Here is a 52,027-nt window from a genome sequence, read left to right as displayed (position 1 = left end):
GGGGGATTGTCCTTTTTCGGCACAAATGGTATATTTTGCTCAGTCAGCCAATTCAATGTTTTTTTTTTTGCATAATGACAGCTTGCAAGGTCCGGCCAAAACATTATTTCGTCACGATCATGATGTTTTTCGATGAATTGCTTCAATTTCGGCAAGCATTGGCCGATATAAATGTCAGCATTGATCGCTTCTGATTTGTTTGATCGAATCAAAGGCTCTGAAACACCCTTCGATGAAATGGCTGTCCACACCAACACCTTTGGTTCAAATTTTGATTTGCCGGCATATTTAACATCATCTGGTGTTGCTTCAATGTTGTCAGTATAAAAGCCGTCGTTGCCACTCAATTCATGATGCGAGAATGTGAAGTACGATTCATCATCCAAAATTATGGATTTTCCATTCGCAAAGTGTTTGTCACGAAGTGCACGGCAGCATTTTGGTATTTTTTCGAGTTGTTGTTGTGTATATTTTGGTGCTCGTCGACGTTTACGATAAATTACGTTGTTTTTCTTCAAAATACGATGGACTGTATCTTTCGAAACACCAAATTTTCGTCTCAATTTGCGTGTTGATTCACCAACCTTGTTTTTCGCACTTGATAACAGACTTATGACTGTTCTGGCACCTAATTTGGATGGACCACCGCATTGCTTTTTGTTTTCGGGCTCTTTACCATCGCGACAATCCTTCAGAACACGGAAAATTGTTCTGCGAGAGATTGGCTTGTCTTTGAACATTTCAAGAATTTCACTAGAACTTAGTCCGCCAAATATGTTGGCGACAGATTTCCGTAAATCGAGCTTGTACGACATTTTGAATGGATCTAACTGCACAATTTGAGTTTGACAGTTCAGTAGGAGTACAGTTAAGTGTGACAAGTGCATTGGTTTACATTTGTGTGTTTGTTTATGCAATCAAATAAACGCCTGAAGTTAGTGGCAAAATACATGATACACCCGTTAAACCCCGCGTAATTTCAACGCCCTCCTTTACTTGATCATCTGTGTCCTTTACCTATGGACTTCGCCATGCCAATCCAACTATACATCAGTTCTTGAGAAAATGCCACCAATTTATAATAATTCTGGCATATAACTGTTGATATTAGAATCATTCACCTTAATTTGAACTCTTTAATTGGGTAGACTCGTAGACACAAGTTTGAACTGTTTCTTGGTAAACACAAATAACCGACCGACCTAAGTAGCCATAGCTAATTTTAAACTCTTTCGACCTGACGAACACCATCCTAATTAAACGCCTACACAGGATGTACCGTAATAACAGTGTTCGGCAAGTTCATCCCAGACAATTCTTCCTTTCTGCTTTTCTTCTTAAATCCCTTGAGGTAATCATCACCTCCATCGAAACCTCATCCGGCTTTATCTACGTCCCCTTTGTTATTTCAACCAATTTTCTGACCCGACTGCTTTCCCGCCATCATATCCTTCTTCGCAAATAAATCCTATTTAGTTGAAGGTCCTGGGATTTACCGTGGGTAGGCATAATCCCACGGTCCTCTTCGGACACGGATCGATTTAGAGACCACATGCCATGACTTTCACAGCAGTACTCGTAATCCTGGTAGTCCTGTCAGAAATCATGGTCTCTAATTGCAGGAGGTAGCTTAGATGCCTACTAACTACCTCTTGGCTTGAGTCGTATGATAATAGTAATGATCGCCACATGCGTTGCTCGCTGACTTCAAGTCCTGCTGAATAAAACATCTCCTATTTTAGGTTGGTGTTTCTCAATTGTCACGTAAGAAGTGGCCACCCTTATCTTCTCCACCTCCTGACTAGCAACAGCATCGGTGCAAATTTGAACCTGAATACGTTCCCTTCTCTTGAAACCGTCCCTATCCTTGACATTCAATATCTTAATTGAGTACTACACTCATTCTCCCAGCCACTATCTCTCACTATCTCTGTAATACCAATTAATTTTGTCAAACCCACACTGGACGCCTTCTTCCCGGCGAGCTGGAAATGTGGTCAAATCACCTCTATTCTTAAACACGTGGCTCACTTTGAAGGTTTACGTCGCCTGACCGGAATTTATCGAACCTCCGCCGTGTGGTTCGTTCGCTTACCGTATCAGTTCCAAATGCGCCCCCTTATGACCTAATTTGAGCTCATACAGAAAAAGTATACGTTCTTGGCTCTTTTCCGTCATTTTTTCCTGTTTATTCACTGTTATCACAACGATGATCAAAACTGAAATGACTGCTTGATGACCAACAGCGGCAACTGGTGGTGGTTTGATACAGCAAAATCGCAACTAACTTCTCTTGATTGCCAAATCGGCCATTTCATGTGCAACAACCTAATACCTTTAAGCAATTCCATTATCACAGACAGTTGTAGGCAATTTCATGAGGATTTGCTATTGCAGTATTCCAAGAACACACAATTTTCATGGATTACGAATATCTAAAATCTGGAATTGATATTTTCAAATAACCGAGGACTAAATTTCAATAGGATTTTTATAGAAACCGAACTTAAATTAAGGAAATATTTACATTGAAATTCACGGGACTTACGAGATGTGTGCATATTTTATTTATTCGTGTTGTTAAGCTTACCAGATATCATCGTTCACTGCCAAAACTTTCCAGATATTTTCTTGAATAGGAGTTATATAGTGCCCAAAAATCTTAGTCTATCTGAAGGAGAAATAATCAGCAAATCTTAACAGTTTCTGTGCCATTGGTCGCTCTCTAAATATCGAATTTTCAAAAGTTTGTTTTTTTTTATATCTTTAGTTCTAAGTTTTATATAAGGAATAAGCGTTAGAACCGAAAAAAAAAATAATCAAGAACGCATCAAACGTAATCTCATTGAAATGAGAGATGAATAAACTCAACAAGGCGATAAGTAAACAGAATAAAACTAAGGAAACACGTCAAAGAAAATTGAGAAAATAAATAGTACCAAATATTCCGGCCAATAATTTGTTAAACAATTTAATTTTTAAGCATATAATCATCTAATATTGTATATCAGTTGTTTTCATAAAGAAAGAATGTTTTGTTTTGAATGGAAAAGTACGAATTTTTATTTTTTTGTTCGAATTAATGGTTAGCTCTGAGACTGAGAGACTTTTTTTTAAAAACAAAAATTATTAATAGTTTATTTTGCAATCCTTTCCTTACAATTGAAAAACTAATCTATAAGGCCTACAAATAAGTTCTGCCGGTTTTTTTTTATAAATTTGAAGCTTTATTGTGAAAAATTGGGTATACATTCATTGTTCAAAGTATTGCCCATCGCTAGCCATAACTCTCTCCATCTTTCAGGCAATTCATAGATACCATCGCGCCAAAAATTGGCCGGCTTGGCCGCTATCCACTCATCGAGCCATTTTTTGAGTTCGTCGTAATTGGAGAAGTGCTGGTCAGCCAGGCCATGCTGTATCGACCGGAACAAATAGTAATCAAAAGGAGCAATGTCTGGAGAGTACGGCGGGTGGGGTTGGACTTCCCATTTCAACGTTTCTAGATATGTTTTAACGGGCTGTGCAACATGTGGACGAACATTGTCATGTTACAAAGTAACTTGATCATGCCTTTGCTGGTATTGCGGCCGTTTTTTCTTGAGTTTGCGGCTCAAACGTATCATTTGACGTCGGTAGAGTTTGCCCGTTCGGTTTTAGCAGCTCATAGTATACCACACCCAGCGGGTCCCACGATATACACAGCATGATCTTCTCACCATGAATATTCGCTTTGGCCGTCGATGATGAGGCATGGCCGGGGTATCCCCACGTGGCCCCACGCTTAGGATTATCGTAATGGATCCATTTTTCATCGCCAGTAACTATTCGATGCAGAAAACCCTTCCTTTCCTGTCGTTGGAGCAGTTGTTTGCACGTGAAAAAACGGCGTTCGACGTCTCTTGGCTTCAATTCATACGGAACCCAATTTTCGACCTTTCAGATCATTCCCATTGCTTCTAAACGGTGGGATAGGCTTGCTGAGTGACTCCAAGTGTTTTTCCAAGTTCTTCTTGCGTTTGCGATGGATCTTGGTCGAGCAATGCCTCTAATTCTTCATCTTCAAAAATTGTTGGCCGTCCGGCGCGCTCTTCGTCTTCCGAGTCAAAATTGCCACTTTTAAACCGTCCAAACCACCTCTGACACGTTCGCTCAGATAGAGCATGGTTACCATAAACTTCCACCAAAATGCGATGACTTTCGGTTGCTTTTTCCTTCATATTAAAATAATGAAGTAGAACTCCCCGCAAAAACACATTATTTGGTACAAAATTGGCCATTTTCATTGATGGAAAAAGTATTGTTGTTTACACTTCAATTAAATAATTTATACTGACGTTTGTGCCTATTGACAGTAGCTTTCCGATGAATGTTTGGAAATGTGGATCAATGGAATAAAAAACAAGCTACGCCATCTATTGTGAAAACCCACAGAACTTATTTGTAGGCCTTATAATTTGTCAATAGCAGTAGATTTGAAGAACCAGTCATTTGAATTGAAGAGACTAATTATCATTTATATAGAGAAATATTTATCCTTTTGTGTTTATAATGAGAACATGTCGCACTTATAGGGAGAGATTTGCTTTGTGATAGGTCATCTTTATGGTTACTCTTGGTACATTCCCCAAAAATGGCGCTTTTATATACTCCAAAGCTTAGAAATATGTATTGTGTACTACAGTGCTCTCCAATTAAGACTTTTTTTGTTAGGGGCACTGAATTGCGAGAAGCCCATGTTGGTGAAATATTTTGTCCCCCAAATATGTTGGGGGGGAACCTTTCCAAGACTTCAGTATGCCAGAAATAGATTGCGCAGATAAAAAAACAGAACTTCTGAAATTCGACTCTTTGTGAATATGTATGTCAACAGAAGTTTCGGCTGAAATAATAATATCTTCCGATCCGAAGTGATTTGTTTCATTACTCCGATTGAGGTTGATTTATTATCATCGATAGCGATCTGTATAAGGTACGCAAACGTTTCGGACAGATACCCTTGAACCATAAATTTAAATGTATTCGACCCTGTTGGAAGTCTGTCTTCAGTTCTACGTTTATTTCCAAAGAAAAGCAATAAAAGTTGAGAACATTATAGAACAAAGTTAATCCTAAACTCAAATATTACTAATTGCTGTATGGAAAGTAAGAAAGATATTCGGGTAACAAATCAACTTTTCTTTTTTTTGTATAATCCTTCTTCTAATAAAACTTAATACGATATCCAGTAATCTAAGAGAGAATATGAAATATGAAAGTATATAAAACATTTATTTTTATCTTTCGAAATTCCTACAGACAGAAAATAAAAAAAACTGTATATTGTTGTTAAAGAAAAGAAATGAAAAACAATAGAACTTCTATATGTAAATTTGTAGATTATAACTATTATTATAATTGATGAACAAAATACGTTAATTGCATAAAAGTTCAAAATACATAATGTAACTTGCATTAACAATTATTCCAGAAAGGATAGTCTAAACAATTAACGAACATAAGAGACAAAACTTGCTAATGATTGCAGAAAAAAACTATGATAAAAAAAAAGAAATTAAGTTTAGATGCAATAAACATTGAATGATACATGATTCAATTTTGTTTTTATTTACAAATTTAACAGGATGAATCAACTGACCAAAATTTCGTTCCACTTTGGTTGGTTTTTAAAATGCAGGGTGCGGCAGCATAACTTCGTTTTTTCAAATGCGCGCCACTCAGTTAGTTGATGTCATAGCGGAGCGCTAGTGGTCTCGTTCAAGAGGGGATACTGTAAAGTTTTGTCCCAACACGGTTCAGTCGTGAGGAGCCTGCCTTTGCCGTTGAGGTTTACTTTTCAAGCGAATGTTCGGTTATTGCAACACAGCGTGCATTTCGGAATCGCTTTAATTTAGCCCCGTTGGCTCCCGTCCCAGACCGCAAATCAATTGTTACATGGGTCACTACATTCAGACAAACTGCAAGTGCGACAAAAGGAAGAACTGGAGTCCCTCGGCCTGTTAGATCACCTGAGAACATTGAAGCAGTGAGAGCGTCAATGTTGCGATCGCCACGGCGTTGTGCGCGCAAACACGCATCTGCCCTTGGACTATCCGATCGTTCTGTGAGAAGAATTCTTTGTGATGATCTTCATTTTCATCCCTATATGGCGATAGTGCAGGAACTTTCAGAACGTGACTTCAATTCTCGGATGAACACGTGTGAGCTTCTTCTTGATGTCGTTCCCGAGGGTGCTATTGTTTTTTTTTTAGCGATTAAGCCCATTTTCATATGTGTGGGTCGGTTAACAAAGAAAACATGCGCTACTGAGCTGACACCAACCCTCGATAATTGCATCAAACGCCTTTGCATTCACCCAAAGTCACAGTGTGGTGTGCAATTTCCTCAGCTGGAATTATTGGTCCCTGGTTTTTTGAGGAAAATGAGGTTACAGTGACGGTGAATTCGGACCGGTATGTGAACATGCTACAGAATTTTTTTTTCCACGACTAGAAAATTTGGATTTGGGGGACACTTGGTTCCAACAAGACGATGCAACAGCACACACTTCAAAAGCATCAATGACTGTTTTGAGGGAACACTTTCCAAAGCGCCTTATCTCAATTAGAGGCGATTTGGAATGGCCGGCACGCTCTCCCGATCTGTCCCCTTGTGATTTTTTTCTATGGGGTTTTTTGAAATCCCGTGTTTATTTGAACCGTCCAAGAACCCTACAAGATTTGAAGACCAACATCCAAGAAGAAATTGCCAACATAACACCTGCTATGCTAACAAGAGTCATGACAAACGCCAGAAATCGGTTTACGCAATCTATGGAGAATGAGGGACGTCACCTAACAGATTCGATCTTCAAAACAATGTTAATAAAAACTTTAGACATGTACCTACATTATAAAAAATAAATAAATATTTTCCGATGCATACAATAGTTTTTATTGAGTTTTGAAAAAAGGAAGTTATGCTGCCGCACCCTGTATTAATGAATTTAGATCGAATTCTTAAAGACTAGCAAAGTTAAACATCAGCACCCAGCAAAAGACTTTAAAATGGATGACCTTACGAGATCACCAACGTAATTTACGGCAGCCACCAAGTCATCGAATTTTATAATGAGCTCACAAACTTCAAGGATATATCTATTTATTTACCAACAGAAAGATGATAAGTAAATCATAGATGTGAATAAAATCTTTTCGACCAACCACATTTCTTCATTATCTTCATCATATTTGCACCAAACTTTCCGGAATAATGCTCCATACTACATGCACCTACTCGTATATTACTGCAGAGTTTCATGGTGATGATGGACATTTTAAATCCAAGAGGCCACATGCATATATCACCATAACTTTTTGTATATTTGTTCGTTTGGGTAGTTTCTGAAACTGGGTCCTTAAAATAACTGACCTTTTTCGGAATCCCGCATTCTTCCCCTTTAGCACAAATATCAAATCTAACTTTTGTAAAGAGTGCTAATCGAGGCCTGTAATTTGATATCTCACATGAAAATATTCAGTGAAAACCCCTTTTGAGTATATGGGGACCCGAAACTTATGTTCAGAACAACAATCAAAAGTTCGTTACATGTATGGAAGTTCACATTTCCAACCTTTCCATCAAATTTCGTATCAATAGGTGTAATCATTTCTGAGAAAAGTGTGTGTGACAAATCGGCTAACAAACAGTGAACTGATTTTAATAAAGTTTTGTTTTGCACAAAGCCTTAAATAAGATGGTCGGTCAATTCGAAAACTCTTTCGGAGCGCACTTTCTGATCAAATAGCCCAAAAAACTGAATCAATGGATCTATAAAAATATAAATAATTGAACTTTTGTTAACCAAAATAGGGGAGCTATGTAAAATTAACAAATAGTTGGCGAAAAGTGAGCTGAAATACTCGACCGAGTATAGTTTTACAGAAGTATCCGACGTTACATAGTTCGGATAGGAGAGCCGGATTTTCAAGATCTCTGCTCTCATTGCCATAGTTCATTTATATATTATACTAATCTGTGCATCTTAATATGTTACGATAGGTGAAAATTAATAATATGATCCCTACTGGTCCCCTATCTAAGTACTAACCACTGCAAACAGCGCTTGACTCCATCGATGGGTCGATTGTATTTAAGTGCATTTAGCAAATTACAATGGCGCGAACAGATACAATACCGGCCCTTGTTTCACTGATAATTTATCGAGCGTTTCGCAGTTGGTTGTGGCTGCGTTGTTACCGAAGAAGAGTTTCGATGAGCCATAAACAAACCGAAAACTTGGAAGCTCCCTAGCCTTATGAATCATGAGTCGACTGGGGAAATTCCCACCCTCTACAATTGATAACGTCTTTTATTAGTAAAGAAATCAATGCATACCTCGAGACCAACAACATCTGTCTGGGGAGCAAAAAGGCTGCCGAGTTGAGACGGGTGATTGCAAAAAAAAAATAATTGACTCGGTAGTTGTAGGACAGGCCAAATAACTCTGTCTAATTGCTATATTGCTTTCTATATATATATTGTATGGACATGAAACTAATTACAGTCATCCAGGGATGTATATCACCGTCTGAAAGTACCAACACCTCAGAACCCATCCACAAATGGAACACATTTGCCAAGGAGATTCGTTGAAGCCCTTTCGATTGTATATGGCACTGAACCCGTTTTAAAGATGCTAAAGGACATGGCTTCGTAATCAGATATGGACTATGTACTTAGTATTCTTGATGTACTTAGATGATATCAAGTCGTTTTCTGGTGCTGATGGCCTTTTAAAAAACGGATTGGAGTTTGGTTTAAGCAAATCCACTAAAGTCATCGCGAGTGGCATGACGGACATATCATTAGAGTTCTCCATACCTAAACTATGAAGCAGACTCACCTAGAAATTCTGGAAAGGACCCTATATTCTAGTTCCTCCTTTAACGATTTCAGCACCAGGGCAAATAAAATAAATGCACCGAATGTGTTCGATATGCCTTCACTGTAATTTTACTATAGACAAAGGCCGATTTGGAAAATATCCACACAAATTTTACAATGGAGCAGATGAGTTTACTTCCTCACACCAGAGGTAGGAGCATGATTGACGATGCGGCACAACGCCAACCCCAAGTCGACTGACTGTGTCCTTATTTTTATACCAAGGAGTACAAAGACCAGCACATGAAAAAATAGCTGCCACTGCCCTTTAAAACCTCTACGTCTTCATAAACGCCTTTCTGAACTTGTAATTGGGGTTCCTAGCCCGATATAACTTCGAACGAAAAAATAAGTCGGCGGACGGGCGAGAATCCGTGGATGTACAGATTATAAAGTGAAAGTTGCAGTAGATAAACCACAGTTAGTATGGGTGGATTTTCTATTCGCCCTAAAATTGGACCTTAAAGCGATTAAGACGGTCTTCTACCGTCTTATTTTTGGGAATTAATTGCAAACCAAGCGCTGAAGATATCTCTAATAATTTTTTTTGTTTAACTTGTACATGTTTTGACTTCTAAAAAATACTTTTAAAAAAAATTTCCATCGTTTTTCTTATGTCCTCGAAACGTCCTTACCATAGTCCTTGTCCAAATGTCATGGGCGACTTTGTGGCACCTGAACGGTCATTTTATCTACTCAAAATCAAAAAAAAATATTTCTTTTTTATTAATAGCTGTTCCTGTTTTCCCGAGCGAGATTTTTATTATTTTGAAATTAGGCAAAAATATGCGTGATTTTGTAAAAAAGTTGTATTTTGCACTTTTTTAACACTTTGGAGGATGTAAAAATAGAACAAATCAAAATTTTCAAAAACTGGCTCGGGAAGTCATAGCGGAGTGTTCGCTGAACAACTGGTTGAAAAAATGATTGTCTTTGATTTCTGGTAGAAGTGATGCCACATGTTTAAAAAAATCTACTTTCGGGAAAACGCGTTTAAATATAAAGTATGGTATAAAACATTGCTGAAACTTGCGATTCAATCTGCAATGTCAGAGCCGTAGAGTCGTTGTTTCTCATCAAGAAAATTTTCTCCGGTGCCGGCATTTTCCTCTCTCTGTTGTATTCTGGTCCGTTTTGCAGCGGTACTGACCCTACGCTCGGAGCGGTCGATGCGTTTCTCCTCTCCCAAAGTAATCACCAATAATTCCACAACTTTGCAAAATAGATAAAAATTCTTCGTTGAAGATCATTACCGCTAAGTAGATGGCAATTTCAACCACCTGTTTGCCCAAGTGCAAATATTTTGGAGCCAAAATCCAAATACAAGTTTTTCAGAATTGTCTTGATGTTTTGAGTGTATGCAAACAAGCATCTTTCTAACAAATTATCAGAAGACAGACGATTTCATCAACTTTACAATCTGGGATCGATGGGAATTCTGTCATGCTGGCAAATTGTGAAAGTACCCTGGGTCTCGGCCTAAAGGTACTTGATGAGTGGAGCGGTCACATGCCGCTAAGCGCACGAAAAGATCGCAGGTGTTCATATTCTCCCTCCGAAATGCCCATGAAGGGACGTGCTTTTCACGAAATCCTTTCTGTGGCGTATTTTTGACATCATGTACTTTCAAAATATGCCAAAACATCGTTTTGTTGAACCACGCCTACGCACCCTCGTTGCCGGTGCAAATTATCATCATCATCACCATCGGCGCAACAACCGGTATCCGGTCTAGGCCTGCCTTAATAAAGAACTCCAGACATCCCTGTTGTGCGCCGAGGTCCACCAATTCGATATCCCTAATAGCTGTCTGGAGTCCTGACCTACGCCATCGGTCCATCTTAGGGTCTGCCTCGCCCTCTTTTTCTACCATAGATATTGCCCTTATAGACTTTCCGGGCTGGGTCATCCTCATCCATACAGATTAACCTATTGGACAATTTTCTCTTATCAATTTCATTGGGATACCAAATTCTCTCATGTCCGTGTACAGTTTTACCATGGCTATGCTGTCATAGGCGGCTTTAAAATCGATGAAAAGATGGTGCAATTGATGGTCATATTCCAACAGTTTTTCCATCGCTTGCCGCAGAGAGAAAATCTGATCTGTTGCTGATTTGCCTGGAGTGAAGCCTCTTTGGTATGGGCCAATGATATTCCGAGCATATGGGTCTATCCGACCTAGCAAGATAGCTGAGAATATCTTATAGATGGTGCTCAGCAATGTGATACCTCTATAATTGCTGCTCTATGTGATATTCCCCTTTTTATGTATGAGACAGATAATTCCCCGTTTCAAGTCGCCATTGATTCGCTGTCCCATACCTTGAGTGCAAGTTGATGAACCACTTGGTGTAATTGGTCGCCTCCATATTTAACCAATTCGGCTATAATTCCATCGGCTCCTGGCGACTTATGATTTTTAAGCCGATGAATTGCACGGACTGTTTCTTCTATGCTTGGTGGTGGCATTTTTTGCCCGTCGTCTTCAGTTCGCGGCTTGTTCAGTAGTTCATCAAAGTACTCAACCCATCGCTTCAATATGACCACTTGTCGGAAACCAGATTTCCCTCTTTGTCTCGGTACGATAAGCATCGTGGTATATAGGGCTTCATCCTGCTGACATGTTGGTAAAACTTTCGCGCCTGGTGCGGTTGCTCCCTATACTTTTCGAGTTCACAGACCTGTTGGTTCTCCGAGGCTTCCTTTTTCCGTCTGTGAAGTCGCTTCTCCACTAACCGGAGTTTGTGATAAATCTCCGCACGTACCCGCGTCCTTTGAGAATGCAACATTACTCGGTATGCAGCATTCTTCCGTTCTGTTGCTAGCTTACATTTATCGTCAAACCAGCCGTTCCGATTTTTTTTGCGGCTGGGGTCAAGTGTGTTGGTGGCCGTATTTATGATTGTGAAGAGCATTTGTTGATGCTTCATCTCCAGGCCCAGTTTTGTTTGTGGACTGCTTTCCGCGCAAACCAGGTACTTACAACAACCATTTCGTGGGACATTGCTAATTGGATCATCCGCAGTATATTATCATTTTAGTGTAAGCTATGGGAGCCAACGTACCGCCAGAATATGGGCTCCGTCCCTACTTGGCTGTTAAAATCCCCAATTATGATTTTGATTTCATATCTGGGACAGGCTTCGCGGGTGCGTTCTACTGCCTCGTAGAAGGTATACTTCTCCGACTCTGCAGACTCCTCTGTAGGGGCGTGGACGTTAATGAGGCTTCGCTTATGTTTCCAAAGTCGATAACAGCAAGTTTAATTTTTTAGCTGACTAAGAAACCTACTCCGAGTACATGGTTTACTGGATGGCCACTTTAATATATGGTGTAGCGACTCTTCTCCAGGAAACCGGTCCTCAGCTCTATATTGGGACAGGGTATCGGCTAGTTGCTTAGCAGCTGCATCTCTGTACAGAGAGCGCACGTTCCATGAGAAAATGCGGGGGTAGTTTCCAAAAATAAGCCCTGACTCACTTTATAGGGTCCATACACGATCAAATAAATTGCGCAACGGATTTGAATATCAAACATGTTTGAAATCTTCTGCACAACGGAGACGCTTGCGCAACACGATGCGTTGTGTATGGGCATATTGTGCTTCGTACAGCCAACGGATGAAATATAATTTTTGTAAAGGTAGAATTTTTAACCTCATCCCCGGAGGGAGTGGAAAGTTTATGAAGGAGGAAAAGGAACTTGATGTGCTCATCGCCCTTACAATGTTATAGCCATTCATAGTGGGGGTTCCTTTTACATCACCATGACCAAGTTGAATTTTCAAGGTTATCCCGCAAAGAGGGCAGAATGGGAAGAAAGATTCTCTTTTTCTAAACTCGTTAAAGGAGAAGGGCGGTCACCATTACTATTAACGACAGGGTTTAGTTTTGAGCCTTATTCCCGCAGTGATAAAGGATATCCTCTCCCTCCGTCTAATGGAGGGTACTTTGATATCATCATGGTAAAGTTGGGTTTGCCAACCATATCCCCGGAGAGTAAGAGTGTAAAGAGGATATATAAAACGAAAAAAAATGTCCTTACCTTCCACTTCTCTTAAAGTTACGGTACCCAATGTGGAAAAGGGGCCACCCGCTTACCCTCCTACCCATCCCGATAACAATACAGATAGGTGCAATACCATTTTAATGGCATGTTACTCATACTGTATCCAACTTGTAACTAATGTTTGAATAAAATTTCACTAAGTGTATGGAAAATGCAATTGCACAACGCAACGTTGCGCATCGCACCCGCAATTTGTTTGACAGTGTATGGGACCTTACTAAGTGTGTACATTTTGACCCCTTACTCACGCACTTTACAATTCACGTCAAAACTAATACTAACCGAGACCTTTCATTTGATACCCCACACCACTATATCCAGTGGAAAAAATGTTAAATCCCCCCTTTGGATGCATGGTGTGTTCAGTGATTTTTTTAAATGGATCGTACGAAGGGAGATCGCTTTAACATTCAACGTCATGCTCGCACTAAAAAACGAGTATTTCATGGGAATCGATACTTATCAGAGAAGAAAAAACACTTCGCATCAACATCAGCAAAGAAACTTTTAGCAAGCATGAACATGACTGTTCCAATTGCGACAAGTTTTGTATATTGTATTGTATATTGGAGTTTTCTCCGGTATTTCTGCAAATAATAAAATATATGTGGTGGTAAAAAATGAATGCATAGGACATGTCGAGAAAAGAATGGGAACGCGGCTTAGAAATGCAAAGAAGAATCACAAAGGCATTGGTGGAAAAGGGGCTGGAAATCTTACTGATGAGGTTATTAACGACCTCACTACATTTTTTGAGCTAGCTATTCGTCAACACGCAAATTCAATAGAAGGAATGAAGTAAGAAATTTGGGCAACTTTCATCTATAAATGTTCTACAGACGAAAATCCTCAGCATCAGAATTGTCCAGCAGACGAGGACAGTTGGTACAAATGGCGCAAAGCGGAAGCTAAAGGAGAAGTGGATAGTTTCCACCTCGAGAAGGCACCTTTGACTGAAGAAGTTCAAACAGTCATCAAACCAATCTACGAAGATTTGTCACGAGATGATCTCTTGAACAGAAATTTAGGAGCAGAGACCCAGAATAACAATGAGTCGTTAAATGCATTGATCTGGACTTTCGCTCCTAAACACCTTCATTCTGGGGCCAAGGTCGTAGAAATAGCCACTTTTCTGGCTGTAATTATTTTCAATGAAGGATTCAATGGCATTCTCAAGATTCTAGTGACAATGGGATGTCAAGTTGGTCATAGGTTTATGCCGGCCGCCGTAATGAAGCGCGAATTTGGCGGTCCGAACGAGGATCGACTGACCTCGCTAAAAGAGCCAAAACTGAAACCAGAGAGCAACAATCGGCCCCACAAGACTTTTTTGAAGAAACGGAGGGTGCTCTCTATGGACCAGGCATAGCAGATTAATGGTGAGTTAAAATTTCAAATCACATTTAAATTTTCAAATGCGTTTTTCTCGAAACTGCATCTTGAAAATCGGCTGCCACCATAGCTCAAAATCTGTCCAACCAAATTCTTTGAAATTTTCACGACTTCTTGAATACATATTTCTACGGTCTGCAAACTAGGATAATTGCAATCGGATGGGTAGTTTTTTTTTTTATTCATAAAAAAAGCGGTAAAAAAACATCAAAATCCAAAAAATTAAGATTAAAAGCCCACCAAAAATTTACCTTTTAATATTTTCTAATTATCCTAGTTTGCGGACCGTGGAATATTGTCCACATTAAAATGCCATTTAGTTTTTTTTTCTCAGATGAACACAGCGCCCTCCAGCGTGGCAGCAGAAAAACACCTTTTTTTGGAGATGGGTGCATACATTGACACGTATTCCAAAAACTAGCTACTATAGCGAGCTGGAAAATTTATCACATATCACGTTTCTATCTTTATCCAGTCCTGCTAAATAATTTTTCAAAAAAAGGCAAAAAAAACGGCCCCCTTAAGGGGGTCATCCCGTGTGTCGGATTCGAGGAACCAAATTTTTTTGGCATCAATTGTATCTAGATATAGTGTAGAATATATGGGTAAAATGATTTTTTGATATTCGGAATCGTTCGGAAATTATAGTGTTAAACACGTGATAAGTCACATGCCAGATTTATGTCGATCGCCGTAATAAATCTCGTATTTATCGGTCCGAGTCACGTTCGATTGACTTCGCTAACAGGGCAAGAATTGAAGCCAAGGCTGTACATGTCTTTCTTAAAGAAACTTAAGTTTTATGGACTAGGCATAGCAGATTAATGGTCAGTTAAGGTTTCATGGCTAAAAATCGCATTCTACTTTTTAAATGCGTTGTTCTCGAAATTGTATATTGAAAATCGGCTGCCACTATGAAATTCCCTGAAATTTTCACAACTTATTCAGAACTTATTTCTACGGTCCGTAAACTAGGATAATTGCGATTCATTCAGTAGTTTTTTTATTCATTGAAGGAGCCTAGAAAAAACACCACACAAAAAAAAGTTTAACACGACACCAAAAATTTACCTTTTAATATTTTTTAATATTCCTAGTTTGCGGACTATAGTTAAGTCTGTACGTTAAAAATGCCATTTACTTTTTTTTCTTTAAGATGATCGCAGCGCACTCTAGCGTGGCAGCAGAAAAACACCTTTTTTTGGAGATAGGTGTATAAGTTGCTCTATATTTCAATAATGAACTATGATACCGGGCTGAAAAAATTACTATACACCCTCAGATATTAGTAAATCTTTGGTGGGAAATTCATATTTGTATCTTTATCCAGTTTTTCACAAAAAATTTCTAAAAAAAACGGCCTTCACAAGGGATGACCCCCTTAAAGAATTGTGAAGCTCAACATTGTAAATTATCAACTTAATATGCGCCGAGAAGTAATTGTAGCAAGTGCTTTGCTTTTTCTTTGCACAACAGTCAATGAATAGCAATATTTAATCGATGCATACATAGTTCATCATCCACACATGATTAGAAGGAACAATATTGCAGCTGGCTTACTCAACTACTCCACTATTATATGAACGTAGTCGCATCTTTAGGGAATGTGGTTCAAGTTAGTTACTCTTCTGTTATTCATACCACCTCTAACGCTTATCAAAAGTTGAGCAAATTTAGTATTAAATAAGGAAAACGACAATACAATTATAAACACCTTTTTCGTCTTTAGTAAAGTGTTTTTAAGTTACAAATACCAGTAGTTCGGGAGCCAACTACCCATTTCTTCAGCGCAAAGAGTCTTACTTAGTAATCACCCCTTGTGCACTCAAAAATGAGCAGAAAATATGCTTCCCACCACCATGTCAAAGCAAACGATTGATACTGGCAGCACTACTCCTACCACTTAACAGCTGATTTACAGATGATTTCCACTACAGTACTAATCAACTATAAACAAACGCCCTCTCTCAAATGTCATTCCAATTTGGAGTACGACCCGCTGATTGTGGTCCGTTGGAGAAAAAGAGAGCTCGCACGCATCTGCGCTGGTCTCGCGTGGAAAGCGCTGAGCGCACCAGATGACTCCGAGAGAATAAGAAATTTGGCTTGGCTTTGGAGCTCAGCAGAGGGCAACCCAACTGGCAGCAGGTAGTGAACGGATCAGACAAAGAATTGCGCGTCGCGAAGAATTTTCCGCAGCTCCCAGCCGTTTAGTTATCGAACAATTCAATTTTCCGTTTCTGTGCGCTCCGCTTACGCGAATTGTGCGTCCTGTTCGTCCTTCGTCCATCCGCCAATTGTGTTTTCTTCGTCCGCACTTGCAGGGGCTGCTTTGTGCTTTTTTTGTTCGGGTTCTTGGTCGGAGGTTCGTTGGTGGTGCGCCTTGCGAGGGTGTCAATTGTATCGTCTGATCGCAGGTCGTTAGTCGGGGCTGCTGAACGGAGAATCGATCTTGGAAGCCCACGGAGCAGAAAGGAAGCGAACAAAGAGGACACAAACGAGGCGAGGAACAAAGGAAAATGCTGGACCTCGAAGTAGTGCCCGAGCGATCGCTCGGCTGCGACAATTGGGAGTTTATTTTGGGTAATTATCGTCTGAGTTTTGTGCTGGGTGACAGTGAAAATTTCGATTGGCATCGGGTCCAGTCGCTGGCGACGAAATCTTTCTTTTTGGGGAACGGACGGTGACGAAGAATTCTCCTCGGCCAACAACAAAACAATAAAGATAGGAAAGGGGATTATCGCGAAGGACGCAGTGGATTTCGCTCTTCACACTCTCCCACTCCATCCTTGAGTTGAGAGAGCGATAACCGTCTTTGCAAACATTTCCCCAGCGCGCGAGTGGTCGAGCTAAGGGAAATGTCAAAAAGTCTTGTTTTTGTTTACGGCATTTGTTTTGCTTTTTTGTTAATAAGTGATCGCACAGCAGTGGCTCGTGTCGACGAGATAAACAATATCACGTCACGCGCCAAAAGCTGATCGTTCGATTTTTTGCGACTGTAGACCACGTCATGTTCTGAAAGCGCATTTCAGTTCGCAATATTAGGTTTCTTGTGAAATCCAATCGTGATGTTGACGGAAATTGTCGTTTCCTGTCCAAACGGTAGAAGCTTTAAGGAAGTTAGCGTTTAATTACTCGATGACTGTGAGAACGTTATCTAACCGACAAATAATTTGCAGTGAACAAGCTAATGCCGCTCTGTCTAGCTAAGTTTTCCCCGAAGGCAGCAAGAAAACATTTCCGCGACCTTTGATTTACTTTGAATCTACGCGGGAACATGGCTAAGCAGCTGAATCCTCTGATAGTAGTCCCTTTCTTGAAAAATAATCTGAACTTCGAAAACTATAGGCTATTACTTAATTTGTACATGCAAAAACTCGCAACTTCTTATCTTCTAGAAAAACTCCACATGTTATCGCTCCATTGTATTATGAGTAATAAGACTAAACCTTCAGAATAGAAACTCATTCAAACAATTGCGGAGAAGTTAATTTCAGCAATAAAATTTGTTGTCATTAATGTAAAATGTGACAGAGGTCATGGTGTACTCGCTCGCAACATTGTCGGACTCAGGTGGTGCATAATTTTGCCGTAGGCTTGCTTCGGAATAAGCTTTTAAATTCATCTAATTTCTATATCCTCTGTTTTTAAGGTCTTGTGTACAACAAAACCCCATTAAAATCGGTTTACTGTCTGTCTGTCTATCTGTCACACGCATTTCTCTCGGAGACGGTTATAGCGATTGACACCAAATTTGGTAGAAAGGTGGGGACTGTTTGTGTGTTCAAGCGTACAGTGAGTTACATCATATTATGTCGAATTTAAGGGGTAGTCATTGGTCCAAGGAAAATGTACTTTGAGCCAATGGGCAGGTACACTAGCATATTCCAGGCGGAAATTTACGCCATAGACAAATGTGCCTCCTTTAATCTGCAAAGGAACTACAGGGGGCAGAACATAGCTATTCTCACCGATAGCCAAGCAGCGATCAAGGCACTTAGGTCCAACCAGGTGAACTCTAAACTGGTATGGGAATGCCTTGAAAGACTGAATACACTCGGCTCGTCCAACAAGGTCTGGATACTTTGGGTTCCAGGCCATGCTGGGTTGGAAGGCAATGAGGCAGCGGATGAACTATCCAAGAAGGGAGCAGGGATGCCTTTACACAGGCCAGAACCCTTCTGTGGAATCGGAAACGGTTTCATGACTATGAATCTAAGAAACGGTTGAGGGAACTATATTGGGCGGGCCTACCTGGGATGGAGCAGTCCAGGGTGCTTATTGGGGGATACGAACCCATGCGTACAAAGGATTGCTTAAACCTCATCAAAAAGAACCTCCGAATCATAGTGAGAATTCTCACTGGTCATTGTCGGCTGAACTATCACCTAGGGAAACTAGGGATATCTACGGACACTGCCTGCAGGTTCTGTGAAGAGGAGGACAAAACCTCTATGCACGTCCTGGGACAGTGTCCGGCACTTGTGCAAAGTAGGTCGATACATCTGGGAGAACACTTAATACCAGATGCAAAGCTGAAACATCTGGAAGTGGGGAATATACTAAAGTTCCTAACGGTTACAGGCCTGCTTGAGATATTATGATCAACAGGTACACTATAACCAGTAAAAGGGGCACAATAGTTCTTGAAGGACGCGGTGCGACTTTCCCTTAACAGAATAATAATAAGGGGTAGTCCCCATACATGCAAAAGGGGGGTGTAAATTTTTTTATCATCAAATATAGTCAGCGAAATGTTGGATGTTTTTCTCTCCTTTATCGTTATTATAACAGTCACTGCTTCCAGGAAATATCATGTCTTAAGCTTCTCCCAAACGCAACACCCGGCTAAGTAGCCTGTTTCATCTCCTTACTCTAAGGATCAGTGCTAGTCGCACCGTGAAATACCACAAATCCTTATCTCGAATTATACGAATGTGGAACAAACTACCATCTTCTGTCTCCCTGTCTGACTACAACATACAGATGGCCAGGATCGCATCGCCACTTCCTTCACGCTCAACCCTTTCCTCATTCCAATTCCTAACTTCCTTCCTCCTCGCCAAGGTTGTGCTTTAGCTTTATAGCATTAAAGGGGCATCCCTTGAGCTTTGGCATCATCTTAAAAAAGAAAAACTATTTTGATAGCGGTAATGGCGTATTGAAAAGCTAATATTGTTTCGGATCGCGGATTACTGTTGGTTGCAATAAACACGGTGGTGAATCTGACAAAAGACGTTCTGAATTCTGATGGCTGATGTACCGTGTTAGCATCTTGCTTGGCCCACTAGAACCAATTTAAAGGCACATTGGCTGACACAGGTATTCCTGGATGGTAACGAATTACTTCTCAGAGAGGACTGGCTTGTACCGATAAGAGTCCCAAAGAGTACATCGTCACATCGGAGGTACCACAAGGCTTGGTACCTGGTCACTGCTATGAAATGACATGTCGCGCTGACCCTTGCGGCAAACGGATACGGGTCTTAATAACGAACTGTAGAAAGAAGAACACTGTGCAGGTGCAAGTCGGTGGGAGTATGGTCGTGTCTAAGCTGGGAGTAATGAGTGGCACCTAACTGAGATTTAAGGAGCACCTAGAATATGCATATCAAAAGGCGGCTAATGCCTCCACAACACTTGCAAAAATGTTGTTGAATGCGGGCGGGCCGAAACACTGTCGGAGGTTGCTTCCAGCCGGAGTGCTGCGGTGGTGGCTTGCAAACAATCGGAGGATGAACCGAATAGATTTGGTTTGCAGCTTCGAAGGTTTGTAGCATTTTTCGAACTATATCAGGTGAAGTAGTACCATGATGCCAGCCGAAACTCTAGTGAAAGACCTGAGTATGCTGTATCACGCAAGAGATATGGAGGCGCATAGAACGCAGGAGTGGAGCAAAATCAGGGTTGTATGTTGAGACGAGCCTTCAAAGGGTCTGTGATCTCATTCCCAACATTAGAATTGGGCTCGGGTACCCAGTTCCTCACAAGGCACAGTGATTGCTACGGGCAGTATCTGCATCATTTCGGGTAGGGTAATTCTCCCAAATTATCCTGAATGCAGTGGCATACGGGGGGTTCCAGGCATGTGATATTTCACTGCCGAAGGTTATCGATGAGAGACTATAGTTGCGGAAATGATTAGATTAAAGCTGCCTTCCAAATTTCCAAGAGGAAACGCAAAGGATGAGGTGCAATAGTACCTGAAAGCCAATCAACTCCGCGAAGTTATACCAATGGTAGTCTGCAGGGTTGAAGAGACCGGGAGTGATTTTCAGTAGGTGTGGCTATACTAATACTAATTGCGTAGTATAGATGTATATTACAAGATAATATGCATATATTCACTATGGAAGATCTTTTTTTTTCAAGGTATTTCTACCCCTTACAGGCTCAACAAAATGGGTTTCCTCGACCTTGGTTACTAGTTCATTGTAACTAAAATCCGAGGTAATCGATGAAGGTTCGTTAAAATGACGTTTTACAGTACTTCTATTAGTATCAAATTAAAGGCCTCGGTTAGCACTTTTCGAAGCCGTTCTTAGTTTTGACATTTGTTGGAAAAGTGGGGAGTGCGAGCGGTTGAAAGTGATCATTTCTTTAAGAGAGCCATTCTCAGAAACTACCCAACCGAAAAATCAGAAGGCTGCCACTATACGGTGCCTGGGCTCCGAAATACCTTCCATACCGATATCTGTTTAAATAAAGTTAATAATCGGATATTACTATAATTTTTAGTAATTGGCTGCAACTCCCCCCCCCCCTTAAGCTCATTAGTACCACGAAAATTTTGCAGTGATGTATGCTATAACATAGAGCATGATATTATCAAGTTTGGTGGAAATCGCGTTATTATTAACAAAGTTATAATACGTCAAAGTTTTTGCTTGTTTGCAAATTCAAGACTATGATTCTGAATATCACCCGAAAGTGGATACTCTCACATTATATATGCATATATTATGTGCTACGTACTAAGAAATACACAAAACCTTTCGCACCTGAAGCGTCTAGCTTCCGCTTTCTCAACTTGCTTTTTTCTCAAAAAAGCTAGGTTTCATTCCGGGGGGCATAGACGATACCAACTTACGACAAGTTTCTACAGGAATACTGCACCAAACTTTTTGAATTTTTTCCCCAAAACTGCGATTTGTTTTGGCAAGGCCTCTTGGCAATTTCTCGTTTAAGTTCGCCCCAGAGGTTCTCAATTGGATTGAGGCCTCGGAATTGACTTGGCCACTCAAGGATGTCCGCTTTACGTTCCTGGAACCATGTTTTGACCAATCGCAATGAGAGTTTTGGATCATTGTCCTGTTGAAATGTCCAGATAAGCGACATACTATCCTCTGCATAAGGTAGCATTGCCGTCTTCAACAAACCCTTGTACACGAATCTATCGACTACGCTATAAATTCGATATATCGGACCTGCACCTTGCCACGAAAAACATCCCATACCATTATACTACCAACTCCATGCTTCATTGTTTTTTTTTTTTTGTAAACCTCCTATGAAATTCTTCGCCTTCCGGTCGATGAACGTTTCTTCCCGCATCGTTACCAAACAAATTTGTCCTTGTTTGATTGCTCCAGAGAATATTACGCCAATTTTCTCACCCTCTGATCCGCCCCAGGCTCTACGATTCAGTGCAAAGTTTTTCCTCTTCTTCAAATTTGCAGTTGTAAGCAGAGGGACTTTGCGGGCAATCCTACGTAGGTAGCTTCGCGTTTCGTCGTTGAACAGTTCTTTATGGAACAACATTCCCAATTTCTCCTGCAATTGTCCTGGATGATTTGAACAGGTCGCATTTCGCTAACGAAACGATACGATTGTTGCCCCGTTTTAAGGTTTTGTTTGTAAAACAAACTTTCTCAGAAACGGCTATACCGATTGACACGAAATTTGGTGAGAAGGTGGGAACTGTGAACGCCCTGACATGCAGTGAGTGATATCCTTCTACGTCTACGGAGGGGGAGGGGTCCCAACACATCTAAAAGGGGGGTGTAAAATTTTTTTTCACCGAATATAGTCATGTGGGGTATCAAATGAAAGGTCTCGATTAGTACTTTTCGAAGCTGAGATTTGTTGAAAAGGCAGGGAGTGGGACGGGTGCAAAGTAATGATTTCTTTAACGGAACCATTCTCACCACCTTTCAGGTGCTTGCCGCGGAGTTAACTCAAATCATTGACTCATCAAAAATCAAAGTTCAATGTCGCGTTTTGTTGGCTTTGTGGATGTCTGGTTTGGATCGTGGCTTTGAGTTTTGACCGGACTAGTCGAAGTTGGGAGAGAGTTACGTCCGCGATTCTGATTAAATTCCTCACAAAACCCAGCGTTCCCCCATTATATTTGAAACGGCCACCGTAGAACCATCATGCCATCTGGCTCCCCATGAAGAAGAAAGGAAGATGGGGGTTACTCGTCGCGTAGGTGCCCGAATTGGCTCAAGGCTAGCCTCGCGCGCTTTAGTATTTTTTTTTTTTTTTTTGATTCTGTCCCCTCCCTTATTAGTCCGTTTGGCAGTTCAGCTCCTTTGGGATTAAAATTTTCGATGGTATGGCCTCGCGACTTTACGTTTTTATTAGAGTAGTTTACCGCGGGTGGGTTTAGTTTTTTTTGTTTTTTTTTACTACTTAGTCAAGGCACCTGATAAAATCTCTGTATCCTGACATGCTCCTCCCTCACCTCTCTGAACTGCTAGCATTCGGGTTAGCTCTTAAAGCCCGGTTCCATATATTCTTTCGCCAGTCACGACTGGCAAACCTGTTCGAGGAGTTTGGTTGGTAGGCAGCCTTGGTGACCGTGTTGGTGCCAAGGTGACGCAACGCCATACACTCATCGTAACCGAGTTGCGCCCAGCGTGAGGCCACAACTGCCAACAGAATCCTACAATCCTAAGATGATAGCATCGCCTCAAAATAATTCTATAAAATTTGAAAGCTATAATAAAGATTTCGATTTATTTCATATTTGCCATTTCCACAGGAATGCATTTTTCCCAAGCTGTAGCAATCATCCAGTCACAAGTAGGAATAATCAAAGGCGTACAAGTATTATACTCCGATTCTGTAAGTTAATTTTATGTTATTACTATGGATTTTCACCAATTTACACTTCGTTGTAGAATCCATTAAGTGTTGATATTGTGATAAATTTACCGCAAGATGGAATCAGATTGATTTTTGATCCTGTTGTACAGCGATTGAAAGCAATAGAGGTGTTCAATATGAAATTAGTAAAATTGAAATATTGGTAATTATATACATACTCAAGGACATTCTATCCGGGAGCTACAATATTCGTATTTTTCCAGTGCTATGATATTTAATTCTCCCGAAGTATTACCTTCGATCGAACAAATTGAACATTCTTTCGGTGCAACACATCCGGGAGTCTATGATGCTGCCAAACAGCTTTTTGCCCTACATTTTCGCGGTTTAAGCTTCTACTTCCCCGTGGACAGTAAACTTCAACCAGGCTACGCTCATGGTTTAGGTTCACTCGTTTTTCCAAGCGGTGCATCACCGGTGGTATCAAAGATGGCACTTTACTCAGGCAGTAGTATGGCTGAAAGTCATCCGCCTGCTTTGCCACTCTCCTGCTATCATCAACAGCTATACTTGGAATCCGCTAGTGTTCTACGAAACTCTTCAGGAACTCGTGGATTGCGCCTTCAGCTCTTCACAGAGGGTTCAGTCCGTGTATTGGAACCACGACGGCAATGCTTCACCCGAGAAATTTTGTTTGGTGACAGTTGTCAAGATGTTGCTACAAGCTTAGGTGCACCAAATAGGTATGTCGCAAGAGAAGATTTATGGAAATATAGTGCATTGAATTTGTTTTGTGTTTAGGATTTTTTTCAAGAGTGAAGATAAGATGAAAATTCACTCACCTAGTGCTCATCGGCGAGTTCAATCGAAACGGAGTGATATATTTTTTAATTATTTTACGCTTGGTATAGACGTGTTGTTCGATGCAAGAACTCAGCGATGTAAGAAAATCATTTTGCATACCAATTATCCTGGACATTATAATTTCAACATGTACCACCGATGTGAATTTCAATTCCAATTGGCACCTGACAAGTACGTATACAACTTCGAGTCCTAGTTTATTACCTTGAAAATCATTACCGAACAAAGAATAGATTTCTAGGATGAGTTTTTCATCAAAATTCTATTTTTTCAATTTCAGGGTCTCGGAAAAAGAACCTTTAAATGCACCAGTTGTTATTACGGCATATTCAAAATGGGATTCGATAAGTTCACGTCTTGCCCCGGCTGAACGTCCTGTCGTCCTCCATCGAGCAAGTTCTACAAACACAGCCAACCCCTTCGGTTCAACTTTCTGCTTTGGTTATCAGGATATAATCTTCGAAATAATGCCAAATAATCATATAGCATCGGTAACATTGTACAGTATATCATCATTTCCCAAGCGTTCATCATATCCTTGGCAACGGAAATATAGCATGCAAGATATCCGCTTGCCATCAGTTGCGTGACCACGACTTCGGGTGGCATACAACGTAATTTGAAAATTGATGCAATGACGGATTGAGAACTCGGCTGTCTGTGAGAGAATTTGTACTGGCTATCAAGTTATCCTCTTAATATTCATGCATGTTAACAATACATTGACAAACATTAGTGAAAAGTCCTTTCATTTAATTTCTTTGTTTTCTTGGCAAAAGAATCAGCAAAACTTGAATAATATGGTATCAAATGAGAGAAAAATAATAAAAAAAAGACATTAATTAATCAAATCGTTTCACACTTATTTTCAACTTTTTATCAAGAATGGGAAAGAATTGCGAGGAGAAATGTTGGATAACTAACTAAGCAGGCTGGGATTTCCGGTGAGGCATCATGAATGAATTTAGCCGCTAGTAGAACACCAATAACAACCTCGAACTAATACTTTAATTTAGCCCTTACAATTTTATAACGAACAAATCATGGATTAATTGTAATTAGTCCGAAAAAAAAACAAAAATAGGATACTAGTTAATGCGGCCAGTTGCGGGTGAGAATGTTTTGAAAAAAAAAACCAAACCCAAGTTTTGGTCGTTGAAAAAAACTCAGAGGTTCGGTTAAATCCAGAACTTTTGACGATCCTTCCCTGAATAAAACAAGTCGACTTACAATTCAACATGAATCACGACGATGACCTAGGTTAGTAAAATTCAAGAAACTATTTCCAACATGTATCCTGAGCATTTCTGAAAACAGTCCAAATTACCTTTTCTGCCATCTCAAAATATGAATGTTGATGATAATGTAAAGTGAAAACATTAGTGCAGAAGTCTTCATTTGGAAAATTGATCTAAAAATCAAGACTATTAAGATAAAGAATATTAATTTTACTAAATGTGATTAATTTAATATTATATTAGTATTGATATTCAAATATGAAAAAAAAGATGAACAATAAAGTTATGAAAAAACCAAAAAATAATTCAAGAATTTCCATTGTATTCCCTGAATATTGTAATAATCAATATTGTTTAAAATCCTAAAAGCATAAGAAAATGTCCCGATTATTGAACTGCACTCACGACTCTTCTTTAAACAAACAACAAAATTTCTCGTGATAGGTCGACATGTAGGCTCCTTGATGGTTCCGAGATCGTAAGGGATATACAGGGTGCGGCAGCATAACTTCCTTTTTTCAAAACTCAATAAAAACTATTGTATGCATCGGAAAATATTTATCTATTTTTTATCATGTAGGTACATGTCTAAAGTTTTTATTTACATTGTTTTGAAGATCAAATCTGTTAGGTGACGTCCCCCATTCTCCATACATTGTGTAAACCGATTTCTGGTGTTTGTCATGACTCTTGTTAACATAGCAGGTGTTATGTTGGCAATTTCTTCTTGGATGTTGGTCTTCAAATCTTGTAGGGTTCTTGGACGGTTCACATAAACACGGGATTTCAAAAAACGCCATAGCACCCTCGGGAACGACATCAAGAACAAGCTCACACGCGTTCATCCGAGAATTGAAGTCACGTTCTGAAAGTTCCTGCACTATCGCCATCTTATAGGGATGAAAATGAAGATCATCACGAAGAATTCTTCTCACAGAACGATCGGATAGTCCAAGGGCAGATGCGTGTTTGCGCGCAGAACGCCGTGGCGATCGCAACATTGACGCTCTCACTGCTTCAATGTTCTCAGGTGATCTAACGGGCCGAGGGACTCCAGTTCTTCCTTTTGTCGCACTTGCAGTTTGTCTGAATGTAGTGACCCATGTAACAATTGATTTGTGGTCTGGGACGGGAGCCAACGGGGCTAAATTAAAGCGATTCCGAAATGCACGCTGTGTTGCAATAACCGAACATCCGCTTGAAAAGTAAACCTCAACGGCAAAGGCACGCTCCTCACTATTCCAACGCATGATGGCGACTGAACCGTGTCGGGACAAAACTTTACAGTATCCCCTCTTGAACGAGACCACTAGCGCTCCGCTATGACATCAACTAACTGAGTGGCGCGCATTTTAAAAAAGGAAGTTATGCTGCCGCACCCTGTATTTCAACTGCGCTAGAGAGAGTCGAATAATTGACATACACTTTATATTTGAGATATTCCAATATTATTGGACGTGTAACGTGGTACTGCCTTCCTGAAACCATGTTCTTTGGCCATAATTATTGAAACTTCACAGTTCAGGTGCCAGAAAGTTATCAAACATTCCCATAGCGTTCTAGATTTAATGTAATTTAAGCACTTCTTTCGTCTTCAAGGAAGTTCATTCCAATTACTCTTCATCCTGCTTCTTCACATGGCTTTTGAGGGTAAAAATGAGCCCCATCTGAAAACAGATTGTTTAAATTTGAAAAGCAGTCAGTTAGCTGTTTAAAGAATTGACATCCGCACCGAAATGTTAAGGATTTATTGTTGCATTTTACAGATGCCGATTCAATTTTGCTGCAAAATACGATGTAATGGCAATCAAATTTAAGCCTATGACTGGAATCCTAAGGCGGGTGTAATTTTAAATCTTAGTACAAAGAGAGTGAGTGTAGTGATGGTTTATAGGCATTTAAGCACTTACTAATGGAAAACTTCGAATCGTCACGAACAGACTAATTTACGATATCCAATTCGTGTGTTCTTGAAGATCTTTGTCGACTGATTTATTCAATGTTGGTCCACTCTCTTAAAAGTTTTTGATTAGTTTTCGAAGGAGTGCCCACTTGACATATCATGCAAGCTACAAAAACTACAATGAATGAAAAATTTTCTGGCCGCAGCCCACAGGTCTTTTCCATTTTCCCAGTGAACTACACAAATTTGATTTTTTTTGAGACATCTTGTACTTAAAGTTAACGAAACGGAAACGACATCTCTATTGGGACTTTTGTGGTTTCAAATACTTGAACGAGCCTGCAATGAACGACTTTTACGCTGTTTATTATTCCTTTTTCTAATGTTTTATGTAAACCAAAACTTTATTCAAATCGGTTTAGTGTGTATCTTTATTTATTTAAGAAGGTGGAAATTTTAAAAAGTCGTTGGCACGGACACTGCATTTGTAGGATTTTCTCCCACTAAAACTGCTACCGACTCCTCCTCCCCGTTGCCTCACTTCAACTAGAAATGCTCCCTTCTATGCGCGGCGTTCTTAAGTGCGCTTTTCTAACTTTTTCCGCTTTTTACAGTTTAACATAATTTGGATGTATGCCTTCATTGAATCAATCGCATCCCAACCTTAACATGACAGTATTCTAAGCACGAAATTTTCCGATGATAACATTCATCTAGAATTTCCCCTAGATTTCTCTTTTCTTCTCTCTAACTTTCTTCTACGAATCTTGGACACTGGAAGAATACGTACGCTAGGTCCTGGGTCTCAGTTGGGACAATCAAATGAATATCGAATTTAAACCTGTACAGATACTGACAGTATCCTCCATAGCCCGTGAGAAATTGGTCAAATTTATAATTGAGCTTCCGATCCTTTATCTCCATCCACTTCACGATGGCAGGGATCATCCTGTGCATCCAACGGCCGTTTTCTGAGTAGTTCCATCGTTGTCCAGGATGACTACGATACAATATTTGCTGGTAATACTCTTTCAGTGAAGTGGACTTTCGACCAAGCCAGTAAAAAATTTGATGGTGACAATGTTTCATCCAGCATACCAGCTGTATACATATACACCACTTATTTTTTATTTTGCCTCGCACTCTTTTATTTGGCAATTGATCGGTAGCCTTGCGATTTAGTTACACTTGGATCGTATGCGACGCTATTGGGGGAGCAGGTTTCGGCTTTTCTTAAGGTGCTATTATAGGAGACCAAAATAGCTCTCATCATGTTTTTAATGGTTCGTGCAGATTGTGATTTCCCTTTGTAGTGCCCGCAGTTTTGCGACATGGGCGATATTTCATTCGCCTTTTCCAAGGACAATCTGACAATAGAGTTGAGCCAACTTTTAAGCTTTTGTGTAAAACAAAACTGTGGGAACCCTGAATACTCACGCGTACAGCGAGTTACAACCTTCTACGTCGAATTTAATTTATATGCAAAAGAGGTGTGTATTTTTTTTCACCAAATATAGCCATGTGAGGTATCAAATGAAATGTCTCGGTTAGTACTTTCCGGACCTTGTCTTAGTTTTAACATTTGTTGGAAAATTGGGGGGTGCGGGGGGTTGAAATTGATCATTTATTGAAAGGAAACTGTCAATCCGAAAAATCTGAAAAAAAATCAAGAGGCTGGTGTGGTATTTGTTCAAATTAAGTTAATAATAGTATATTAGTATACTTTTGGAGAAATTGAGTATAATCCCCTTTAAGTTCATCCTAGAATTATAAAAATTTGTAGTAATATAGATTATAGTGTGAAGCATATTATCCCCAAATTTGATCAAAATCGTAATATTACTAACAAAGTAACAGTAGCTCAAAATTCTTTTCACCGTGTAAATTTACTGCAACTCAAAGTACTAAATATCAATATCACACTAGAACGCTAAATGCATATACATAACGGGCTACGTACAAATGGAAAGTTCTGCACTCAAATCTACTCCCAGAAGGAAAAAACAAAAGCTTCCAGCGCCGAGCTTCCGGTTTCCCGATTTGTTTATTTTTTCATTTCCAGATTTGGCTTGTGTATTGATGGATGGAGCTTCAATGTTTGCGGGCCGACTTTCACGGCCAATTTCGCCACCTTTTTAGATTTTTGGAATAGCTCTTGGTGGTCTCCGGCCACTTACGATGGTCTTGTGACCATCCCAATATCAATTAGCCACTACAAACTCTAAAAAAGAGTTATAAACGCGGCCAAGAGTTCGCATTTTTTTTTACTAAAAACCCAAGTCTCCGAGGAATACATGAGGACTGGCAAGAACATTGTCTTTTACAGTAAGAGCTTTGATCCTATGGTGAGACGTTTCGAGGGGAACAGCTTTTTTAAGCTGAAATAAGCTCTGTTGGCTGACAACAACCGTGCGCGGATTTCATCATCGTAGCTGTTATCGGTTGAGATTTGATAGAAGAAATGATCAACGGTCTCAAAGTTGTAGTCTCCTATCTTCATTGTTTTCGTTTGACCAGTGCGATTCGATGTTGTTCGTTCTTTTGGTTTTGGCGCTGACGTTGCCACTATGTACTTCGTCTTGCCTTCATTAATGTGCATCCCAAGATCTCGCGCCGCCTGCTCGATCTAGATGAAGGTAGACTGTACATCTCAGGTTGTTCTTCCCATGATGTCGATATCGTCAGCGGAGGCCAATAGTTGGGTGGACTTGAAGAGGATGGTTCCTCTCGCATTTACATCAGCATCGCGAATCACTTTCTCCAGAGCCAGGTTGAAGAGGACGCATGATAGGGAATCCCCTTATCTTAGACCGTTGTTGATGTTGAATGGTCTCGAGAGTGATCCTGCTGCTTTTATCTGGCCTCGCACATTGTTCAGAGTCAGCCTAGTCAGTCTTATCAATTTGGTCAGGATAACGAATTCTCTCATGGCCGTGTACAGTTTTACTTTGACTATGTTGTCATAGACAGCTTTAAAGTCGATTAAAAAGATGGTGCAGCCGATGGCCATACTCCATCAGTTGTTCAATCGCTTACCGTAGAGAGCAAATCGGATCTGTTGCTGATTTGCCTCGAGTGAAGCCTCTTTGTTATGGGCCAATGATGTTCTGGGCCTATGGGACTACCCGACCTAGCAAGATAGCGGAGAATATCTTATAGATGGTACTCAGTAACGTGATACCTCTATAATTGCTGTACTGTGTGATATCCCCCTTTTTATGTATGAGACAGATAATGCCCCATACCTTGAGCACAAGTTGATGAACCACTTCGTGTAATTGGTCGCCGCCATATTTAACTAATTCAGCTTCATCTCTAGGATCTCTGTTGACTGCGGTTATTGCGGCATCCATTTCCCTCTTATAGGTGTTGCGGAGGGCTGTGTTGTGGATGGCCTCAGTGTTACCACTCACCTGATTGTCAGAGGGGATTCTGAGTAGTGTTGTTATTTGAGCTCGGAGCACCATGCCAACGAGATAGTGATCCGACTCTGTATTGGTCCCCCTATTTGTTCTGACATTCATCAAGACTGAGAGGTTCAATCAACACGTGGTCTACTTGGTTGAAAGTGGTCCCGTCTGGAGAGGCCCACGTATGTTTGTGGACCGCTTTCCGCGCAAACCAGGTACTTCCAACAACCATTATTAATGAGGCTTATATTTCTAAATTTGCCTCGCAAGCGAGAGTGCATAGCCGTTGACTAATGTTTTCAAAGCCGATAAGAGCAGGTTTCATCTTTTGTCTGACTAAGAAACTTACTCTCAGCACATGGGTTACTGGATAGCGGCTATAATATATAGTGTAGTGACTCTTCTCCAGGAAACCGGTTCCTGCCCAACGCCTGCCTGTAACGCTGTTACATCAGCCCTATATTGGAACAGGGTATCGGCTAGCTGCTTGGCAGCTTCATCTCTGTGCAGGGAGCGCACGCTCCTTGAAAAAATGCGCAAATCGTTGTTCCTTTGTCGTTGCCGGGTTCGTCGTTGTGTTATCCATCCTGTCCGAGGCTCCTGTTATGGCTTCGTAATTTCGGTTTTCCGTGTAGGGTTATCAACCCTACCCAACCTCCAACCTGGAGGACCACTTGGTACCCGTTTTTAGGCACGGGATACTCGCCTTCATCCTTCTCCGTCTGCAGCTTTTCGATAAGAAAGAGCTCCCAGCCATCACCAGGTGGGGGTGGAGATAGGGTTTGGTAGTAGAGCTGTTGGTGTTGGTGCAGCAGGCGCCATTAATTGTAAAAGGGACTGCGGAGCCTAGAAAGTTATCACTTTCATTCCATTTTCAGTGACTACCCAACCAAAAGTCTGGAAAGAATTACAAAGCTGGTAGTTGGTATTGTAAAACGGCATAGTGTGTTTGCTGATGATTTCGGTCGTGAGGACGCTTACCTCGCCTTTGGTCTACTGAACACTAAAACATTACTTTAATCGATAGTAACATTTTTTATGAAAATTTGAGAAGGAAAATAGTTTTGAAAAAAAAGGCTAATACTACTACTTTCTTCCCAACGGGCATATTATTCTGAAGGCTTCAAAAAGGATATCCTGGTATTAGTTTTGGGGTTTGTGATTTTTTAAAGCCATCCGTGGATATATGTAGTTTAGTTTAGTTTAGTTAACTGGGGGAGCCGCAGCTCCGAGCACTCAGGCCATTACTAGGCCCATTGTACTATCCCCGTAAGTTGCCTATTCAATGGCTTCCCGCCTACGGTGTTCGCAGGCTTTAGCGAATCTGAGAACATTCTCAAGAGGCAGAGAGTGTGCAGATTCTTCATTGAAGAAAACCTTGCCAAGGTGTTTTCGTCTGAGATCTGAGGATGCCGGGCAGCTGCATAAAAAGTGCAGGGCTGTCTCCTCCTCCTCCTCACATTGGCTGCACACAGCCAAAATCACTGCCCCAATCTTTTCCATATGGTAGTTTAAGGGGCAGTGTCCCGTCAAAAGCCCTACTAGGGTTTTCATGTCCCTCTTCTTAAGGGACAACAAAAATGCCGCTCTAGTGGCCCTAGGCTCCTTCACAAGGATTGCTTGCCGGCAAGAGTCCAAATTTCTCCACTCGGTTGCGTGAATCCTTGCAATTTCACCCTTCAGAGTAGACTTGACAGTAGATGGTCGGATTCCAAGAGCTGGTTCTGGCCCCACCATTGTGGATCCAGACCCTTGGCGAGCCAGTCTATCAGCCTCCTCATTACCGGCGATGTTAGAGTGCCCCGGCACCCACATCAGCAATGTTTCGTTCAGTCGGCCAAGTTTCAGCAGCACCTGATGACAACTCCACACCAACTGGCTTGATATGTTGTTGCCATTAGTGCTGATAATGCCGCCCGACTGTCGGAACAGATTCGAATGGTGCGACCCCTCCATTTTTGTCGCAGACATTCTTCTGCCGCCAATGAAATGGCATATATCTCCGCCTGGAATATGGTCGTCATTTTTCCGAGGGGTCGGGCCAGTTCTATAATCGGATTCTCCGAGAACACACCTGCACCCGATCCATCCTCCATGACTGATCCGTCGGTGAAGATTATTAGGTCTGTAATCTGAACAGACTCATGGCCACTTGTCGACCATTCTTCTCTTTCGGTGATTACGACAGTGTATGTCTTTCCAAAGACGAATCTGGAAACCATATGATCGGTCGGCATCAGGACTACCGGATGTTTTTCAAGGAATTTCCAGATAGACGCCTGCCCGTTGGATTGGCCACCTTTCCACGCCCCAATGGTATCGAGCCTATATGCGTCATTGGCTGCTTTCCGTTTCACCTCCAAGTGAATGGGGGGTAAATTTAGGATAGCTTCAAGTGCCGCAGTCGGCGTAGTACTCATTGCTCCAGTAATACTTAGGCAACCAAGTCTCTGAATCTGCGTTAGCAGCTTCCTGCTGTTAGCCAAGTTCAGTCTTGGCCACCAGACGATGTATGCATACATCAAAATGGGTTTTATTATGGATGTATACATCCAATATATCCGTTTAGGTGAAAGTCCTCAGGTCTTACCTATCGCATTCCTACAGCACCAGAGCAATCTGCAGGATTTCTGGTATTGTTCCTGGATATGATGCTTCCACGTTAACTTGGAGTCGAAATGTACTCCTAAGTACTTCACTGTTTGTGCCAGCTGGATTTCCGCCCCTGCTAAGGTGAGTAGCTTATAGTTGCCCCACCTGACGTTCCTAGTGAACATAACTAGTCCAGTCTTCCTAGCGTTCACCTTGAGTCCATTGCGGAGGCACCAACTGTGGATTACATGCAGAGTTGCATTCAAGCGGTCACAGACTGTGTCCGCAAACTTGCCGGTAATTATTACGGCTAGTTCGTGCGCAAATGCTTGCGCGAAGACTTTTTTGTCCTCCAGTAGCCACAGCAGGGTATCCATCACCAAGAGCCATAACAGTGGAGAGAGAACCCCTCCCTGTGGGCAGCCCCTGAGACATCCTGGTTCAATAGACTTCTGGCCGACCGATATGTGGATTTTTCTCCACTCCAGCATGTGAAGGATCCAACTGATTAGCAGCGGTTCGATTCCATGCTGTCCCGCCGCATCACAAATTGCCGCAAATGAAGTATAATTGAAGGCACCTTCGATGTCCATGAATGCGCCTAAGGCGTATTCTTTATCGGACATCGCCTTTTCAATTTTCGCCGTAAGTTCATGGAGTGCTGTCTCCGTGGATTTGCCTTTCTGGTAGGCGTGTTGCCTATGGTGAAGTGGCCATTTAGGAATGTGTGTATCCCTTATGAACCGATCTACTAATCTTTCTAGTCCTTTTAGCAGAAAGGACGTTAGGCTGATCGGTCGAAAGCTTTTTGCGTCTGTGTAGGTGGGTTTTCCTGGTTTGGGAATGAACAACACCTTCACATCCCGCCATTTAATTGGAATATAAGCGTGTGCTAGGCATGCACGATATATATTCCGAATGTGTAGACCCAGGGCATCCATTCCTTCTATTACTAGCGCAGGGATGATGCCATCCGGACCTGCAGACTTGTATCTATGGAACGAGTTAAATGCCCATTTAACTCGCTCCAGTGATACTACTTTGCATGCCAGATTCCAGTCTCTCGGTTGAGGGCTGTATGCACCTGTTGGCCCCGAGATTAGATTTTGGATGCTGCCTGGGAAGTGTACTTCAAGCAAATGATTTGCCGTTTCTTCATCGCTTTCTGTGTACTTCCCATTCTGTAAACGTAAATAACCCAGTTTCGGGCTACGTTCTTTGACCAGAATCCGCTTCAGCTTTGAGGTTGCCTCAAGAGAGTTAGTCTCTTCGCAAAAGCGTCTCCAAGATGATCGTTTAGCCGATCTTATGCTCTTCTTTAGAGCCTTCTGTGCCTCTTTATAGCGATTTCAGCTAGTGCTTGATTCACCCTTCAGAGCACGATTAAAGAGCATCCTTGTCGTTCTCCTCTGTTTTGCCAAATCCGAGTTCCACCATGGTGTTTTACCCTTCTTTGGCATCTTGAGTGGACAGCTTTCTTCGAAAGCTTCTCTCATGCTAGTTGTGACCATCTGGGTTGTCTTCTCAATTCCAGCAATGGATTTGATGCGCTTCCCAGGGATCGTGACTCGGGCGCTCAATTCTGTTTGATACATTACCCAATCTCTTCCTCGGATTCCGAAATGGAGTGGCCAGAGGTGGATCCATGCCCATAACGAAATCAATGCGTCTGTGATCCGAGAGTGTGATATCGTTTGATACTCTCCACTCTCCGATCAGAGCCGCGATGTCAGGAGATGCCACCGTGATGTCGATGACCTCTCGCCTGACCACGTTGAAGAAAGTGGGTTCATTACCCACATTTAGCATCTGCAAATCGGTTCCTACTAGATACTCCAGTAGTCTCGATCCTCTTGCATTGATGTTCGAACTTCCCCAGCATCTGTGGTGAGCGTTGACATCACATCCTGCTATTACCCCCATGCCTCTACTTTTGGCATATTGGATAGCTCTGATGAATGTTCCACTGGGAACGTCTTCTGCGTCGTGAAAATCTCACCTTTATACACACTCGTGTGCATCTACTTCTTTCCTCCATAACCACTTGTTCTTCTTCTCACTATCAAAAGCTTTCGCTTAGAATGTAAACATACATGTGGCCATATATGTGAATGTAGTTGTCTCGGCCGCGTGCTCGCTCCCATCCAAGCTTCAATGAAAACATATTTCTGCTGCGCAAGTGAAATCAATAAAATTAAATAAACATGTTTACGATTGAATGTTGCGGTGACGTTGTATGCGTTGAACTTGTGTTGAATTCTCGGAGCGAACAGTGGCGAACACTTCAATGTGGCTGGCAGGCTCACAGCAGATGGATATGGACGGGATTCATCTGTGCATTGTGTACTGAAATGCAGTCCGCGGAGAAGTTATGAAACAGTCAACTGACTTTAAACGGGAGAGTTTCAATGTTATTCCTGCAGGACATCATGGCTCCATGCAATTGATGATAGGAATACGTTTTGTCAGGTACAAATGTCTGAACAATAAACATATTTTTCACGTCCTTTTCTATATTGACCTTTATTGCAGTCGCCCTCAGAATGGTCACAGTTTTTCCGAGACCTACTGTCATTTCCTCCATGCTTCAGATAAACTTGTATAGTGTTGTAGCGCATAGTCATCATCATCACTTGCTGCGGAGAAACCGAAACTTTCAGAAACACAGTCAACAATAAACTTTGGACAATAAACTACGAGAACGGCGGACTGGATTCCTTGTGTTTGCTCATTTTGAATTGCGTTTCCATTGAATTTCTGTTGTCTGAGAAGCTTTGTTTTCGCAATCGTGCAAGAAGCTAACGATTTTGTTATTCGTGTAGATTTACTAGCAGACCTGCAGGTCTATCAGCAGAAAAAGAGTAAATTATTAAACAATGGTGGACTGGTGCCGTGCAAAGGTATCGCATTTGATAGAAAAATTACGAGAGCACCCTATTCTGTGGGATGTCCGCTGCACGGACGAGAAAAACAAGAATCGAAAGGCCGAAGCGTTGGAGGAAATCGCGAATGCACTGCATGTGCCAGTTGAAGAAGTGATGAAAAAACTGCATAGTCTGAAAGTGCAATTTAGCCGGGAATATTGCCGTGTTCGGAGGGAGAAACAACGAACCGGTCGAACGTACATACCCAAGTGGTACGGCTACGAGCAATTGCTGTTCTTGAAGGACGCCAACACAAGACACAAGAAGTGGTTTGTCACCGAGGTATGTCCTTCGAGCTAATCTACTTGAATTAGAAATTACTTTTTCAAAAGAAAGAGTCAAAATCCGACTAATAAGTTATTGTTTTTCAGGAAAACGACGACTGCAACGATTGTACCAACAGCGACGACTTATCAATAATATCACCCACTTCAATAAAAGATGAATACATGGCACCCTTAGAAGAGGAGAAAGAAAGAACTCAGACGCAGACCCCGAGACCAATATTTGACCCCTCTCTTGAGAACAACACACATAATTTACAAGCACACTTTCTTTCACAAAAATTTCAAGCACCACAAAATGCCGTGTTTGACGAGTTCATATCGTATGGATTATATATAGCCAGTAAATTAAGAGCCTTCAATGACCCGTACCTTCAAGCTGTAGCGAAACAGAATATTAACAAAGTAATATTCAACATTGAATTGAAACAATGTCAGCGCAATGCAACAAACAAATGCTCAACATCTTTTGAGAATAATTTCCAAAACCACACAGGCTCGAGTTCTCCCCGGTGAAGCAAAGGAAAAGGAGGTGAAAGATCTCAGTTTTTTAATAAGAGTTTCATACATAGGTTAAATAAAGCTACCTTTTTAAGAAAGTATGTGCATTTCTATTCTCCAAACAGGAACCAAATTTGGAAAGGATTCTTCCTTCGTCGCCGATTGATGTTTTTCCGAATAAGTCGAGTCCTCTCCACTGAAATGTCCCGCCGACACACACTTGCATGCCCACGTGCTCACCAGGCTGAGGAATATGAGGGGATCCTTTTGGATACATTACATATGTTGGTATTGCACCAGTATCTAATCTACATATGAAAATTGAGGAAGTCCACCAAAACTTACAAAACGATTAAAGTTAAACTGAAAAAAAATTTCGCCCATGGTTGAGCTGTTAAATTCCTTGCCTTTGTTTTCAATTTAACTTCGCAGTTCTTTCGGAACTTTGCACAAATTTCCCCAACTTGAATGTATTTTCTCCATTGCAGGCCCTAAGTTCATTCGAGATGAGTCACTATAATCGAAAGGGTCTTAGACATTTCAGAGTGTAGGTAACTCACTCAGGAAAACTGACTAAAAGATTTTGAAAAACAAATCATTATCATCAACGGCGCAACAACCGGTATCCAGTCGAGACATGCCTCAATAAAAACTCCAGACATCCCAGTTTTGCGCCTAGGTCCACCAATTCGATATCCCTAAAAGCTCTCTGGCATCCCGACCTACGCCATCGTTCCATCTTAGGCAGGGTTTGCCTCGTCTTCTTTTTCTACCATACATATTGCCCTTATAGACTTTCTGGGTGGGATCATCCTCATCCTTACCGATTAAGTGACCCGCCCACCGTAACCTATTGAGCCGGATTTTATCCACAACCGGACGGTCATGGTATCGCTCATAGATTTCGTCGTTATGTAGGCTACGGAATCGTCCGTCCTCATGTAGGGGGCCAAAAATTCTTCGGAGAATTCTTCTCATTGATATGCAGCCCAAGATCTCGCGCCACCTACTCGATCTGGATGAAGGCAGTTTGTACGGGGTGGTTAAAGAGGATCGTACCTCTTGTATTTACCTCAGCATCACGGATCACTTTCTCGAGGGCCAGGTTAAAGAGGACGCATGATAGGGCATCCCCATGTCGTAGACCGTTGTTGATGTCGAATGGTCTTGAGAGTGATCCTGCTGCTTTTATCTGGCCTCGCACATTGGTCAGGGTTAGCCTAGTCAGTCTTATTAATTTCGTCGGGATACCGAATTCTCTCATGGCCGTGTACAGTTTTACCCTGGCTATGCTATCATAGCCGGCTTTAAAGTCGATGAATAGATGGTGCAACTGTTGTTCATATTCCAACAGTTTTTCCATTGCTTGCCGCACAGAGAAAATCTGATCTGTTGCTGATTTGCCTGGAGTGAAGCCTCTTTGGTATGGGCCAATGAAGTTCTGGGCGTTCCGGTCTAGTAAGATAGCGGAGAATATCTTATAGATGGTACTTAGTAACGTGATACCTCTATAATTGCTGCACTGTGTGATATCTCCCATTTTATGTATGAGACAGATAATGCCTCGTTGCCAATCGTCAGGCATTGATTCGCTGTCCCATACCTTGAGCACAAGTTGATGAACCACTTGGTGTAATTGGTCGCCTCCTTATTTAACCAATTCGGCTGTAATTCCATCGGCTCCTGGCGACTTATGATTTTTAAGCCGATGAATTGCACGGACTGTTTCTCCTATACTTGGTGGTGGCAGTATTTGTCCGTCGTCTTCAGTTGGCGGGACCTTCAACTCGCCGATGTTCTGGTTGTTCAACTACCTCGTAGCTCAAACCACTCACTTAGAATGTTGTTTCTTGCTGATCTAGTGACTCCCCTGTGAGTTAGGGTTTGAAAATTAATTTAAAGTACATATTTTGCTTTTCGTAAAAGACGATTAATGACGAGGACCACGATTACGAGATTGGTGTTTAGTTTAGTTTAGTTTACCAGGGCAGCCGCAGTTCCGAGCACTCAGACCATTGTTAGGCCCATTGTACTATCCCCGTAAATCGCCTATTCACCGGCTTCCCGCTTACCGCGTTCGCAGGCTTTAGCGAATCTGAGAACATTCTCCAGAGGCAGATAGTGTGCAGATTCTTCATTGAAGGAAGCCTTGGCAAGGTGCCTTCGTCTGAGATTTGAGGAGGCCGAGCAGCTGCATAAAAAGTGCAAGACCGTCCCCTCCTCCCCCCTACATTGGCTGCACATAACCGAAACCACCACCCCAATCTTTTCTATATGATTGTTTAACGAGCAGTGTCCCGTTAAAAGCCCTACTAGGGTTTTACATGACCCACTTCCTAAGGGGCAACAAAAATGCCGCTCTAATGACCCTAGGCTCTTTCACAAGGATTTTCGCTTGCCGGCAAAAGTCCAAATTTCTCCACTCGGCTGCGTGAATCCTTGCAATTTCACCCTTCAAAGTAGACTCGGATTTATGTTTACTGCATCCGCAAAGGGCGCCCTCATACCCTGAGAACTTACATCAGAGTTAATATTGACTGCGAGGTGGGTGCAGAATAAAGAACTTCACAATAGTAGACACCGACAGGCTTCCAACATAGCCTTAGGAAGCTTCTCCTGAGCGAGTTGGGTTGCTCATAGGTTGACCTTAGACGATCAATATTTCATCAGTCTGGCGTCAGTCTAAATGACGAAATTATGGCAAACTGATTGTCTATTGTGCCAAAAAACCGACCTCGGATACTCAGATACCAAACGAAACACCCTATCCATACGCTTGCGACTGTTTGTTAAGGTTTGGCAAACATGTGGATGCGCCTTTGAATGTTGTCGTGTTGTTTATACTAAACACGTCAACCCATTAGTTTTTCAACAATCCATTTTTTATGCATTGATTTATGGCAGACTGGTGAAATGCTGATCGTGTAAGGTCAGCCTAAAGATGACTTGCGCCTGGTCAGTTGAGTGACATCGTATGTCTTATCAGATCATCGATTGAGGTACCATTGAATTGTGTTCTAATGCCTATGGGGTATGAAATGAAAGGTTTTTATTAGAGCGCATAACGAGTGCATACATATGTAGATGTCAATTCCCTAACGAATGTGAACATCGGAATTTGCCAACAGATGATGTCGTATTTACGGTGTGCATAATGAAACCTCACTTAGCGCCAGGAACTTAGTGGAAGACCATATTCGGCATTGGCGCTCGATAGCTGTCACCGTCATTTATACTACGAACAATGTTGTAATATATCGGACGATGCATTAAAGAATTATTTGGTGATGTTTGGTGTGAAATCACATCAGCAGGGACATTACAAAACAATACTTACTACAAGTAATATCACCATCATTTCTCTACTGGGTTATGATGGATAGTATTAAGTTTAACATCTGACAATTCCTATACAGAGCCAAAAAAAAATGAACCATTTGGTTTGAGGGTAAATCAAAGTCCAGTGCGTTCTGTGAAATCTCTTATATATATTTATTATGTGTTGAATCCAAGAAGACTATTTACACAGAGGAAGGAAAATCGAAAAAAAGCAGGGCAAAAAATCGATCCATGTAACTAAGCTACCAGCTATAAACAAGCAATACATACATAAATACAATAGGAAATTCATAAAATATGATTGCAATATTATTCTGATCGCCGCCTTCTACGATTAGTTAGCAGCACCTAGCTCCTATTTCAAACGCAGTCAGACGTACTAACACCATAGCATAAATGGTAACCAATACCAAAGACGATGCGCAGAACGCAACTGCGATCGTATCTAAAATGCCCCGCCCGCCGAACTTGGCTAGGCAGTTTCACCTCCTGAGTATAGTTTTCAGGGTATATCCATGTAGCTAGGCAACAAGTAATAAAGAACCGAATGAAAATTGACAAAGCGACACTATGATATTATTCAGATTGCCGATTTCTACTTTTAATTTGATACCTAGGCATCTGATTCAAAAGCCCGCCCTCCGCATGAGCCCAAGTCTTTTTATGGTTCGCGCAAGGACTTTGAAGGTAGGCTTCTCATTCACGATAACGAGCAGGTTAAGTGATGGAAGGATCACTTCACCACGGTTCTTAACCATATAATATCCGGTGAAGTTTCCTTCGTTATGGATGAAGTGGCTAGTCATAGTAACAAGCGGATCTGAAGTGCTCCTTTAAACAAAAGTGAAGTCATCTCAACCATAAATGCACTCAAGCGGAGCAAAGCTGGGCTTGAGAATTTCTCGTGGCGAAATGTTCCTTTTCCAGGGTATAAAAGAAAAGAATGGTCGATAAGATTCCGATAAAAGTTTCCATTTTTAGTGCGATAATTTAAAGGGTCTTTGTGAAGATAATAGCTAAAATTATCCTGGAGCGCGTCAAGGAACTCATCGAAAGCTTAATCGAGAAAGAACAAGCTGCTTTCCGCTTTGGATCCTCATCGATACATCAATACCCTGAATCATTGTGAAGTTGTGTGGGGAGTTCAAATTGTCCCCCATTTGCTCTTTATGGTTTTCGACTAGGCTTTCGAGAGCATGAACAGTGTCTACGGAGCAAGGACATTCCTTAGAAACCAAAACCTCTTATCAAAAGGAGGGAGGGAGTAAACTAAAAAAAATCGGGGCTCAGTGGAAATCCTGTTCACTTTATGCTGGAAAGATGGACCACATTGTATGGGCATTATTTCCTACACGGATTGATGATAACAGTGCGGCGGAAGGCACCAAGCATTACCCAAGTATTAGGGTTGGAAGGGCCAGTACTCTTTGTGTAAGAAAAGAAGTCATCAGGTACCAATAGTATCCCGATAGAGGTACATATATAAACTGGTGTTCCACCATCGGCCAGCCGATGAGGCTTGTGCTGATTGATTGAGCAAAGGGAAAGGATACTCTGAACTGTTGTTTGCATAACGATCACTCCGTATACTTGATACAGTCGGTACACTAGCAAATTCATTTTACATACCGAGCTATTATTACCGGTATTAAGGAGCCATCTGAGAAATAGCTGTCTGCTCTACGAAACGTTAGAGGGCCAGATGAGGATAGAGATCCTATTAAATCTAGCACATGCATCGATCTTAAGGTTGGACCTCTGGAGCGTTTCTTGTGAGAGTCTGCTAAGACTCAATTGGTCGGTTATGAAAATGATGTTGTGACACTTGTTGTCGGACGCAATGTTGAACATACGTGAAGCACAATTAACATATTGACGCGACGAACAAACGGACGGATGACTCCTGGGAAAATCGAAGTATTCACTATGAATAAAAACAGGACATCGACTCTCCGTTCCATGTTGATCGGCGGCAAATCAAGGCAGGACAAGGTTGTAGTTGGATTTCCGGTCTTAAATCGCAAATTGCAAATGTTAAGGATCCTAGATCTACCATATGTCTTCTAATGAGTGTAACACAGACCATCCTGCTCTAGAACATGGAGAAATGGGCTTATACCTTTGGTAAGGAGATGTAACGTAAGCACTTTCCACAAGCGCAAAGATGCTTTGCAGCTTGGCTTTGGTGGTTATCGCGGGATTGATTCCCTTTGCTCAGTTAACCAAGGGAAGTACTTGTACAGCCATGAACAAGTGTGGGAGAGAACAACATTGTCAGAGGGATAATGAGGATGGCATATCGTCCCGAGTTGCGTGTTACGTTCTGACTCTTTTTGTTGCGAAGATGCGACTCATTTTTTCGCTCTGTAGAAGAATTGATGGTGGTCAAAGGGTAGTATAGGTCCCAAGGCGAAACGTGGATTGGTACCCACGATGGAGCATAAAACCTGGAAAATGCCTGCTGAACCAACACCAACAGCTCTACTACCAAACCCTATCTCCACTTCCACGTGGTGACCGCTGGGGGCTCTTTCTTAACGAAAAACTGCAGACGGAGAAGGATGAAGGCGAGTCTCCGCACCTAAAAACGGGACAAATTGTACCAACTGGTCCTCCAGGTTGGAGGTTGGGTAGGGCTGACAACCCTACACGGAAAACAACTTGTTACGAAGCCACAACAGGAGCCTCGGATAGGACAGATTTTAAAACGACGGACCCGGCAACGAACACGGAATAACGATTTGCGCATTTTCTCATGGAACGTGCGCTCCCTGTACAGAGATGAAGCTGATGAGCAGCTAGCCGATACCCTGTCCCAATATAGGGCTGATATAACAGCGTTGCAAGAGATGCGATGGACAGGGACCGGTTTCCTGGAGAAGAGCCACTACACCATATATTATAGCGATCATCCAGTAAACCATGTGCTCGGAGTAGGTTTCTTAGTCAGCCAAAAAATGAAACCTGCTGTTATCGGCTTTGAAAACATAAGCGAACGGCTATGCACTCTGCGCTTGCGAGGCAAGTTTAGAAATATAAGCCTCATCAACGTTCACGCCCCTACAGAGGAGACTGCAGTCGGAGAAGGATACCTTCTACGAGGCAGTAGAACGAACCCTCGAAGCCTGTCCCAGATATGATATCAAAATCATACTTGGGGATTTTAACAGCCAAGTAGGGAAGGAGCCCGTATTCAGGCGATACGTTGGCTCCCATAGCTTACACGAAAAAACAAATGATAACGGACTGCGGACTATTCAATTAGCAGGGTCACACGAAATGGTTGTTGGAAGTACCTGCTTTGCGCGGAAAGCGGTCCACAAACATACGTGGGCCTCTCCAGACGGGACCACTTTCAACCAAATTGACCACGTGTTGATCGAACGCCGCCACCTCTCAGCCTTGATGAATGTCAGAACATATAGGGGGGGCCAATATAGACTTGGATCACTATCTCGTTGGCATGGTGCTCCGAGCTCGAATAACAATACCACCTAGAATCCCCTCTGACAATCAGGTGAGAGTGAACACTGAAGCCATCCACAACACAACCCTCCGCGACACCTATAAGAGGGAAATGGATGCCGCAATAACCGCAGTCAACAGAGGACCTGGAGATGAAGCATCAACAAATGATCTTCACAATCACCTGAAGAATATTATCATGGATACGGCCACAAACATACTTGGCCCCAGCCGCAAAAGGAGTCGGAACGGCTGGTTTGACGATGAATGTAAGCTAGCAACGGAACGGAAGAATGCCGCATACCGAGTAATGTTGCATTCTCAAAGAACGCGGGCACGCGCAGAGACTTATCACGAACTCCATCGAGCGGAGAAGCGACTTCACAGACGGAAAAAGGAAGCCTGGGAGAACCAACAAGTCTGTGAACTAGAAAAGTACAGGGAGCAACCGCACCAGGCGCGGAAGTTTTACCAACAAGTCAGCAGAATGAAGCCTTATACACCTCGATGCTCATCCTGCCGAGACAAAGAGGGAAATCTGATTTCCGACAGAATGGGCATATTAGAGCGATGGGTTGAGTACTTTGATGATCTACTGAACAACCAGAACATCGGCGAGTTGGAGGTCCCGCCAACTGAAGACGACGGACAAATACTGCCACTACCAAGTTTAGGAGAAACAGTCCGTGCAATTCACCGGCTAAAAAATTATAAGTCGCCAGGAGCCGATGGAATTACAGCCGAATTCGTTAAATATGGGGGCGACCAGTTACACCAAGTGGTTCATCAACTTGTGCTCAAGGTATGGGACAGCGAATCAATGCCTGACGATTGGCAACGAGGCATTATCTGTCTCATACATAAAAAGGGAGATATCACACAGTGCAGCAATTATAGAGGTATCACGTTGCTGAATACCATCTATATGATATTCTCCGCTATCTTGCTAGGTCGGATAGCCCCATACGCCCAGAACATCATTGGCCCATACCAAAGAGGCTTCACTCCAGGCAAATCAGCAACAGATCAGATTTTCTCTCTGCGGCAAGCGATGGAAAAACTCTTGGAATATGGACAACAGTTGCACCATCTGTTCATCGACTTTAAAGCCGCCTATGATAGCATAGCCAGGGTAAAACTGTACACGGCCATGAGAGAATTCGGTATCCCGACGAACTTAATAAGACTGACTAGGCTGACCCTGACCAATGTGTGAGGCCAGATAAAAGCAGCAGGATCACTCTCGAGACCATTCGACATCAACAACGGTCTACGACAAGGGGATGCGCTATCATGCGTCCTCTTTAACCTGGCCCTCGAGAAAGTGATCCGTGATGCTGAGGTGAATGCAAGAGGTACGATCCTCTTCAAGTCCACCCAACTACTGGCCTATGCTGACGATATCGACATCATGGGAAGAACCACCCGAGACGTACAAACTGCCTTCATCCAGATCGAGCAGGCGGCAATTGAGGCGAGATCTTGGGCTGCACATCAATGAAGGCAAGACAAAATATATGGTGACAACGTCAGCACCGAAGACGAATCAAGCAACAACATCAAACCGCGCTGGTCAAACACAAACACGAAGAAGAATAAGGATAGGAGAATACAACTTTGAGACCGTTGACAATTTCTCCTATCTAGGGTCGAAAATCACAACCGATAACAACTACGATGATGAAATCCGCGCACGGTTGTTATCAGCCAACAGAGCCTATTTCAGCTTATAAAGACTGTTCCGCTCGAAACGTCTCACCATAGGGTCAAAGCTCTTACTGTACAAGACTATGATCTTGCCAGTCCTCATGTATTCCTCGGAAACTTGGGTTCTTAGCAAGAAAAATTGCGAACTCTTGGCCGCGTTCGAGAGAAGAATCCTCCGAAGAATTTTTGGCCCCCTACACGAGGATGGACGATTCCGTAGCCTACACAATGACGAAATCTATGCGCGATACCATGACCGTCCGGTTATGGGTAAAATCCGGCTCAATAGGTTACGGTGGGCGGGTCACTTAATCCGTATGGATGAGGATAATCCCACCGGGAAAGTCTATAAGGGCAATATCTATGGTAGAAAAAGAAGACGAGGCAGACCCTGCCTAAGATGGAGCGATGGCGTGGGCCAGGACGCCAGACAGCTTTTAGGGATATCGAATTGGTGGACCTCGGCGCAAAACCGGGATGTCTGGAGTTCCTTATTAAAGCAGGCCTAGACCGGATACCGGTTGTTACGCCGTTGATGATGATGATGATTAACACCAGAAAAAACTGTTACGCAAGATTACCATTCGCCAAAAAGCACGTTAAATGGAGTGTCAAGACTACACCTCCGTATCTTGTGGTTGTAGTAGAGTGAAAACCAACGGTAAGTACCTTTTATTAACCCCCGACTCGAAGATGAGTTGAACAAAGCAGCACCGTACAAGGCCGCAGTTGGAGTTTCAGCCTTAGGTGGGCCAACGGCGAAGGTTAGGATTTTTAAATCTAGCAGTAGGGGACCTCTAATAAGTACAACGCAATCCGTCCTACTCTATGGCATGAAGGCATGGGCTGATGCTGGACAAGTAGGTGTTGCATCGTAAACGCCTTTTCCAAGTGCAAAGATGGAACTTAAGCGCAAAGGAGGAGACTTAAATAATGGTTGTTGTCGGTGAAGAACGGTAGAACATACTAAATGAGCGGCAACTCTCTTGACGAAACGAGCCAAGAGGCAGATGGGTTGTACGTCGAGCAGGCAAGTTCCCAGTCCTAGCTGCACAAGATTGCGAACGCACGATTCCCTCATTATGTATTCCTTAATGAGGTGGTGGATAACGCCAATCAAACTCAACTTTGAACTAACCATTCTCTCCCCTCCCGTTGGTGGAAAGAATTTTCTGGCTTCCTAAAGCAAGAGAGCCTGGCTATCCTGAAGTATTCTACCAAATGGTTTCAGGCAAGTTTCCCGATGATGGGGAGATGTTCAGTTGATAGTCCGATGACGTACTTTACCGAAAGCTCGAAACCTTCATCAACTGTTTCTGCTGTGTTACCGAGGTACTCTGGGACCCGGCACAATCTTGAATCGGCGGGTGGGCCAACTATCGTTAGATGTGTTGGCTAGGAGGTGAAAAGAACAATAGAAAGATCGCATGCGAGTGGGACCTAAACACACGTGCAGTGTAGGTTACTCATTTCCGCTCGCCTTGTAGGTCTAGTGGAGAATTTCAGCAATCAACTGACATCTTTCTCAGCTATATATACAATCAGGATTAGAAAGGCAAATCAAACTCATTTTTGTTATGTAAATAAAATACATTTTATTTTCTCGCTAAATTCCTTTTTAATAATGAAATAACAAATAAGATGCAATAACGTACCCACAGGAAGCAATATGTTTTTTTTTTATACTCTTTAATATATTTTAGTTTAGTTAATCCAAACAAGTTATTTATTGTAGTATTCCAATGCTCGTAGTTATCATTTTATACACGAATAAAACTGTAAATATCCTCACTTCATCTATTGTTGTTTCATTATTCGTTATTATTTTTTAATATTTGCTTCATATGTTTTTTTTTTCACGAGCTCGACTGTGTGTTTCAATAGATTTCCGATTTTTCATTATTTTCCCGTTTGCATATGATAAATTTTTACTTTACTTGTGATTATATCATATTCATACATAAATTGTAGTCTTTTGTGGAGACTTTGTTTAGATAATTGTAGTATATCATAATAGTTGTAGTTCTTCTAGTTAAGGTTGTTTAGTTTACATTATGATAGTGTGATTTTTAAATCTTCTATTACATTTTGCGTGTAAATAAAATATATGTATAAATTTTCTAAACTTATTCACCGTTTTTATATTTGAAATTTATAAGCTTCTTCTACGTTTCTTATATTTCTCATACTCTTGAATGTATCAAATGTATAACTTCAACCAATTTCTTGTTAGTAGCAGTACTTCTGTTACCCTTCAAAATAAATTCACTAGCCAATTTTTTTTTATTATGTTTAATCAAAAATAATAGAAATTTCGTTACTTTTCAAGCTTACAAAATATTTGATTACCTCCATCTCTACATGCTTCTGACTTTCTCATACAGATAACTAATTTGATAATTTTTTTGTGATTCCCGTGACGATTGTTGGTACATTGGACCATATCAAAAGTGCACCATTTCGTGAATACTCCCCCATTTTTATTGTGGAATTAAATTTAAAGGAATTCCAAATTGCATCAATATTCTCTTGGAAGGAGCAACAGTTGCTAGTTTGGCGATGGAACACGCTTAGCTTTGATTTTGCTATTTGTGTTAAATGCCAAATAATTACCACACCTGCTACCTTCTTGTGTTCACAACAATGCTATTTGGAGAAATATTTCATTTCGCAGATGAATCCCAATTGGAAATAAACTGAATTATTCCATTTCGTCTTAGCTACTGATTTAAGGGGGTCATCCCGTGTGAAGGCCGTTTTTTTTCACTTTTTTGTGAAGAACTGGGTAAAGATACAAGTACGAATTTTTCACCATAGATTTATCAATATCTTGAGCGTGCATAGTACGATCCAGCCCGATCGCATAGTACGTTACTGAAATACAGAGCAATTAATACACGCATCTCCAAAAAAGGTGTTTTTCTGCTGCCACGCTAGAGGACGCTACGCTAATATCTTAAAGAAAAGTAAACGGCATTTAACGTAGAAGCTTAACTACAGTCCGCAAACTAGAATTATTAAAAAATATTAAAAGCTAAATTTTTGGTGGCGTGTAAAATATTTTTTGTGAATTTTGGTGTTTTTTACGACTTCTTTAATGAATAAAAAAAAACAAGTCGGGAAACCAGAAGCTTGACGCTTCAGATATAAAAGGTTTTGTGTTTCGCTATGTGAGGAGCATAACGTAGTTCTTCATTGACTGATAACATTGACCCGAAATATTTAAATCGCTCAGTTCTTGGCAGCTTACTGTCATTGCCAGAACTGAGCGATTTAAATATCTCGAGTTAATGCTATCAGCCAATGGAAAATTACGTAACAAAATTGCTTCACGCATTAACCCAACCTGGATGAAGTGGCATTCTACAACTCTATAGTTCTGAGTATTGGCCGACTATAAAAGACAATGAACGGCGTCTTGCGATAATGGGGACAAAGCTGTTGCATTGCACTGGTGGCGTGACACGTTTTGATCACGTCTGAAATGAGAATATCCGCGATCGATATATGGGTTTGCACCGATCGTGGAAAAACTGCAAGAGAGGCGTCTTCGATGGTTCACGTAATTTGCACTAATTCACTTACCAAGATTGGTCTGAACATCGAAGTCGATAGTAAGCGACCAAAAGGCCGGCCGAAACAACAGGGGCTTTACACGCTGGATGGGGATTTAAAAACCTCGCGATTACATCCAGATCAGGCATTTGATAAAATAAAATAACGAAACCGATCACGACGAGCCGACCCCGCTTGTGAACGGGACAAAGGCTGAAGAAAAAGAAAAAAATGTGAGGAGCGACGAGTGCATGACAGCTCCGTGTCACATAGCTAAAAATTCCATTGCCCTCTACTTTTTGGAAAGCGATTTAAATAAATCATTTGATGGAAAACCCTGTGTTGATAATAGTCAACCTCATGCGCTTCAAACTCTGAGTTTAATATTATTACCAAATGCCAAGAATGTAGCCTACATCAAATATAAACAAGTCGGGAAACCGGAAGCTGGACGCTTCTGGTACGAAAGGTTTTGTGTATTTCCTTTATAAAGAGATTTGAGTGTGCATTTGTCTCATTAGCATGTAGCACGTAAAATATGCATATATTATGTGAAAATTTCCACTTTCAAGTAATATTCACATTCATAATCTTGAATTTGCAGAGGAGCGGCAGTTTTGACCTAGTATAACTTTGTGAGTAATAGTATGATTTTCACCAAATTTGGCAGGATCATGCTCTATGCTCTAGCCTATGTTGCTGTGATTCTATAGTGAACTTAAGGGGTTTTCCTGTCAATTACTAAAAGTTATAGTAATGTACTACTATTAACTTTATTTGAACAGGTATCGGTATGGAGGGTATTTCGGAACCTAGGCACCATATAGTGGCAGCCCTCTGATTTTTTTAAAATTTTTCGGTTGGGTAGGTTCTGAGAATGGGTTCGTTAAAAAAATGACCACTTTCAACCCCCTGTACTCCCCACCTTTTCAATAAAAATCAAAACTAAGACCAGCTTTGAAAAGTACTAACCGAGACCTTTAATTTGATACCCTACATGACTGTATTTGATGAAAAAAAATTTGACACCCCCCTTTTGCATGTATGGGGACCCCCCTTTAATTCGACGTGAAAGGATGTAATTCGTATGTATGCGTAAGCGTTCACAGTTCCCACCTTTCTACCAAATTTGGTGCCAATCGCTATAACCGTCTCCGAGAAAAATGTGTGTGACGGACAGACAGACAGACAGTAAATCGATTTTAATAAGGTTTTGTGTTTACACAAAACCTTAAAAAGGCTGGGGAGGATTAGATTCTTCTTGAATGGAATTTTAATATTTCACTCGAATGTCAATTATTCTCGTTAATTATGACGTCGGCATCTTATTTGCATGGCTTTGGAAGCAATTAATTCGCGCGCGAAATTGCTAAGTTTGAACTGCTATAACTTTGGCGTTAAAAGCCAGATTTCCATGAAATTTAGCACGTATATACGAAATATTGTGCTCTATGAGGGTACGCAGGTACAGGTACAGGGTAGGATGAATTTAAGGAGGGGTCTTCAGTAAAATTCTAAAAGTTAGTAATATACTATTAGTAAGTTTATTTGAGCAGATATCTGAATGGGACATATTTTGAGGCCCAGATTTCATCTAGGCGCACCACCCTGATTTTTTTTTTCAGATTTTTAGGTTGGGTAGATTCCGAAAATGAGTTTTGTCTCACTTTAAGTGCGTACATTTTGACTCCTTAACTCACGTACTTTGCAATTCAAGCCAAAACTAATATCAGTTTCGGAAAGTACAAATCAAGGCCTTTCATTTGATACCCTAAACGACTATATCCGGTGAAAAAAATTTTTTGAATCCCCCTGTTGCATGTTTGGGGAGCCCCCCTTTAAACTCTACCTAAATTTATGCCACTCGCTGTATGTGTGCAATTTTCATAGTTCCATCTGTCCACTGAATTTCGTTTGGATCGGTTTAGCCGTTTTGGCGAAAAGTACGTGTGACAGACAGACAGACAGACATTGAATCGATTTTAATAAGGTTTTGTTTTACACAAAACCTTAAAAATGGGGCCAAAAAGGGGAGATTAAGGAAATTTAAAGTAACAATAAAAACAGCCTAATCAGAACATTATTCTGTTTTAAAAATCATTTTTGGCTGTACACAAATCCTTAACATATAATGCTTACAGCGTACACTTTCTTACAACGGGAACGTTAGGGAAAAGGGGGAAGTTATTAATTTTGCCTGCTCATGGGCGTTTGCTAAAAAACAGAGCGAAACCTAGATTGGTACCCACGATAGAGCATAATACCTGGGAAACGGCTGCTGAGCCAACACCAGCAGTTTTACTACCAAACCCCTTTCTCCACCTCAACCAACCAACACCAGCAGTTTTACTACCAAACCCCTTTCTCCACCTCAACTTCGTGCCCGCTGCAAGCTCTTTCTTAACGAAAAGCTGCAGGCTGAGAAGGATAAAGTCGAGTCTCCCGTGTCTAAAAACGGGACAAATTGTACCAACTGGTCCTCCAGGTTGGGGGTAGGGTAGGGCTAGACACCCTACACGGAAAACAACTTGTTACGAAACCATAAAAGGAACCTCGGACTGAATTGATTACACAACGGCGAACCCGGCAATGAAAACGGAATAACGATCTGCGCATTTTCTCATGGAATGTGCGCTCCCTGTATAGATCGAATGCTGCTGAGCCGATACCCTGTCTCAATATAGGGTTGATGTAACAGCATTGCAAGAGATTCGATGGACAGGGACCGGTTTCCGGGAGAAGAGCCGCCACACTATATATTATAGAGGCAATCCAGTAAACCATTTGCCGGGAGTAGGTTTCTTAG

General features: G+C 41.5%; 2 protein-coding genes across 2 annotated transcripts; both read left to right on the top strand.

The window, feature by feature from the left end:
* Positions 1 to 16,380: 16,380 nt before the first annotated feature.
* Positions 16,381 to 25,616, top strand: LOC119654453 (UPF0183 protein CG7083). The gene is made up of 6 exons (XM_038059863.1): positions 16,381 to 16,971; positions 23,375 to 23,457; positions 23,514 to 23,641; positions 23,703 to 24,182; positions 24,241 to 24,474; positions 24,584 to 25,616. The coding sequence occupies exons 1-6, from the start codon at positions 16,908 to 16,910 to the stop codon at positions 24,891 to 24,893; spliced, it is 1,299 nt and encodes a 432-aa protein (XP_037915791.1). The 5' UTR covers positions 16,381 to 16,907; the 3' UTR covers positions 24,894 to 25,616.
* Positions 25,617 to 35,669: 10,053 nt separating this feature from the next.
* LOC119656109 lies at positions 35,670 to 37,243 on the top strand. The gene is made up of 3 exons (XM_038062425.1): positions 35,670 to 35,915; positions 35,979 to 36,652; positions 36,742 to 37,243. Exons 2-3 carry the CDS (start codon positions 36,323 to 36,325, stop codon positions 37,168 to 37,170), a joined length of 759 nt encoding a protein of 252 aa, XP_037918353.1. The 5' UTR covers positions 35,670 to 35,915; positions 35,979 to 36,322; the 3' UTR covers positions 37,171 to 37,243.
* The last annotated feature ends 14,784 nt before the right edge of the window (positions 37,244 to 52,027 follow it).

The sequence above is a fragment of the Hermetia illucens genome, chromosome 4 (assembly GCF_905115235.1).
Source record: "Hermetia illucens chromosome 4, iHerIll2.2.curated.20191125, whole genome shotgun sequence".
Classification (NCBI taxonomy): Eukaryota; Metazoa; Arthropoda; class Insecta; order Diptera; family Stratiomyidae; genus Hermetia; species Hermetia illucens.
This window is presented reverse-complemented; position numbering and strand designations above follow the sequence as displayed.

Excerpts from the sequence above, each read along its gene's own strand:
- LOC119654453 (XM_038059863.1), top strand. The coding sequence starts at position 16,908 with ATGCTGGACCTCGAAGTAGTGCCCGAGCGATCGCTCGGCTGCGACAAT. Across the intron at positions 16,972-23,374 it reads CAATTGGGAGTTTATTTTGG|GAATGCATTTTTCCCAAGCT; the intron begins GTAATTATCGTC and ends CCATTTCCACAG. Across the intron at positions 23,642-23,702 it reads TTAGTAAAATTGAAATATTG|TGCTATGATATTTAATTCTC; the intron begins GTAATTATATAC and ends GTATTTTTCCAG.
- LOC119656109 (XM_038062425.1), top strand. The coding sequence starts at position 36,323 with ATGGTGGACTGGTGCCGTGCAAAGGTATCGCATTTGATAGAAAAATTA. Across the intron at positions 36,653-36,741 it reads AGAAGTGGTTTGTCACCGAG|GAAAACGACGACTGCAACGA; the intron begins GTATGTCCTTCG and ends ATTGTTTTTCAG.